Below are 61,110 nucleotides of genomic sequence, written 5' to 3'. Positions count from 1 at the left end.
CGCAAATTTGTGACGGACGGCTGAGTCCGTCGCAAATTGTGCGAAGGACTTATCTGTCCGTCGCAAAGTTACCGTTGAAATTTTGCCGTTCAAATTTGCGACGGACAGATTAGTCCGTCGCAAATTTTAGGAGGGAAATTTTTCCGGTCAAATTTGCAACGGAAAAATTAATCCGTCGCAAATTTGCGATGGAAAAATTAATCCATCGCAAATTTACGACGGATATTTAATTCCGTCGCAAATTTGCGACCGATTTTTGTTTTCGTCGGTAATTTTTGTCGGTGGAAAATTTGCGACGAACGTCAGCGTCCGTCGCAAATTTGCGACGGACGTCAGCGTTCCTTCGCAAATTTGCATCGTTATTAGCCTCCCCCTTCCCGACGTCGCCCCCGCCCGATCTGCGCATTCCCCGCCCGTCGCCGTCGCCGGCCCGTCGCCGTCGCCGCCCGGCTCATCGCCGCTCGTCGCCGGTCGGCCCGCAGAGCCCCCGCCCGTCGCCCGTCGCCCCCGGCCGCCCGCGCCCCCTGCCCGTCGCCCGCCCCCGCCGGTCGCACCCTCGCCCCGCCTCGTCGCGCCTCGCCCCGCCTCGTCGCCCCCCCCGCCTTGCCGCCACCCCGCCGGCCCGTCGCCCGCCCCGCCGGTCGCCCCTTAGCTCCGCCTCGTCGCCCGCCCCCCGTCGGTCCCGCGTCCCATTGCCCGGCCGCCGTCGCCGCCTAGCCTCGCCGCCGACGCCCGCACTTGAGAGTCGGCCAGCCGACCGGCCCGCCGCCGACGCCGTCGTCCTTGTCGCCACCGCCCGGGCCGCCGTGCCGCCGCCGACCAAACCCGCCACACCGTCTCACGATCGCCGGCCGAGGCTGTGGCCGGTCGGCCCATTGCCATCGCCCGCCGCGCGTCGCCCGCCCCCCCAGCGCCGTTGCCGCCGCCGACACCGTCGCCGCCCACTGACCGTCGCCGTAGAAGCTCATCGTCGTTCTCCCGGTCGTGGCCGAGCACACAGTCGACTAGTCACCATTTGAGCTCACGCTTGCGCCGGGACCGCCACTGTTCTATCTGCCGATTTTTATTGTCCTTGAACCAAGTAAGCAACTCTCTAAACCCTAGTTAGTACAATTAGGTAATTAGTCGGACTTGTTTAAGGATTATTTAGGATCACTTTTCGTTGGCTAAGTTCTTGGTCGATTTCGGGATTGCATGTGGCTTTGATCGATGGTCGATCGGTTAATTTGTCTATTATGTGGATGATTAAGCGTTAAATGACGATAAGTTGATTGATTAAGCGTTTTCACAGAAAATGCTTGAAAATTGAACAATTCTATAAAAAATCAAGGAAAATTACGGAAAATTAAAACAATGGTATATGTTGGCAACAAATATGAAATTTGACCGTAAAAGTTTTTTAAACTTTTTAAAAAATAAAATTTTTTATAATATCACAAAATGGCAAAAATTAATAGTGACCACCCATTTTCAATGAAATTTAGATTTTTTAACGTTCCGAGGAAAAAAATATTAAAAAATTAAAAATTTCCATAACCTTATAAAATGGCTTAACATAAATGTGGTCACCCATTGTGAGGGAAATTTTTATTTTTTTTGGGTGAAAAAAAAATTAAAAAAATATAAAATTTCACTACTGCACAGAATTGCCTAGAAAACATGTGGCCATCAACTTGCAGTGAAATGTAAATTTCTTTAGATGGCCAAAAAAAAATTAGAATTTAAAAATTTTCAAAACTTCACGGAATGACTTATAATACCTGTGGCCACCCACTTTTAGTTATATTTAATTTTTTTAACGTGCCCTAAAAATTATTAAAATAAATAAGGACAAAAATTTTGGAAACTTTACTTAATAGCTTAGACTACCTGTGGCCACCCAATTTTAGTATGGACAAATTTTTTTATTTCACGAAAAAAAATTATATTAAAAAAAATAATTTAAAAATGCTTAAAATTTTAAAATTTCAAAACTTTACAAAATGTCTTAGAATATCGGTGGCCATTAACTTTTAGTGAAATTTTTTTTAGGGCCCAAAATTTTTTTTTGCAATAATAATAATTTTTTTCTTACAAAACTGCACAAATGACTCGAGAATACCTCTGTGGCCACCCACTTTCAGTGAAATTTAAATTTTTGTACGTTGTCAAAAAAATTTTAATCAAAATGAATGCGATTCATATAGTGATGTTTAATACCTGTAGCCACCCAAATCGTGCTCATACATTGATGTTTCATATCAAAATGAATGGGATTCATAGTATATTTGTTTGTAGGAAATTGCACGTCATAAACACTCGACATTGGCTCATTTCAAGGAAACATTTTCTCAGTCTTTCCATCAAAATGGTAAGCTTCGTCATGTACATCATTATGTGTTCGTAATACGTGTCAATAGTTCTTTACATATTCGCATAACCTTCTTACTTGTCAGTATAAACGTGGAGGTCACATGCCTAGAAGACAAGGCTCTTCCTCGTCCTCGTCCCCGTCCCTTTCCTCTTCCCCTGTCCCGGAATCTAACCCTCAACCACAGTATGGTCCGTCACAATATGGGCACGTTGGCCCTTCCTCCAACACTCAACAACATGTTACGGGACTTGGCCACATGCGAACTGAACGTTCTCCAGTTCAATCTCCTTTAGCTCCCTCTCCTTCCGTTCCACCCAATTATTCGGCGGAACAATCAAATATTGACGGAAACATAGGTCAAGAAGATAACCGATTCTTCATATGCCCATTTGGAGATTCGTAAGTACTTCATTTTTATTTTAGTATATGTAATATTTAGGGTTTTAGATATTGATGTCAATTGAATTGTCCATGTTGCACAATATTCATATGAATGCAGATTCACGGATGCTCCGTCTGTTGTGAGGGAATTGAACAAAATAGTAAGAAACTTTTGGATGGGAGAATATATTACTTACAGAAATGTTCCACAAGAAGTGAAAGAAATATGGTGGAATGAGTTCAAGGTAAGTTTTACATATTTTATTTTCTCACCAATTAAGTGTGGTGTAGTATATTGATGGTCAAGAATGATGTAAAAGGACCAGAACAACTCTGTAGTTTTCGATACCTAAAGGACCAGATATTTTCCCCGACATGAACTTTACAAAATCTGTCTATATTTGTCTGGTGCATGGTTATGGATATCTAATCATCATAATAATTTTCAATTTGTGTTTTTATTCATTGCAGCGGAAGTTCAAGTGAGAGGAAGCGGAAGACAATGAAGTGAGAAGAATTTTCAATAAGAAAATAAGTGATTTTATGCGAAATGTCATGAATAGAGCGAAGAGCAAGCAAGCGAAGCCGTCTTTCTTTACAGCTGACAATTGGGAGGCAATTAACACATTTTGGGCATCTGAACAGAGTTGGCAACTCTGTGAGCAGAATAAGAAGAATCGATCTTCTAGTTCTAGTGATAGGTCAGCCACATATGCTGGGGGCTCTATCAACATTGCGGAGCATCGCAAACAAATGGTAAGTCTGTTAAATGAGTTATAAGTTAATTTAATTCAATTACTCATGTTTACATTTTGTAGGCACATGAATTGGGGACGGAACCGACATTTGCAGCTACATTTGAACGCACATTTCAAAAGAAAGATAAGACATGGACTGGCGATCGAGCAAAAGCTGTTAAGGTATGTAAGGTTATACTTTGGCTTATATGTAAACTATAATGAAAACCGTGAATGCTTTCAATATTTTTAGTAGATATATATATATAGTGATTTTATTTTCATCTACATTGTTAATGTAGGAAAAATATGATGAACTTTTAATGAGCAGTGCTAGTGGTAGTGATGATTGTCCTGAGTCCCGGCCACTAGTTGATAATATGGCATTATGGATGGAGGCAACGGGTGGGGCGAAAAAAGGGAAAATATTTGGGATGGGATCATTATCAAGGATGTTCATGCCGAATAGTCCTGGAAGTTCATCATCCACTGGGACTGGTCGAAGGAGGTCACGACCAGACGAGCAATTGACCCAAGAAGTGCATCGTCTGAATAATTTACTTGTTAAGAAGGATGAACGAATACATAACTTGGAAGAACAAATGAGAGTCGTTATGCAACACCTTAACATCAATCGCTATGGCGATCCTCCTGTACCTCCAGCCAATCCAGTAGGTGATGGGTACAATGATGACCAACACATTGATGCCGAGAATGCTGCTGATGATGATGATGATGATGATGAAGATTTTCTTCGGTCTTTCTAGTTAAAATTCTCAAAATCGGGGGTAAGCTTGCTTCATAATCTTGGTTTTTCATAATTTCACTCATATTCATATGTAAGAACATTTATGTTCGTCCCGAAACGTATTTTTGTTAACCCTTTTGTTATTTTACACCTAGTTCCACATCCATGCATAAACGCTTTTTTTATATTCTGGACTGATTTATGTATCAACATTTCCTCAGATCTTGACAAAAGTGACTACTTTTGGTGTCCTGCCATCGTACCAAAGTCGCGTCTTCTTCTGTATGGTTTTTTTGCGTCTTCTATGATTGTCCCGTCTCTTAGTTCATGTTTTGACTGTATTGTAAGATTGGATATCAAATAGTATCATGTCAGACTCTACAACTTTCCTTCTGTTATTTGTTTCAATTATATGTCATTGTGGCTGGTTTGTCAGAATTTATGGTTTGTTCGTTTTTCTATTTCAATTATATATCATTGTCTCCTTTGATTGATATTGACAAGAATTTATGGCCGAATATTTTAAGTCGAATTTTGCTATCATTAAAGTTTGTCACTAATTTGCGACGAAATTCGCGACGAATTTTCTGACGAAATTCGCGACAAATTTTACGACGATTTTGCGACGAAAATTGCGACGAAATTGCGGCGGATTTTTGCGACGGACAGAGTCGTTGCAAATTTGTGACGAAATTTGCGACGAAATTGCGACGGATTTTTGCGACGAATTTTGCGACGGATTGAGTTCGTCGGAAATTTGCGATGAAATTTGCGACGAATTTGCGACGGATTTTTGCGACGAATTTTGCGACGGACAAACGTTCATTGCAAATTTGCAACGAAATTTGCGACAAAATTGCGACGGATTTTTGCGACGAATTTTGCGACGGACAAACGTACGTCGCAAATTTGCGACGAAATTTGCGACGAATTTGCGACGGATTTTTGCGACGAATTTTGTGACGGATCGAGTTCGTCGCAAATTTGCGACGAAATTGCGACGGATCGAGTTCGTCGCAAATTTGCGACGAAATTGCGACGGATTGAGTTCGTCGCAAATTTGCCACGAAATTGCGACGGATATTTGCGACGAATTTTGCGACGGATCGAGTTCGTCACAAATTTGCGACGAAATTGCGACGGATATTTGCGACGAATTTTGCGACGGACAAAGTTCGTCACAAATTTGTGACGGAATATTTGCGACGAATTTTGCGACGGACTATGTGCCGTCGCAAATTTGCGACGAACTTGTGAATTTTCCGTCGCAAAATTTTGCGACGACCGAGTAGCGACGGAAAAATTCCGTCGCAAATTCGATTTGCGACGGATTTTTCCACGTTTTTCGTCGCAAATTTCGTCGCTAATCCGGTGTTTTTTTGTAGTGAGCCATTCAGTCATGGCAACAACATCCCCAGGATACTCTTGGAGCGTCAAATGGCAGTGTTTTAATCCGAACGAGAGAGTTCCATCCACTCACGTACTCTTTTGATCTTGACACTCGCTTGTAATTTGTGAAGGGTCAAGGTCACCCAAACCTCCTCGGATTGGAAATGTCCGAGGCATTCGTCTCCGAGTCATTCACAAATTGCGTATATTTCACAGCAAACAGGTTCTATCTTCTAGCGAACTGGCCAAGCATATTCCCGCCATGTTTGCGAAGAAAGCCAACGTTCCATAAGAACTCGAAATGAACATGTCTGCCAAGCAACAAACAAATCCAAAAGATAGGGAAGGTATACATGCTGCGCGATGGGAAAGGAAACCGGATTTCCTTCCTCCATAAAAGGCCTGACCTCCAGACTTGGGCACCCCCTCTATTTTGATTGAAAAGGACAGAGAGACAAGGATGGAGGAGATTTCACATATTAGCCATGAGCATCCGCTGACCCTCTGTATGACGGAAGCCACCGGCGAGCCTTGCAACGGATGCTCGAGACCCCTCTTTGATCTCGGCTACGTTTGCTACGACTGCGGCTTCCTCCTCCACATTAAGTGTGCCAAGTTGCCTCAGAAAGTTGACCACCGTTTTCATCCCGAACACCCTCTCACCCTCCTCTTCAAGTCATCGGAAACCTTCGAGTGCAGCATCTGCAAGAAAACTGGCTCCGGGTTCGCCTTCCAATGCCGCGAGTGCCAATACAACATGGACGTGACCTGTTTCTTAAGGAATCAGCCTTTTCTTGATCTCCCTCCTCTAGAAGGGAAAACGAGGAAGCTTCAGCATTTCAGCCACAATCATACCCTGACACTTTGTTACCTCACACAGCAGAGCAGAAGGGTTTGTGCAGGATGTAAACAGCAAATTTTGGGTCCAGCTTATTGTTGCAAGGAATGCGATAAGCACACACTCCACAAATCTTGTGCTCAATTGCCACAGCAGAACAAACATCCTTTCCACCCTTCACACTCCCTCAAACTCTTTAAAGAATCGCCTTATCCTGGCTCAGAAGTAGTCTGTAGTGCCTGTTGGAAGAGGATCGGTGGTTTTGTGTACCACTGCAACATATGTTGGTTCGACCTCGACTTGGCATGCTTTTGTCTTACACCTTCACTGAAACATGAGAAGCATGATCACCTCCTTACTTTCTTTGAAGAAATAGATGATCAAGTCTCATGTAATTCCTGCGGTAAATCGTGCTGCAACAATCTTTACAAATGCGTTAGCTGCAACTTCAATGTGCACTCCACTTGTCTTCCTTTTCCAAGCACTGTTAAGCACAAACACCATCCCCATTCTCTTACACTCAAAGACTCCACTCCCAAGGATGGTTCAAGTGGGATTTGCTGCGCAGCATGCGAGAAGAAGGTAAGCCCAAAGGCCCGGGCTTATTACTGTGCAAGTTGCAGCTATGGAGTTCATCTTGAATGCCTGGTCTCCGAGGTAAACTCAGCCTCCCCTGTCCCTCAGACTTACATAAAACAGAGATGTAAGGTGCCGAACCATACAACCTAACATGCAATCTCCTCAATATACATCTGCTAGTCACTATGCTACCTAAAAATGAGTAAAAGTTTCTGTTTTTTATGTGTGTATAATAATAGAAATTTCAATAGGACTTAAATTTACTAGCAGTCATATAAATTAAACGAAGCAATTAGATTCATAGACATTAGTAATTGATACCTTTTTTGATATATTATCTTAGAGTTGGCAGAAGATAGAAAGTTTGTTTCGAGAAATTATGTTAAAGGTACTAGAAGGAAGTATAATGGTGGTGGGGGCATGCGGCTTACCACAAAGGTTCATCCTATCTACTTTGCTGATTTCTGTATCATATTAGATGATGTATCGTCTCATTACATGCATCGCTGTTACTATCCAGACATTGCTTCCATCTCCACGTTATTCTTGATTTGCTCAATCTCTTCCCTTCCCAACACAGCATCTTCCATCCTAGGCAAAGGCAACTAATCAGATGAAGTGACTTAATATAGTTAACTTGACCTTTTCCACGAACAGGACCAGCCAGACCAAGGGAAACTCCTACAAGACATTGCAAGGGTCAAAGAAGAGCTAGATGCAATTGCCACTCGGTTGAAACGGGACAAAGAATCAGGGTTGACGAAGATACAGGCATGAGTAGGAAGATATTCCAACATAACACAACAGCAACCTGAGCTCAAGGATGGGATGAAGAAAGAAATTAATTTGAAGACGTCGTAGCCCAAAACTAAGAAAAAAAGTGAGATGCCCACCGACAAGTGGAAGTGAGATCCTATAATCTTCGCTCTGTCAAAACCATCATGCCTGAAACTTAGTGACAATTACCGGAGTCAGGTCAGATATTGAGGACTTAGTACTTGTGTCATGCATCTACATGTATTATTATAATGTAAAAGCCTATCCACGTTTGCATAGGAAAGATAGTCATGCTCCTAAGATATCAGTAAATGATGCTACTCATACATAGAATGGTCACGTTACTTTGTTTCATATGGTGGTGGACTTTGGCCATAAAAAATGCTGCAAGAAGCACGAATTTACAAAAGGATCATTGAAATACCGATACTGCCGTAAAATTAACCATCATCTGGAGATTGTCTGCTGGAGGAAAAAGCAGAACAACTCGCATGCAAAAAGAGACTGATGAGCATTTTAAACAATATCAAAAAGCTTGCTTCGGGGCAATTTTCAGCGTACTCTGAATTGACGGGCAATCTGGATCTGTGCAGATTGCAGAACCAAGATTTATCACCTGTCCAGCAGAAGAACGCTAAGAAGACTGCAATAAAAATCAGAAATCACATTCAATGTCGGCACACATTTCAATCGGTGGAGTGACACCACAATGCTACACTAGCGGACTGACAGACTGATGAATTCCTATCGAGACCTCCCCAGAAAATTTACTTCGACCCCAATCTGAAAGTGAAACACCCAATTCGAGACTCTCCATCACAGAGAAAGAGAGAGTCATAGCACCAATTTTGTTCCTCAGCATGATCTACTCAACATCAGTCAAAATGCAACCCCAAAGAAGACAGCAGTAAAGAGCAGTAAAGAGAGCTCAATAACGGATAACTAGGAGCATCAGCTGTGCTCAATTGCGGGAAATTTTCATAGTTTTTTCCTCATATATCCAAGAGTGAAGAATTTGAGCTTGTCCTACGTGAAGAGAACCCAAGAAAGAAAGAGAAAAGCGACAACATCAATACCCTCTGAAGACATTTAAGCAAAGAGCGTAAGCTAAGAACCTCTGTGCTTCGGCAATCATGCCTGAGCCCCCACAAGAGAATTCATCTTTGCCATACCAAAGATGATCTTCAGCACTGAGAATCGATTCACAAAGCTCCCGACTTGAGAGAGTCCAAGAATGGTTAATCAAGAAGCCAACCCTTGTGCGGATCCAAACGCTGAGAAGAACAGAGGCTCCATTTGATGCTTCTCTTTGGTTTGGACTCATCAAATGACAAAATTTCAGGGGTTCATTCATCATCCTAATCGTGGCACCTGAGATGGATCGAAAAATCCCGCATGACGACATGGAATTCAGCGGGAAACAAACGGTTGTTCTTTGACCTTGTTCTGGGTTTGGTAATCTAATTTCATTAAGGAACTGACATATTACACAATGCCCACCGCATGAAAGATCAGCATTGGCTCTAGGCTGTGCGATCCTTTGGAACATTCATTCTGCAGTACAGTATCAGTGGATTTTGTGAAGGCAAAGTGAGATCACCAAGAAAGGGAGGTACTCAGCAGGCAAACTTTAGTGCGATTTTGAGCTATAGTGTGCACCTCGCTCGATCACATGACGACTTTCGAGTTCGACAACCACTACTTCCTCTCACCATCCTCCGAGGCAGAGGGGGTCTCCTACCATCTGATAAATGCCTTTGTCAATGACGATCATGAAGGTGTAATTTCTAGGCATGTCTGGACTTACGCCTTGGATGGAGAAGCTTTCTACCGCGCTTTTTTAAACTTAGTTATGTAAGATGGGGAAGATGAACATCAATGTGCTCGCCGAAAGTGAAATGGAGATCGGGAGGAAAAACCGCTTCATCGACACTAAAATCTCTAAGAAATAAGAGCCTAATGCTATACGCTAAAACGGGTGTGGCTTAATCATATGTCTGTGCGAAAAATTAGATTTTGGAAATGATTTGCTACCATATAATACATCAGGGGCTTTTACAAAGTTTGCCTTGGAAGACTTTGAGCGAGTCAAATGCAAATCAGTCTCAGATTTTTGGGGCAATTCTTTTTTATTCTTCGCTGCCGAACTGGTCTTTGTTGATCCTGATAAGACAAACTTCACCTAACTGATAATAAAAAAACTTATTCAACATAAATTAATAAAAAACGTGTAGAATTCATTGGTTCATCACAATGTGTCAGACCTGAAAAGTTCTGGAGAGGGCCATGAATCGCCTAATTTCAAAGTAATTATCTACAAAGTACTGAACATGAGATCGTGCCACCAGATTAAACAAGTGACCTATCTTGCAAATTCTCCATAAATGGTGGCACTTCATCCCCGGACCACGGCGATCAATCGAATCAATGTCGCGCATCTGAGGTTGACTGACTTCAACTTCATCTTTAACCAACCGCCCGTTTTTTCTTATAATACTCTTAAATGTTTGGAATCTTGTCAGGCCTCATGGCGGGGTTAGTCATGTTGAATATTGTGAAATCCAATGGGAGTACAGTTAACAGCGATAGCAACTAGCTAAGAAGACAAAAGATTGCCATCCAGAAGAAGCAGACACAAAAAGATTCCTACTCTAGCGTCCTCAAGCAAACAGACGATCCCCCATAACGTAACAAGCACAGGATTAAAGATAAGAATGAAGAGATGCGACAAAAAATGGGGACTAGACTGTTGAAGAATACACTTCTTGTCAAAATCTTCTGATGGCACCCACAAGTTTCTTACAATCACCAGAACCTGGCAAGGCTCCGGAACTGCTAGCGATTCACGTGACAAACGCGGTTAACATTTTGAAGAGCACCTCTAAATTCTAATACGTCTCAATTTTTAACTTGAAAATTTCTAGCAGAAAGGGAACAAGACAAAATAAGAGTGGTTTAGAGTATCCTTATAGATTGTGATGAGAATACTCTTTGTTGAATGAGCAATGAATGGGTCCTCTTGCTTGTATATATATAAATAAGAGGAGACTTTGGGCCTATTGACCATCTCTGTGGTTAACCTGGAGAAATGGAGATTGAGGTGCTTCACAGGAGTGACCTCGGCGGTTCCCTCCCGGTCAAAAACGTCCAAGCTCTCGCGTCCAAGGGCCTGAAGGAGGTTCCGTCTCGCTATCTACGGCCCGCATCTGAACTCGGCGAAGTCTGTGATACCGAGTCTCTCGAGATTCCTGTCATAGACATGATCAAGCTCGGTGAGGATCACCCCGACCACAGTGACGAAATCGAGAAGTTCCATTGGGCTTGCAAGGAATGGGGCTTCCTCCAGGTGCACCATCTTGAATCTTTACAATCAAACCAAATTTAGCTCATATCATGTCAATGACATACTGTCAAAAAGTTTCGACTTCCCAGTACTCATATGAAAATGATTTTTGTGATGACACAGTTGATAAACCACGGCATATCGGAAGAGTTCATTCATCAAGTGAAGACAAATACAGAGGAGTTCTTCAAGCTGCCATTAGAAGAGAAGAAGAATTACGAGCAGCTACCTAACTCCATCGAAGGCTATGGCCAAGCTTTTGTTGTGTCGGAAGACCAGAAGCTTGACTGGAGCGACATGCTCCTCCTTTTTGTACAACCTGCTTCCCAGAGAAACCTCAGGTTTTGGCCAAAGAACCCTGCCTCTTTCAGGTAAGTTAAAACGGATCAATCACACAGTAAACGTTCCTACAACAGATATGCACACACAATATCACCAAATGAGTCTTCCCAGTTTATTCTTCTTCCCCTCTTTTTTTTGGGGATGAACAAGAGAGAACTTTAATTTTGGTTCAACATCTCAGAGCAACCCTGGACAGTTACTCCTCAGAGTTGGTACGGATTTCACTTTTCCTCCTGAGAGCTATGGCCAAGAACCTAGGACTTTCTCCGGATGTGCTTGCAAGCATGTTTGAAGACGGGATACAAGGGATAAGATTAAACTACTATCCACCGTGCAAGCAAGCAAACGAGGTCCTGGGTCACACCCCACACTCTGATGCCACCGGACTAACCCTGCTAACTCAAGTAAATGATGTAGATGGATTGCAAATCAAGAAAAATGGTAAATGGCTACCTATAAAACCTGTTCACAGGGCATTCATCGTCAACGTAGGCGATATCATCGAGGTAGTACAATAATTTCACTACCCCTTCCCACGTGTGTAAAAGTGATCCCATGATTGATTTTCACGTTCAATGCAGATAATGAGCAATGGACAGTACAAGAGCATAGAACATAGAGTAGTGGTGAATCCGGAAAAGGAACGCCTCTCAATTGCTGCGTTTCACAGTCCAAATATAGAAGCTATGATCGGCCCATTTCCAGATCTTGCCGGAAAGAGCGGTGCGCTGTACAAAACAACAAGTCACGAGGATTACATGAGGCTAGTTGTCGCGAGCAGACTGGACGGTAAAAGCCTGTTGGACCAATTCAGACTTAGTGATGTATGAATCGCTGGTATATTGAAAGTCATTTAAAACTTCTTGGTGTGTGTACCAAGTTAATCTAGAAAAGGGACTGCAGGTCTCAACGATGTGGAAAGAAACTACAGGTTCTGCAATGACAACCTTTTGCTTAAAAATGATGTAAAGATTTCCTCATTCATTCATTTAGAATACAAGGTCTTTCATGCATAGCACCATTACATCATTATAAATTATTCCTTCTCCAACCAAAACATGCCAATGGTTAGATTCTCTAAAAGTTTGTGAACGGACAGGTAAACTACTGCTTCCTAGTTTTCACGAACGGTATGTTAGACCATCCTTTAGAAGCAAATCGCCAGGACCAATCAACATGTACTTCTGAAGAAGCTTGTTTAGCAACCATTTTAGCATTCTAGATGATTGGATCGCTCCTTTAGATGCCTTTACCACCATACTATAATGATAAGAAAACATTGTGAACATATAATAAAGACAAATTTATTAGCTTGTGAACGGACAGGTAAACTACTGCTTCATAGTTTTCACGAACGGTATGTTAGACCATCGTTTAGAAGCAAATCACCATGACCAATCAACATGTACTTCTGAAGAAGCTTGCTTGATAACCATTTTAGCGTTCTAGATTATTAGGTCGTTCATTTAGATGCCTTTACTACTGTGTTACAATGATAAGAAAATATCGTGAGCATATGATAAAGACTGGTTTATTACCTGTCCAACAGAAGAACGCCAAGAAGACTGCAACAAAAATCAGGAGTCTCATTCGATGTCGGCACACACATCAATCAGTGTAGAAACACCACAATGCTACAATAGCGGGATTGACAGATGGATGAAATCCTCACGAGACCTCCCCAAGAATTTACTTTTGACTCCCATTACACCCAATTCGAGACTCTCCATTAGAGAGAGTCATCACACCCATTTCGCTCCTCTGCATGATCTAAATAACACCAGTCAAAAGCAAAGACAGAGAAAGCAGAAGTCAACATTATTCAGAGAACAGCTGCAAAGGGCGCACGGTAACGGATAAATAGGAAGATCAGCTGCGCATAATTACAGGAAATTTTCAAATTTTCATTCTCGTATATGCATAAGCGAAGAATTTGAGCTTGTCCGACACAAAGAGAACAAAACCAAAACGAAAAAAGACACCAGTATTGTCCAAAGACATCGAAGCGAAGAATGCAAGCTAAGAATATCCATGCTTTGGCAATCATGCCCGAGCGCCGAAGGAGAAATCATCTTCGCCACACCAAGCATCATCATCAGAATTGAGAGAGCTCATGAATGCCTGGATAATCAAGAAGCCGACCCTTGTGCACATCCAAACACACGAGAAGAAGAAGAAGAACAAAAGGCTCGATCCGATGCTTCTCTCTTCGGCTCAGTTTGGTTCCTTTAAATAAATTTGAGACGAGCTTAAGAAAGCAGATGTATGCATACCATTTTTGGGTCTTGCTTTGCCTGTTAACTTAATCGGGAGAAAAGAAAATAAGAATCGTCATCGACAGTTTATATTCCACGCTTCCTCGTATCATAAAGATTTTCGCATGATGACTTGGAATTCAACGGGAAACAAACGCTGTTCGACCTCGGTCTAACGTTTCTGAGAATCTAATGTTATTTAAGGAGCGATGTGCTGCGCAAACGCCCCCACTGCACTAACAAATCAGCATTGCCTTCAGGCAAATGTCGATGTAATCCTTAGTTTTGTGCAATCTGATCGGTCATTCAGTCGTGGCAACAACATCCTCTTTTGATCCGAACGAGAGAGTTCAACCCGTTCACGAACTCTTTTGATCTTGACGCTCAGCCTGTAATTTGTGAAGGTATCTAGGTCACCCAAACCTCCTCGATTTGGAAATGTCGGAGGCATTCATCTCCAAGTCATTCGCAAATTGAGTATATTTCTCAGCAAACAGGTTCTATCTTCTAGTGGTTAGTAAAGCACATGAACCATGGGAACCCACCAAGCAAGACAAGCCAGGCATATTCCGACCAAGTTTGCAAAGAAAGCCAACGTTCAATAAGAGCTTGAAACGAACATGTCTGCGAAGCAATCCCCTCAGGAAACAAGTCGAAAAGACAGGGAAGGCATATATGCTGTGTGATGGGAAAGGAATGCCGTGTGATTTCCTAACGCTATGAAAGGCCTGACCTCCGGACTTACGCAGCAACGCGCCCCACCCCACCCCCCGCAAAAGGACTGACTGAGAGAGAAGGATGGAGATTTCACATTTCAGCCACCAGCATCCGCTGACCCTCTGTATGACTGAGGACACCGGTGAGCCTTGTAACGGATGCTCGAGACCCATCTTTGATCTCGGCTACGTTTGCTACGACTGCGGCTTCCTCCTCCACAAGAAGTGTGCCAAGTTGCCTCAGAAAGTCCACCACCGTCTTCATCCCAAACACCCTCTTGCCCTCCTCTTTAATTCATCGGAAACCTTCGAGTGCAGCGTCTGCAAGAATACTGGCTCCGGGTTCGCCTTCCAATGCCATGAGTGCAAATACATCATGGACGTGACCTGTTTCTTAAGGAATCAGCCTTATCTTGATCTCCCTCCTCTAGAAGGGAAAACAAGGAAGCTACAGCATTTCAGCCACAATCACACCCTGACACTTTGTTACCTCACACAGCAGAGTAAAAGGAATTGTACAGGATGTGAAGAGCAAATTTTGGGTCCAGCTTATTGCTGCAAGGAATGCAATCAACTCACACTCCACAAATCCTGTGCTCAATTGCCACGACAGAGAGAACATCCTTTCCACCCTTCGCACTCCTTCACACTCTTTACAAATTCGCCTTACCCTGCCTCACGAACCATCTGTGATGCCTGTCGGAAGATCGTCCATGGTTTTGTGTACCACTGCGACAAATGTTCCTTTGACCTCGACTTGGTATGTGCTTATCTTACACCGTCGTTGAAACATGAGAAGCATAACGACCCCCTTACTTTCTTCGAAGAAATGAAGGGTCAAGTTTCATGTAATTCTTGTGGCAAAACGTGCAGCAACAATCTTTACCGATGCGTTAGCTGCAACTTTAACGTGCACTCCACTTGTCTTCATTTTCCAACCCCCGTTAAGCACAAACACCATCCCCATTCTCTTGCACTCAAAGACTCCGCTCCCAAGGATCATTCAAGTAGGATTCTCTGCGCAGCATGCGAGAAGAAGATAAGCCCAAAGGCCCGGGCTTATTACTGTGCAGAATGCAGCTATGGAGTTCATCCTGAATGTGTGGTCTCCGAGGTAAACTCAGCCTCCCCTATCCCTTATATTTATATAAAACAGAGGATAAGGTGCCGAACCATACAACCTAACTAACACGCGATCTTTTAAATAATACATCTGTGAGTCTCCATGCTACCTGATAAAAAGATCGATTTTTTTTGGTGTGTGTATAATAATAAAAAATTCAATAGGAGTACTTAACTTTACTAGCAATCATAACAGATTAAATAAAGTAATTAGATTCATGCACATTAGTAATCAATTCCTTTTTTGATATACTAATCTTAGTGTTGGCAGATTATAGTTAGTTTGTTTGCGAAATTAATGTAAAAGGTAGTGGAAGGAAGATTAATGGTGGTGGAGGCATGCGGCTTACCACAAAGGTTCATTCTATCTACTTTGCTAATCCAATGACATATTGTCTCATTACCAGCATTGCTGTTACTCCCCAGATATTGCTTCCATCTCCACGTTATTCTTGATTTCCTCAATTTCTTCCCTTCCTCACACTCACATCTTCCATCCTAGGCAAAGGCAACTAATTGGATAAAGTGACTTAACATGGTTAAATTGACTTTTTTCCATGACCAGGACCAGGACCAGGACCAGCCTGACCTAGGGAAACTTCTCGAAGACATTGCAAGGGTCCGAGAAGAGCTAGATGCAATTGCCACTCAGTTGAAAAGGGTCAGAGAATCAGTATCGATGAAGATACAGCATGAGTAGGAACATATTCCAACAATCGCAACAGCAACCTGAGCTCAAGGATTGGATGAAGAAAGAAAGTTGATCCCAAAACTAAGAAAACAAGTGAAGTTTCTACTAATATGTGACAGTGAGATCCTATATTCTTCACTCTATTGAAACCATCATGCGTGAAACTTAGTGATGCTTACTGGAGTTGGTCAGATTTTTAGGACTGAGTACTTGTGTCATGCATCTAGATATACGCTTATAATTTAAAAGCCTATCTTCAGGTGCAAAGGAAAGATCATTATGCTCCTAAATTATCAGTAAATGATGCTACTCATAGATACAAATGCTTACATTACTCTGTTCCATAAGGCGGTGGACTGTTGCCATCACAAAAACTGCAAAAAGTACGAATTTACAACAGGTTCATTGAAATACCAATACTGCCATTAAACTAATCATCATCTAAAGATTCTGAAGAGAACAATCAGAAGCTGGAGGAAAAGAAAAACAGAAAAACTTGAATGCAGAAGGAGACTGATAAGCATTGTAAATAGATGTTAGAGAGTTTGCTTCCAGGAAGTAATGTTGTCTTTTATGTACACTAAATCGACAGGTAATCTGGATCTGTGCACCTCTTTATCATGCCCGGCCAAAAATTGATGGTTCCAAACTGCCAATTCCAACAAAAATTTAACAGTACATGTTTAAGAAAAGATGCTCAGAAGAACCACTGGAGGTGTTGATCCAAAATCTTCTTGGACATTTTCCTCATGCACACCCAGAGTCAAAATAGCCTCCCTAAAGCATCTGCTCAATCACCTGTATGAGAAGATAGATCGACACATCTTCTCACATTCCTTGTAGCACAGAAAAAGCCACACTTAAACAGTGTAATATGCATTTGTTAATAGCTTCATTGATGAGAGAAATGGGCTAGTCAGATATATGTTTGAGTTCATTGCATAGATAAGACAATAAATATTCCCATCGCTACATGCGAGGGATATCAGAAATCAACTCCTACTCCTACCATATATACATACACTACGCAAAAGGAAGTACGAGGTCCACAATTCTAACTTGTCTACACTGATGAGGATGCAGATTTGATAGCTCTTTGGAGTTCACTCTCCAAACTGCTTGACCGATTCAAAGACTGATTCGATTCTCTACCATTTTCTTCTCTCCCACTCTTCTTACTCTTCCACATTTCAAAATCACCCCTTCTCACTCCCAAATTCATCGAATCTCTATCGCCAATTCCAACCTTTTCGCCAGGACCCTCCCTCGTCCCCATTCCTAATCTCATACCCTCCAAACATAGCTTCATCTCACTATTCTCCCTCTGCATCTCTTCCAAATCCTTCCTCATCCATAAAAACATTCCCTTCAACAACTCGGAATCACCGAAATTACTCTCGTCCTTCCTCTCATTCGCTCCCTTCGCTTCCTCAATGGTCTCAAACCCGATTTTACTCACCGTCAGGAACGGCATTCCAGTCCCAGAATCAGCCGCCGGCAAATTCACCCCCCAACGGATATTCACCCTCGCACGCTTCGTTATGGGCAACATCGTCCTTGCCCTCACTCCGATTCCAGAGAACATTTCCAGATAGCCACTCTTACCATCACTTCTACAACTCAGCGGCACAACCCTATCGCCGTTAATAAGATTGCGACCATAATCCACACTTTCAGAGCTTCTAAACAGCTCTTTCCCACTACAAGGCTCCAACTTGAGCTCCTCCCAAGTCGACGAACCCCCCATCGAAAATCCACCCCCAATTCCCAACTCAGAACCTGAACAATCACTTACACCAGCAAGCGTGGCCTCGTTTTTTCCCCGATTGGGCTCAACAAATCTCTTCACGTCCAAATCCCGGCCGCAACTGGGGTTTGAGGAGGTGGACTTGCCGAGGGAGAAGTGGCCGAGCTGAGGCCGGAAGTGGAGAGAGAAGACGGGAGAACTCGGGGCAGGGCTCGAGAGCGAGAGGGGGAAATGAGCCGAGAAGACGAGAGGCGAGTCGTTGGGCGAGCCGAAGAGGCCGATGCCGGATTTGAGGGTGAGGGCGAAGGGGGAGCCGGCGGGCGGCGCGGCGGCGGGAGAGCAGGAGAGCTTGAGGGAAGGGAAGGAAGGGAAGCTGGTGGAGAGAGAGAAGGTGAAGTGTGGCGAAGGTGTGGCGGCGGCGGCGGCCGCGGCGGCGATGGTGGAGGTGAATGGGCGGTTCAGGATAGTGAGAGGCAGCTTGGCCTTGAGGATTGGACGGCGGTGGTTGTGGGGGTGGTTGGAGGTTGTGTCGCCGCCTGGGCGGCGGCGGCGGTCGTCGCCGGGGAGTTCGAGGGAGAACTTCATGGCTTCGTCTACGACCTCCGACGTGGGGCTTGGAGGGGAAACGACGGTGCGTATCTGAGTGGCTACTGTGCCTCTGTCGGAGAGCTCCTTTTGATGGAAATACAATAATACAAACACTGTTTCTTGAAAGCGACACCTAATTGACATTCTAATATAAATGCAAAGAAATTTTCCAATTTTTTTTTTTCATTTTTCATGGTTATTTTATTAGTTTATCTTTTTATCTAAAACAACCGCGACGCAAAAAAAAAAATTCAACTTTATTCCGAGAAACATGAAATGTAACTCCCTAAACTAGAGAGACTTGAATTTTCCTGCCATTTTTCATGTTTTATTTTCGTTCCCATAGCAAAAATCTCTGATACAAGAGGCCAAGCTACGCGCGAGAACTCCCCACTACAAACTCCGGAGAAGCAGATCCATTCTCTCCCCCTTCCCTTTGCCTATCTTCTTCGACGGGATTGTTCGGCGAATTCTGGGCAACACTCCTCCATCAGCAAAGATCGCAGATCAGTTAAGAGCACCTGCACCGGCACTCAGTTCTGTCCATTCCGTGTGGAACGACCCGGGGCAATCTCCATGTTGTCCGGCAATTTTATCACTTCCGAAAAAAGCACATGGATCGGTATCTCATATTGAGTTGGTGTAGGACACTCCAATTCTACCTTTGGCTTTTCCAAAGGTTGTGGTTGAGATGCTCTTGGTCTCCATCAACCCACAGAAATTCACGGACACAAAAATTGAACGCGAGGGCTTTCGATGCATGTCCCAATTGAATTATGATCACATCTATGCTAGGAAAGTCTCTAACCTGTTTTAGCTTGTCAAGGCAGTGTAGGTTACTCTGCACATAAAAATTCCGAAGGTATAAGATAAATATAATCATCTGGACAACATAACATATGACTGCATCATGCGTTCCTCATGTAAATCAAACATAATGGGCTGCATCCTCGAGAACGTCACATGATTTTACTCGGTCATTCACTTCATCACATCTACATCCTGATAACTCGCTCTCCTATCCACGCAGTTCAAATGATAGCATGACAAAAAGGTTACTCTAGGCTTGGTGACAAAACTCGAGAAGTTCTCTCTCAGCAGTTCATCAAATCTTGAATGTAACAACATCCGTGTTCCGCATCACAAGATATAACGTATTGCATATACAAATAACATTATCATGCTTCTCAAACTGGACTAATGTACACTTCTTAGGTTTGTACTAATCAGCAGGGTCATAACAGCATGCAAAGACTCAAAATTTGAAATACAAAATTGTTTGTGTTGGCACCGCCTTTTCGAGAGGGAGAGGGAAGACGCAACCAACAGAATCCATTATCAACTCAAACAGCATGGACATTGCGCTGCACTGTCAGCACTCAATTCGAACAGCTCCACTCTCCGATGAAATGAACTTAGGCTTCCGTACAACTTGTTCCAAGCACTGGATGATGTCCCCAACCTGGAAATCAGCCCAATCTCGGATTACAAGCCCACATTCATTCCCTTTTCCCACCGTCTCAACATCCTGCTTCTCTCTCTTGAGGGACGCGCATGACCCTTCGAACATGACTTCTCCGCTCCTCAGAAGCCTCATTGTTGATGATCTCGTGACTTGCCCGTCGACAACGCGGCAACCGGCAATCTTCACATCATCTCCCTTGGATTTGCTCCTCCCTTTGAGCTCGAATATGTTCAAGACCTGAGCTTCCCCAGCTACCTGAGTCTCTGCAGTCCCCGGAGCCTTGTGAACTATCAAACTGCCCATATCCTCCAAAAGATGATAGATCACACGGTGTGTTTTTATCTGAAACCATATACAAAACCGGGGATTAAATAAACAGAACATGGCCATCTCAAGCTCCAAAACGAGGTATTTCAGGTTCTTTACAAAGTAAGTGCATATATCTATCTTTACAATGCATGAAAGTGAGGTTTTAAGTGAGCATAGAGTGATAATTGTCATGTCATTAGAACGCTTTTGCTCTCATGATATTAATCCCGTGCACCGAGCATTTGTTTCACTGACACCACATTAAAAGCCACTATTAACAAAAAGTCAGAAGATTGACAGAGAAGAAATAAGTTCTATACCTGAATACTGGCTCTAGTTGCTGCCTGAGTTACAGAACTAGGAGGATTCTTCACATTGAACCCAACTATACATGCACCACAGGCCTGTGCTAGGTCGATATCAGACTGAGAAACTGGTCCAACACCAACATGCACTACGTTGACAAAAACCTGAGCACATGAATAGAAGAGAATATATGTCAACAGGAATGACTTACAAAAGCTCTGATAGAAACAGGATGATGCAATGGCGCACAAGGCGTATGAAACTTGAATGTACTGCAAACAGCAGAATTTTCTTCATGCAAAGTAGCAGCAAAGGGGTGTCACATCAGAGCAAGGCATTTGTTCATGAAATTTGATGTTCAAACAGAAAAAAACATCGATAAGAAAAGAAGCATCTCATTCATGGAGGTGGAGGTATGTGACAACTAAGGAACCTTATCACTTACGCATTACCTGAGGGCTATTCAAACTTTTTAAAGCATCTGTAACAGCTTGGACTGTTCCTTGCACATCTGCTTTCACAATTATCGGCATTTCAACTCTCTCCACTTCTTGTTCTTCTGATGACTCTTCAGCTTCTGTCCTTCCCTCGCTTATTTTCCGAAGTCTGTCTTTCTCAGATTTTCTTTTTCTTCCCGTACTAAGCATTCTAGCACGTTCCTCAGAATCCACAACAACAATATCATCACCAGCCATTGGGAGACCCTTCAACCCTTCAATCTCAACAGGCATAGCCGGAGTTGCTCGATCAGTCATCTTACCCACCATGTCCCTGAGAGCCCTTATTCTCCCCCACTCAGAACCCACAACCACATATTGCCCACAAACCAAAGTCCCTGCCTTCACAATCGCTGTGGCCAACGGACCACGCCCCCTATCAAGCCTTGCCTCCACTACATAAGCTTGTGCAGGCCCATCAATCCGTGCTTTCAGATCCATAAGCTCAGCCTGGAGAAGCAACGCCTCCTCCAACCTATCCAATCCTGTTTTCTTTACAGCTGAAACTTCAACTACCTGAACGTCCCCACCCATTTCTTCCAAAAGTAACCCCTCCGATGCGAGCTGCAGTTTTACTCGTTCAGGGTCAGCAGCTGGTTTATCGCATTTACTAATAGCAACAACAACTGGTACATTGGCCGATGTTGCATGGGACATAGCTTCTCGAGTTTGGGGCATGACTCCATCATCTGCAGCTACCACTAGCACAACAATATCAGTGACTGCCGCACCTCTGGCCCGCATTGCACTGAATGCAGCATGACCAGGAGTGTCGAGGAATGTTATTGATGAACCCGAAGGCATGCTCACAACAAATGCTCCAAGATGCTGAGTTATCCCACCAGCTTCCTTTTCCACCAAAGATGTTTGACGCAGAGCATCCAAAAGAGAAGTTTTCCCATGGTCAACATGACCCATGACCGTGACAACGGGTGGCCGAGCTGAAAGCTTTGCACCTTCATCGGAGTGACGCCTTCTAACATTGACGCCGAGTTCCTAAGATGTATAGGTCCAAAGTAAGTCCCTGCAACTATATTCAGACAAAGATACATGCACTATGTTCAGTTCTATCAAGTGCTAATGGCAGTGAGCAGATAAGGATTTTCATACTGAAGGCATTTTCATGTACTTTGCTGGCCAACACAAACATTGTCCACCAAAGTAAATACACTGATTAAGCAAGTCTCTCACAAGGCAGAAGATGGTAATTTACCCTTTGAACAAGGTTTTTTCATATAATTAAATCAGCAGTCTCAGCACATATTGTGTTTCAGCTAACATCTGCATTCTCAGCTATTTATGAAGAATGAAAATGACACTTGCAACCTTTTTATTTCTCTTTTGTATTTCAAGCATGGAAAAGAATTACTAAGATAGCCAAGCAAACATACCATTGCAACAAGCTCCGCAATGTCGATGCTGAGAGGATCAAACTCTGATTCGACCTTCTCCCCAACATTCAGAAGGATATCTTGCAGTGAAGATAATGACTCACCAGTACGCTTGGCGAGTTCGACTATTGTCATGCCTTCGAAAATGTCAATTGTTTTATCCACAGACGACTTTGTCACTGTTTTCACTTTAGGTGGCACATATGGAGCCTCAACGGGTGGTTGGGCTCTATTCTCTCTTCTAACATACTTTTCTCTCTTGGGAGTCCTCAAACCAAATTGCCCATCACCTCTAGCCAAAAGTGTTGGACTTGAATGAAAGCACCTAAATAAAAGAACAAAATTCTCAACCGTTTCCAATTAAGAGGAAGTGTCCCAAGTCAAGAACTCATCACCTATCTATTACCCTCAAAAAGAAGAAGACAAGGCCCATGAGAGCTAGACTTAACTATGTAGTAAACACCGTTTCCAAAATATCTGATTAAAATATGCTAACACTAACATACGTAGGAGGGCTGAAAAACTTAGCACCAATCTCAAAATCACTCAAATACTAAGAAGAAACAAACAGATGATGAACTTCAGTTACCTTAATGAAGTCTGGTCAGACAGATGCTTCCTATAGCTAGCCTCCTGCCATAGTGACATGTTAGAGAAATCTGCAATATCACAATTAAGAACTGAATGATCAGGATTTGCACTTACCATTCATAACATTCAGAAGAGAAAAGTCAACAAGGAGGTGCAAGTGAAAAGATAGGAAATATTGAGCTATACTCTAATGTTTCCTTAATCAAAGGTCATATATGTCAATGTTTCATGGTGACATGAGAAAATGCATCTTCCATTTTTTCAATATAATTCCACTTGCCATCGCATAGGTGAGCTTAGACATGGTAAAATTGATAGTTTGATGAGCACACTTTACTCAAACATTTCTTGAAGTGGGCAATTCAAATAACTGGAAGTGTTAGACAATAATTAAAGAAGGAGGCATTATTTAGCCTGGAGATTGCACCAAAACAATTAAATCAGAAATGAGTTGTGACATGAAATCACTTGCTTAAAATATAAAATGCATTATGATTATAAAATGTGACTTCTCCACTGGACCTGAAAAGCATCTGAACAGAGCAGAAACCGATATCACAGCATCTTCAAGGCGAGAAACAGAAGCCGAACCCAATGCATGTCCTTGTGATATTTTATGACTAACTCGAAGACCCTGTAGAAAGAAGATTGAAATAAACAAATTTTTCCATCAACTGCAATGTTGTGATTGCAATTTAAATTGTTAATTAAAAAAGAATCGCTAACATGGCCATGAAATCAATCTGTTTCCCTGATTCTTTGCTTCCCCCACCCCAAACCCCGACAAACCTTTTGTAATTCCCTCCCCCCCACAACATACACACACACACCCCGGGGAACTATTGACCACTAGATCTTGATTCTCAACAAAAGTGAAACACGACAACATCAAGGCCCACCAACTAAAAGAATTAAAGTAAGTAAAAGGATAATCTTTTCAAAGATACTCAAATCAGGCGATCCAACTCCTTCACATATATTAGGCCAAAAAAACTGCTTAAAATCTAACTGTACAGTTCCAGCAATGTGAACCCTTTGACTTCTTCAAACTCCTACCAACATTGTCTATACTCGAGAGTTCATGAACATTCCAACAAACACCCCCCGCCACCCACTAAAATAACACCACCAACATAGACACACAGATCTTTGAGATTAAATCAACATGTACTTGAGATCCTTGACCACATCACTAACCAAAATATCATCATACAAAAGCTGTTGCCTGTTCTATCAGCCATGTGAGCCCGCAACACAATTATTCAACATCAACGCTGAAGTATAAGTACGGTTACACAACACAAAGACAAAAATGTGAAACATAACACCTAATAGAAGCATGAAAGAGTTCTATTTAGGACACTTTACCTTGTTTCCTAAGGCTCTCCAAGCCATTCATAAGAATGTCAAAGCCCTGCAATTTAAAGGTACAAGCTAAATCTTAAGGTCTTGATCAACAAATAACAAACAATTACCAAAACAGAGCCAATAGATGCTTTCAAGAATCAGAGGCTTATCCCTGAAGATCCTAACTTTGTGTGAAATCTCCCCTGTACTAAATCAACCAATAAAGTCAAAACGTTCTATTTAACAATGATTCCATCTCCCAGCTCAGATCCCATATGGTTTGCCATGATAAAACAGAAGTACCTAAATTAACTAAAGTCTCCAGAAAAAACCATCGTTTCAGAACCCAAAAAGTTCATATATTTTGGATTACACTCGTGTAAGAACTGCAAACATAGTTAAAAGGAACAAGATTTACAGAAGAAAAAAGAACAGATACCAAAAGAGAGGGATGCAGTTCTCATTCAGTAACGATGGAATGTGGCAGTAATCACGCTCAAAAGTTAATGAAAAGTCTCGATCATATAAGACATGCTGAAACACAGGAGACAAGTTTAAACAAATTTGGTTTCGGCATTTCATCGAACATGTTGTGCGCGGTTTCGTCATATAGTCTACGCGCAAGGTCTAAAGCAGCAATTCGTTTCAAACTATCACGACTAATGTCAAAAGCAACTTAACGTTAAATCGTCAGCTCAGTCTTAACGACAGCAGATTCCAAACCAACACCACTCAGAACCTCAACTTCGGTTCTCACTCGAAAAGGGACCGAGAACAAGTCGTGTAGTTCTTACCTCTGCAAAGCTGGACCTCTAACTCCGGTCAGCGAGAGCGTAAATGCTCTAAAAATTGTCACCAGCGAGGATCGGAAGCGTTGGCTAAGGATCGAACACGAGATAGTCTCTGCGAATCTCTCGGTCTCGAAACAGGGGAAGAACAGGGCTTTGGAGGCGCGGTTCCGGAAAACCGGGGGGCTGCGGCGGCGGCGGCGGCGATGGGTAACGACGTCGGAAAGGCAATGAGAGGTTGTCGCCTCCTCCGCCTTCTGCCGTCTTCGCGTGCTCCTCCCCAGCTCACGTTTCAGACGTGAAAAAACGAACCTAGGAAGACTTGAGGCTGGGCCCCGAAGTTCTAAAAGATTCACATGGGCTCCTGGGCTTGATCCGTTGTACCGCTGGCCTCATTTTTTTTCTTTCTTTCGTTTTTACTATCGATTTAGGGCGCGAATGACAACATTTCTCGTCCTCGGCTCTATTTCTGGCTGGAAATTAAAAAAAAAAATCTATTTCTCTTCTCCGAACGAATTTCTAAGAAAAAAGTAGCGTTTGATAACAATACAAATTTCTGTTCTCGGAATAGAAATTCATTTGATAAGTTATTCTTAAATTTCTGTTTCCGGCGGCTGGCCGGCAGGCGGCGGCGGATGGTGGTAGACTGGCGGCGGACGGCTGGCCGGCGGCGAACGGTGGCAGACGGCCGAAGAACGATGGCCAACAAAGGCGGTCGGGCGGCAAGCGATAGCGGACGGCAGGCAAACGACGGCGGACAACGGCAAACAGCCGACGAGCGACGGCGACGGGCGGGCGGCGAGCGGACGGGCGCAGGCGAGCGGCGAGTGGGCGATAAGTGTGAGCAATAAGAGAGAGTTGTTATTTCTATTTTTATTTCAGAAATAGGAAAGTAGAAAATTTTAACTTCTCATTTTTGTTCCAAATTTATTTCTGGACCAAAATTTGTCCCATAAATTAAAAAAAAATGAAATTATTTTATCAAACGGATTTCTGTTCCAAATCTGTTTCAGGGAATAAAAAAATAAAAAAATAGGGAAACAGAATATTTGTCATTCGCACACTTATCGACTAAAAATTCTGGCATCCACGGCATGGTCTGATCTCCGAGGCGTGTAGGAGGTTAGGGAATGAATGAAAGCCGCATAGTGACGGTGTACGGAAGGTTTGAGTTTGGAAAAAGTTCACTTTTAGTCCCTGTATAATCATGCTCTTTTCAATCAGGTCTCTGTAATTTCAATTTATCTAATCATGTCCTTCTACTTTCACGAATTTTCTGATCAGGTACATCCGCCGCCAAATTTTTTCGAATCTAGCCAGCGTAACCGTTTGATGATGCCACGGTATCATATGGATAAAACCTGCGGATATACATGTGGATGTGTACATAAAAAATTTAGCCAATATTAACAATGTTAGAGTATGACGTTGTTATCAAAATGGTCAAAGATTGAGAAGGAAACTCAAATATGAGAAGGTATATGTCCACAGTCTAAGGAATCGACCCTGGGATACATGGCATAGAGCTAACCGCTCAATAGAATACACCAAAGAGATACAGAGCTTTCGAGGGGCTTATTAAAGACTCGACCTGGAACAACCCTCTAAGTTAGGCACATTCCAAGACACGTTCTCTTTTATTTTCCAAGACAAGACCAACATTTCCTAAATCATAGAAATTGTAAAAGACTCATTCTTTGTAAAAACGATCCGTCCTTAGTAATTTAGCCATAACTTTCTCTAGAAGACAACGAAATAGCATAGAGCTTATTGCATTAGAACTTAGACAAATTGGGCTTCCCAATTTTATATTATGAGACTACTTTGGACTAGAAATCATCGTCAATACTCAGAAGAAAATGACCCTCCAAATTCGGCCCATAAAAATGAACTTCACCTCTAAGCAATTGTGCATTAGGCATTGGACAAAGAGTTAGCGTGCGCTTGGGAAAGGCTCCAAAGCACCTTGAGCCAAAATGTGGGTGTTTGAAAATGATTTAAAAAACTCTGTCCAACAAAAGTCAGTCTTGTGAAGGCCGAAAGCCCAAGGCAACCCAAGGCAAGTCTTAGGCTGCCTTGGGCTTTTAGCTTTCTCGGCATGCAAGACCCTTGGGTAAGTAAAAAATATTTCTTTCAAAACTCCCCTCAATCTATTTTTTGATTTTCCGATTTTGCCCTCATTTATCACTATTCATCATCTTCTCCGGTTGGCTCGGCCGCCATGGCTATGAGGGGACAGCAATGGGTTGGAGAGGGGCCGGTGTGGTCGCACGACCCAGCTACTGTCGCTTGGGGTCGCACGACTGCTGCGCGAGGCCACACGATCCAAGTGAAGGCCACCTGAGGTCGTGCAACCTAAATGGCCCTTGCTAGGAACTTGCGCGACCTCGGAGAGGTGCCGTGTGATTCAATCAAGGACCGCCTGAGGTCGCGCTACCCAGACGACCCTCGAGGGTCGCGCGACCTCCATGAGGGGTTGCGAGGGCTGCGCAACCTCGACGAGGGGCTGCCTGGGGTCGCGCAACCCAGACGGCCCTCACTAAGGTCGAGCGACCTCCTTAAGGGGTCGTGAGGGTTGTGCGACCCCATGTAGCCCTCGCCTAGGTTTCGCAACCGTCGTTGAGGGTCGCTCAATCCCAAGCCGCCCTTGTCAATGGTCTTCGAGGGCTATCTGAGGTCGTTCGACCTCAGATGACGACCGCCGACACTAGATCTAGGTTGACGTTGACCCTCGCCTAGGTTTCGTGACCCTCGTCGGTCACCGGGAGCTGCTTGAGGTCGTTCGATCTTAGACGACAGCCGTCGGTGCTATATCTAAGTTGCCAGCGTCCCTCGCCTAGGTTTCGCGATCCACATCGGGGGTCGCTCGACCCCAGGCAGCCCTATTCGATGGTCGTCGGGGGTTACCTGAGGTCGTTTAACCTCAGATGATAGCCGCCAACGTCAGATCTGGGTGGTCGACAGTAGCCTGTCGGCGAAGGGTTTAAACTTTTTTTTATTAAAAAATAAGAAAAGTCCTTTGTAAGAATGATTTTTTCAAGTACTATTTTACCAAAGTTGCTTTGCAATGAACTTTTAAGTTATAATTTAACAAACGCAATTTACATTTTAGAAAACTTAATTATCTTAAAGTTCCTTTAAGGTGTTTGCGGACGCAGCCTAAGGGTGCGAATGGTAACCATTCTGCTCTAGAAATCAAATTCTTGCCAGAAATTGATTTCTAGAGGAGAAATCTGTTTGGTAAAACATGATTAATTCTGCTTCAGAAATTGATTTCTGGAACAAAAATCTGTTTTGATTGGATGATTTTTTTTGCACCTAAAAAAATTTAAATTTTACTCAAAGTGGGTGGCCACATGTATTATAAGCCATTCTATGAAGTTTCGAAATTTTTGATTTTTTTAATTTTTTTTTGGGCACATAAAAAAATTTAAATTTCACTCAAAGTGAGTGGCCACAGGTATTCTAAGCTATTTTGTGAAGTTTTGAATTTTTTTATTTTTTATTTTTTTGGGCACCTCAAAAAATTTAAATTTTACTCAAAGTGGGTGTCTACAGATATTTTAAGCCATTTTGTGAAGTTTTGAAAATTTTTATTTTTTATTATTTTTCTTTTTTTTGGGCATCTCAAAAAATTTAAATTTCACTCAAAGTAGGTGGCCACAGGTATTTTAAGCCATTTTGTGAAGTTTTGAAAATTTTGATTTTTTTTGGGCACCTCAAAAAATTTAAATTTCACTCAAAGTGGGTGGCCACATGTGTTTTAAGCTATTTTGTGAAATTTTTGATTTTTTTGATTTTTTTTAAAAAATTCACCAAATTTCATATTTTCCCGAAATCTGACTTTTTTTTATTTTCTGGAAAATTTTTATGAATTTTTCTAGAATTTTTCAATTTTTATGCATTTTCTGAAAAAAAAAATTGTGAGAAAATAGGGAGAATGCATTCCAGAATCAAGAAGTTACAAAAAGTAGCTTCTCTTTTTTTTGCCAAAAACTCATTCCGGAATAAAAAATGTATTCTGGAATCAATAATGCATTATGAAATCAAGTATTTTTAACAAACGCATTTTTATTCCAGAATGCAAAAATCGCTCCAGAATGCATTCCGGAAATTTTTTAACAAACACCATTCTGCTTCGGAATGCATTCCGAAACAGAATTTTTATTCCGGAATGCATTCCATGCTCATCCTAAGTTAAAGGAGTTTTCTAAATGCGAGACGCCTTGGGCTCTTTTTTCCCTTGTGGGCCCTCACGATGGACCTCGGACACGTGTCTTCAATCGAGCGCCCACCTGATCGCGACCGCCGCCGATCCCCAAACCCCACCTGATTCCATCACATGCCCTGCCGTACTTCGATGCGCACGATGCAAGTGTTCGGCTGTGGGCCCGCCGATGCGCACGATGTGCAGATACCCTGCAATGACCGTTTTGCCCCGCCCGTGGAGCGATGGGAGAAATCCTCGCCCGCTGACGGGGCCCCGCGCGCACCAATGTCGTTGACCCCCCCCCCCCCCTCCCGGCCGAACCAAACCGACGTTGTTCGGCGTCAACTTTGCGGGGCCAAAAAATAAATGAAGCAAAATCGAGGGACGTATGTGCAAAGATCTTTGGAGCGATATTTTCTAAGGTCCAAATCGACAGGTACGCTTCGATGGAAAAAGAAGCAGGTGATGATCCTAACGGTGCGCGATGTCTTAACAATGTGGGCTTTCTTACACAAGCAAAAGTGCCCCCACTCGGGTCGTTGGGGTTTGTACTCCACCTTCCGAAAAAAGACATTTTATCGAGAGTTAATATTACGAAAAATTCTAAACTAGTACATATGTAATAATTTTATCTCGAATTAATTTTTTAATCATGAAAAACCTTAAACTGGTACACCTGTGACAAATTTACCCCGAACTATTTTTTTGACCACCAAAAACTCTACACTGGTACACCTATGATAAATTTATCCCGAACTAATTTTTTGATCACAAAAATCCAAAACTGGTATACCTGTGATAATTTTACCAAAAACTAATTTTTTTTACCACTAAAAACCTCAAATTGGTACATCTGTGACAATTTTACCATCCGTTAGTGTCCGTTAAATTGGATTAATATCACGAAAAACTACAAATTGATAAACTTGTGACAAACAGAGGGGTAAAACCTCAAACTGGTACATCCGTTAACTACCACGTGTCATCAAACTTAGCAATTTGACTGTAAAATTTAACGAAAATTAACGGAGGGTAAATTTGTCAGAGGTATACAAGTTTGGGGTTTTTTGTAGTCAAAAAATTAGTTTGGGGTAAAATTATCACAAGTATATCAATGTAGCGTTTTTGATGGTCAAAAAAATAGTTCGGGATAAATTTATCACAGTGTACCAGTTTGGGATTTTTTGTGGTCAAAAAAATAGTTTGGAGTAAATTTGTCACAGTTGTACAAGTTTTAGATTTTTCGTTGTATTAACCGTGTTATCAATCCAGCCGGCACGGGTTTTATTGCGAGGATCTCGCTGTCTCGACGACGTTCGTTCACGAGGGCTTCCTCTTTTTATGCCGAGCGTATCTTCTTTGTATTAAGAACGATGAACCAACAAATAAAGAAAGTCAATCATTTCCGATACGCTCGTCTTCCTCGTGCTATGCGTGGAAAATATAAGCATTCCCGTTTGGTTAACCGGTGTCTCGACGACACTCGTTGATGAGGGCTTCGCTCGTTTTATGTTGAGAATGCCGGGCCAAATAACGGAATTGTCAAATTTTTTTTTATTAAGGTAAGAGTCCTTGGTCTTTCCAATCGATGGTTGGACTTGAGATGCATCACTACATCAATCAATCCATTTATGTGAATGACTAGGCTTTTATGCAATGATCCCGTACCTTATTAGCCTGTATGCTAGCACTCTACACGACAAGGCACTCCTCTTATATATTATAACTACTATATTTTTGGCCAAACTACTACTCACGCAATTGGTTTTTCCACTCCCGTCGTGTCTCGATCGAACGCTCATCATATTAAAAAAACAAACAAAAGTTAGCAACCAATGATTTGCCCGATAATTAGTAATTTTTATAGCTATTGAAAGTAAGGGTGTGCAAAAGAATTGAGAACCGCCCGAAACCGGGCCAGTGGTTCCTAAGAAAATCAGTCCGGTTTTTGCCGATGGGTACCGGTTCCGGATGTGGAATTGCCCACTTGGACCGGACTGGTAATATAATGTAATATATTTATTTAATTTTTAATTAAAAAAAGAAAAATCCTAAATCCCTAAACGCGACTTGCTCAATACTCTCACTGTCTCGGACTCTCACAGCTCGTTGAAGCTTGAAATGATTCAACTCATTTGTTGAAGTTCGCTAGCTGCTTTTGCCCATTCATAACAGTTTAGTGCTGTATGGCTTCTTCACATGAAAAAGGAGTGGAAAGTTAGGACACTACTAAATGTAGCTATAACCTATTGAGATGTCTCTAAGTAGCTGGTGAAGGTTTCCGGTCCTTGGCTCTGGCTTGTTAGAAAGTTCCTAACTTTAAAAGCAATGTCTTAACTTGAACAGTAGGTGAAGTTGTATTTTTGTGTAATTTTTTGTTGCAAATTACTATGTTGACATGTGAAACTTGGTGGGACCGGTTCTATGGACTCACCTAGGAACCAGACCACCGGTCTGGTCCAATTCCCGAGTAGGTCCATGAAACCAACGAGCGGTTTTTAGTTTCAATTTTTCGAAATCGGTCCTTAGTGGGCGATTCCCATTTCTAGGGTAGGAACCGCCTACCTGGACCATACTCACCCCTAATCCGAGGGCATTCGTGATTAACATGTCTCGCTGTTTTTCCACAAGCAAATGCATTTTCTTACTCATTGCACGCCAAAACGCGCAATACACCATGCACGATGTTAAGAAATGATGGGTATTTACCACGAGTCCACGATATATTCATTTTTTTTTGGTTGCCAAACGAGGTAAAAAGAGATATTCACATAAATGGTCTCTGAATTATGGTCTAATGTGTAATGTGATCCTCAAATATTTAATTTGTTCAATGTAGTTCCTAGACTTTTGTACATATTCAACTTAGTCCCCGAACTACATATGAACGTTCAACGTTATTCTTAAATTAATTCGACTTCATAGTTTAGAGACTAAGTCGAATACGAGCCCAAACTCCTTGAAAGCTCAGGGACCGCATTGCACGTTGCGTTGACAAATCAAAAATTCATGAGCCATATTACACGTTAGGCCAAAGTCCAGGGTGTCGTTTTCCCGAGGTGGAGAAAGGGGCAAAAGAGAAAAAGTGAAAATGAAGAAAACCGAATTGTGGAGCCTGATGGGCGGAGGGGCCGAGCGTGGCGGAGCGGCGCGCAGTCCGCGAGTAAAAAAAGGCCCTAAAAACATCTCTCACATCTCTTCCCCCCTTCTTCCAAGCAAAACGCCGAGTCCCAACTGTCCTCAAGCTTTCCCTCTTTCTGTCAATTTGCCAACGAAACTCTCTCTCGTCCTCGTGTTTTCCCTCTCCCTCTCGTCATATATAACTATACCCCACGCACACGCGGCACTATCTCTGTCGCTCTCTCTCTCCGTGCAAGCTTCCGCCTTGCTTTGTTCCTCCCTCAGGAGCTCCGCTGCTTCCTCAAATGGCGACGATCAACCTCACCTCCAGAATGTCCCTCCTCAGCCCCGCCGCCGCCTCCCGGGCCTCCGATCGCCTCTCCTCCGGCAGGAACCTCTGCGACCTCCTCCTCCTCGAGCCGAGGGGCCGGGGCGGGAGGCGGAGCCGCCTCGCCGCCGCCGCCGCAGCCGCCGCCGCAGCCGCCGCCGCTCCCGAAAGCCGGAACCGCCGCCCCCTCGCCGTGCACAACGGGCCTCTGACCGTCGTGAGTCCATCTTACCTTCTCTGTTCCCGCGTGATCGGCGTAGCTAGGTTTGGTTTCTGCTTTGATTGGCTGGTTGTTGAGGCGCTAGCGGGGAGTGCTTGGAAGTGGAAATGGGGAGAGTGAGTCGGCGAGCGTTGTGATTTTTTTTTTCCTTTTTATTGTTTGTTGAGCGCGCGGGTCGGTTTCTCTTGCGATCGGTCGGTCGATTCGTTCCCCTGCAGGAGTGCTCTGCTTGAATAAGAGGTAAAGGTGGCGATGGCGACCTGTTGATTAAGTCTTTCGTTGAGAGGAAATGGACCGTACAACGAGTGATGGATGGGCGTTCGCTTCGCTGTTTATGACTTAAAAGAGTACGGATTCGCTCCTACGTATCTGAAATGGAGATGAGCTATCGATACGTGCTTACTCGGAGGAAATGGAGAAAATAAGCAGTGATCAGTTATGCTTTCCAATTTTTATGAACTTGGAAGCACGGGTCGCGCCTTTATGGCCCCGTGGAGTCCTCAATTATTCTGGAGTGTTGTGTTTAAGCACCGTATAATAAGTATACTGTTTTGCTGCAAGGGCTGCAAAGCTTATGAAGACATTAGAGAGCTTGAGCTTGGGCTGTTATTAAATATTTAAGTCTGTCGAGTGGAGCATTTAGAGTTGATTAAATGTTTGGAATAATGAGGGACGATAGGTGGCAAAGGATCCTTGGATTTAATGAACCTCTCTGGCATACTTTTACTCGACTTTGTTGTTGAAGAAAGAAATCCATTGCATGAATTTTGTTCCCCTTTTCCAAAATAAGGTGGAGAAGAGACGAGACAATGAGAATCGGACTTTGTAGCGCATGAAAAAGAGTGGATTTTATTAACTGAGCCAACATCGATCCCGAGTGAAAGATCTTACTCACGAATAATTAATTGCAACTGAAAGCATTAATGGACTAAACTGTCATTATCTATTCTTTTTGTTTACATGATTTAAGCCTGCTTTTTTATTAAATTCATAGACTATACTTAGCTTTCATATTTTTTTCTGTTTCTTATAAATAGATTCTTGGTTTGTTTCTCCGAAATAGGCGCATGACAAGCTTTCCTCAGGAAAAATTCTTCTGCCTCAATTAACGTTAATGATTGTATTTCATTATTCAAAGTTGATAATTCCCATTTTAATGTGTCATTTTGTGGTCCTCTGTGTCATAGTCTCCCTTCCATAAAATTTCCCTAGTAGTATGTTACGGGGCATGATGTTGTTGGAGTCTTTGTAGATTTAAAGGTTTATCAGTTGACAACTTGCTCTTTCTTCATTCCTTTAAAGTTCTCTTCATTTGCTTGGATACTTTGGAAAATGAAATCTCTTGGCTTCAAGAGCCAAAAGGGTAGCTGGTAACCTGGCAAAGTTCAAAATCATACTTTCTATTTCCTACAGGACAGAGGCACATGGAGAAGTAATTTAGGACCGATCATCTTGTGAATATTCACTTTCCTCTGGTTATTAATAAAAGGATCACTCATAAACATTTATTGCTCAAGAGATGACTGTGCAACCGACTGAGGAACTAATTTACTAAAGTTGGAATTGCTTGTGCACTTTTAGTAGCTCTTATTAGAACTTCTGAAGACACGAACTTTGTTGCTGGGTCAGAAGCTTTTTGCCTAATGAAACTTCAATGTCTAGTTTGTAGGGGACTGTAGTTTTATAGTCTTGGAAGGGAGATGCTGGATGATTGACAATATATCTGTAACTCATTGTACCTTCTTATCCTGCACTGTCCAAATGTTCATCTTCTTAAATGGCAGGTAATTTGAGTATTTTTTGTCAGGATACGTCAAACTCTCCTTTTGAGGTTCAATCTGATGAATATGAAGTAAGCAAGGCTAGAGTAAGTTTGAATGGATTGAGAAAGACAAAGATAGTCTGTACCATTGGTCCATCCACCAGCAGTCGTGAAATGATATGGAAACTTGCTGAAAGTGGAATGAATGTGGCCCGTCTTAATATGTCGCATGGTAATCATGCCTCACATCAGAAAACTATAGACCTGGTCAAAGAATACAATGCTCAATTTCAAGACAAGGTCGTCGCCATTATGTTGGACACCAAGGTATGAACATTTTCTCAAAAGTAGTTCGTTTCTTCTCCAATTAGAGACACAGTAATAGTGTGAGTTAGTACTATTACTTTTATTGCATTGAGTTTGTTCTACTGCCATTAAACTAGATTTTGATTCTCCAATTTATTGTTTTAAATTTCCCTTTCATTTACTTTGGGGTTACAATTGGCATTATATACCCATCATCTTAATGATTGCAGGGTCCTGAAGTGAGAAGTGGCGATGTGCCTCAGCCAATAATGCTTAAAGAAGGACAAGAATTTAATTTTACTATCAAACGAGGAGTCAGCACAGAGGATACTGTTAGTGTTAATTATGATGGCTTCATTAATGACGTTGAAGTAGGTGACACACTGTTGGTAGACGGTATGTATGGCATCATCTCAATTCTCTCAAGAGTGCTTTGATCAAGTTCACTTACTTTTTGATTGTAATGTTGGAATCATATGCTATAAATGTGGAAAAATTGTGATTGATGCTTCAACAGGTAGGATTTACTCAATCTTTTTATTTAGAATAGATTTTGGGTTCATGGATGGAATTTTAGTTCTGCATGATTTTACTTTTTCCGCTTTTTGGTATTGAGTTTTTTTATCCTTTTTCTGGATCTTTTTGCAAAGCAATTGGGTTTTTAGATTGGCTAGGTGATCTTATCTATCCATGTCTCTACCCTGGTTCACAGATAAAATTGTTCATCATTGTGAAAAAAAACAATATTGGTAAAGTGTTCCTTCCATAGAGCTGATTTAATGTTAGAAGATGAGAATAGTTCTACCGGATTCCTTTCAGTTACTTTCCAAGTGGACATCAAATTTCTCATTTAAATTTGCGCGGACAGCTTCTCCTGAAGAGGTTTTTATTTTGTTACTGTTGTATTCCTCCCTTCAGTACAACAAAAACAAAGAAACCTAAGGAAACGTGTGTTGGGACATCAGGATTGCAGTTTTAGATATTTCTTCTTAGTTTTGGGTCTTTTGAATCACAGAGACAGGCCTATTATAACAAGCTAATTCTGTATCACATGGACATGAGGTTAAAACAAATTCCAACCTTCGATCACGTTCTTATAAGGTACTCATCATTTGTTGTTGTCTTGCCAGGTGGAATGATGTCATTGGCTGTGAAGTCAAAGACAAGGGATTTAGTAAAATGTGTCGTAGTCGATGGTGGCGAATTAAAGTCAAGGCGTCATTTGAATGTGCGCGGCAAGAGTGCTACTCTTCCTTCAATAACAGGTCATATGTCATGATCATTTTGCTCCCTCGCTTTTGTTCATATCAGAACAGAAGAAACTAATATTGGTTGCCAATTATATATTGTGACTGAAATACTGAAAGTGGCATCTGCTTGATCTTGCAGATAAAGACTGGGAAGATATTAAGTTTGGGGTGGACAACCAAGTTGATTTTTATGCTGTCTCATTTGTTAAGGATGCTAAGGTCGTCCATGAGCTGAAAGAGTATCTCAAAAGTAATTTTTGTTATCCTTCTCTTATCAGTTGATTGTTCTACAGCTCTATTGCTCCTTACATTACCTGTCTGTTTCCCTTACATGGTTAATGGCCATTATCCTTCTGCAGGTTGCAATGCTGACATTCATGTGATTGTCAAAATCGAAAGTGCCGATTCTATCCCAAATCTCCATTCGATTATTTCCGCTTCTGATGGGGTTAGTTCTTATCTGTTGGATCTTTCTTTATGCTTTTACCATCAACGTTTATAAGATGTAAAGACTAATATTGAAGTGTTTGGTAACATTATTGATTAGACTGCAATGCTTGGCTTTAATCTTTCGAAGTTTCTCAGTGCTTGTTGCTTTTCAGGCAATGGTCGCTCGTGGAGACCTTGGAGCTGAACTTCCAATCGAAGAAGTTCCTCTATTGCAGGTAAGTTGTTTAGAAGTGTCATTGGTTGATTATGTAAATTATCGGGCAGTCTTCTGTCTCCACGTTGACAGTTTTCATAAACCTTGAAAAATCTCAGAAATCCTGATGTCAATCAAGGGATTCGGGAGAATGATAGCAATTGTTTCTATTTCACTGTATTTACTCAAATTTTGCAACTAATAAATGGGAAGGAAGTAGGTATATTTTTCATATAATTGAGTTTACCTTGTCTAGCTGTATTTTCGAAAAGTGTATTGATTTATATGTATTGTGTTAGCTTGAAAAGAAATAGTTTAAGTATATGCAGCAGGAAATCTATCTTGCTCATTAGAAGCAAATAAAAGACACACTGTTGGATGTGGGAACCTCACTTCCGTGAAATGTTTGAGAAGATACATTTGCCAATTGGTTTTCTGGTGCTTTGAGAGAAATTTGTAGATGTGACAATTCTGATACATGTCTTAGGTGAAATATTTATGAAAGGGTAGTCCTTTCCTATGGTGCTGCTACATCTGTGATCTTTCTGGTTTAACACTATTGTGACGTCTTTATTTCTTTCATATGGTCCTGTGAGTAGGTTCTGAAACAATACAACAATTATCTTTTGAACAGGAAGACATCATCAGAAAGTGTCACAGTATGCAGAAACCAGTAATTGTTGCTACAAACATGCTAGAAAGCATGATTGATCATCCTACACCAACAAGGGCAGAGGTTTCTGATATTGCAATTGCAGTACGTGAGGGTGCTGATGCAGTAATGCTTTCTGGAGAAACTGCCCATGGAAAGTAAGTTGAGGTGACCCTGTTTTGGTTTATGGAAATTTATGTTGTCTTTCCCCTTTGCTTTTACTCATGCTCAAGCCTCTCTTAACAGTCCTTTTTCTAATAGTAGTTTGATGATCTCACATTGTTAGTCCATCTCTGCAAATCATTCATCGAATGAATTCTATGATCATATTTGCACCCAATGAATAGTTTTTCCATGATTCATCTATTGCATCTAGAATACCAAAGCTGAATGCAGCAACAGATAACATTTCTTCAATTGTCTATCGAATTAGGAGATTGACTTTGTAAAATTTGAGAATTCCAGCAGACAGTTGTACAATCATATCAAGCGAAGATAGTTCCTCTTTAAATATCTTATTGTGAAATCAATCCGTTACTTTCTTGGATATATGCCCATTAGGTCTCTACTAAGAGTGATGCTACAACTGGTTTAGTGTCCTTTTGGCTTATTGTAAGGCACTTGCACATTTCCTAATGTGTATGCAACGGTGTTTTTCCAAAGGATTTAATTTATGTACCATTTCTCAATTTCTATAAATATGGTTAATTCTTCAGTGCTGATTGTTTCGAAATGATTATGCATATGAAAAGGTACCCATTGAAAGCTGTTAAGGTGATGCACACTGTAGCTTTGAGAACCGAATCAAGTCTTAAGACATCCACCGCACCTCCAGTTCAGTTTGGTGCCTTTAAGGTATTTTCTTATACGCTTGATGTTGCGGCACACGCCGATGCACTCTTACATGGCTCTGGCTTTGTTTACTATCCTTTTAAGATTCATATCCAAGCATCATGGTTAACAGATTTTTGCTTCAATTACATACAAAATAATGTTTCTGGGCATTTCACAGAGTCACATGGGCGACATGTTTGCTTTCCATGCCACTACTATGGCCAATACGCTTAATACGCCAATCATTGTATTTACAAGAACTGGATCCATGTCTATTCTTCTGAGCCACTATCAGCCTTCATCAACCATCTTTGCCTTCACAAATGAGTAAGTCTAAGCAGCATACTCTTTTGTGGCATTTCGTTTTTCCTTATCTTTGATGCGTGCTAACATTAAGAAGCTGTGATTATGCTTGAAGAAAGGTATGGATATTTTTTCAATTTTTTATGAGCCAAGTAAAGTAAGGATTTAGTGCCAAATTGCTCCATAGATCGGATTGAGAAACTGTGTTTTTTACTGAACTTTTCTGAATGTTTGTTCTTCTATGTGGTCGGGAAATAATTGAAATAGCTCTTCCATAAAAAAACAGGTTGAGATCTTGTGCTGCCTCCGTGTTTAGATTTTCTTTTGTCGGGTTGGCCCATTTAGGGTATACATTTGTCTTAAAACTTATTTTATTGCCAGTGACAAGTGAAGAATGACTGAATTTACACGAACCTTCAGCACATAAATGGTTTCCCGTCTAATTTATTGCTGTTCTGAATATTCACAGGCTTTTACAATACCTTTCATATATTAACTGAGGATGATTCAAGTTTGAAATATCTAACTCATGTCATATCTCGATGTTGGCAGAGAGAGGATCAAGCAGAGGTTAGCACTTTATCGTGGTGTCAGGCCCATATATATGCAGCTCTCTGATGATGCAGAAGAGACCTTCTCTCGAGCACTCAAGTTATTAGTGGTCAGTAAACTTTCAGCGACTTCTATTTTTCCTTTTTTTTTTCCTTTGTGTCATACTAGGGTCACCATCAAAAGAGTTTGACGCCAAGAACTATCTTCACCGATTGCAAAATGTTATTGTTTTAGAACAACGGCCTGCTGAAGGAAGGGGAACACGTTACTCTTGTTCAAAGTGGTGCACAACCAATATGGCGCCGAGAATCTACTCACCACATCCAAGTTCGTAAGGTCCAAGGATGATTTTGCGCTTTAAAGAAGCTCACATGTAGAATATTTTGATCGCTGGGTTAGTTACAGGTATATCTGCGCTGTCTTGAATTAACCACGGATGACTTGCAATAAATTTTAGCAGGAATGAACTACCAATAATTTTATGAAATTGAGAATCAGATCTCTCTGTTCCTCTTCACTAAACGAGTTTTGGAATTTTTTAGCATCACGAGTGGTAAGAAACATCTGTATACCTTGCTACCTTTATGAACAGTGATGATATTTGATTATTCATCTTGAATTTCCGAGCATTCTCTTAGAGATTCAGATGGTTCTATATTGATTACATAAGGTCAGCTTCCCCTAGTCAAGCTGATCACCTTAGTTCATAATTGACTGCTCTCGGCGCTGCCAATTCTTTTTTGCTCATTTTTACCTCATCGGCCTTGGCCAATCAACTTCAAGGATGTTGCAATTCACTTCTCAAGAGCACCAAGAGATTTCAAGAAATCGACGAATGCAAAGATGTGTGTAACCATATAAACTCAGTAAAATGGAAGATGACATAGCAAAACGGTGTTTATTTCCTCCGGGAAATTGAGTATTAATGCTATCAACTATAGACGTTTAAGGCGCTTATTGTTTTGGTTTTGGTTAATGTCTAAGGATAGGACTTGACAGTTTGAGAAGACAGGTTCGATTAGGAGTACTTGCTAAATAGTTTATCGATTGCCTGCTGGGACTTGATATTATCCTCAATGGCAGAGGCGTCGAAACACTGTTTCTGAAAGTGACGAGTTTCTGTAGATTGCTTTGACGGGGCAAAAAAAAGGCCAGGTTGCTTCGAAATGGCCATAAATGGTCAGAAACCCTCACACTTCTGTGGGACTTAACGAGAAGAAGGAAAATTAGCTGTTCCTTTTGCTTATTCTGCAGTTGGTCCCACATAATCAGTTTAGCTCCAAGCCAATCTGAAGCTTTTTAGGTTTGTCTCTTCTTTTGGTTTTGCCTATTGAGCGTCGCAACTTGCAATATTATTTTGGCATTGTCAATGAACATGGACTTAGTACTGAAATCGTACATGTAGAGGAGAGGCAAGTTTCATTCATTTGGGAGAGACCAGCTTTAATGCAATCATACATTCACAAACCAAAGATACTATGGGTCTCTCCTGGGACAGGTTCATCTTTCGCTAGCAGTACGCAGCCAACACAAGCAGGGTAGAGGCGGGGGAAGATCTGAGTGACCTTAGATAAAAGCAAACCCGCCGCTCCCGAACACACTTACAATCTTAGATAGGAACACAAATCGGTTGAGTTCAGCCATTAAAGTAATAGAAAGGGGTGTTAGTCGAGCTGGAAAAAAAAGGGCTTTCTCTTTCTCTAGCACCACCTTTTTAGGAAGCAATTCTGCCCACATGTTTGCACCTATTCACTATCTTCCCTTCTTATTTATGCAAAGTCGGGATAGTACCGGTCGTCCGGGTGCTGTGGTGCCGGGTATATTAGACTTCATAGTTGTCTTGCTCGTCGTCTTCTCCGCATTTTCCTTCCAGGTTGATGCGCTTGTACCACTTTGCACAAGCTATGTACACCATCAAATCTACTACTGTTAGGGCAGCTAGGAGGAAGTAAAATCTGTCCAGATGACCCTTGTTTAGATTCCCTGGGATCCATCCGGGCATGTGGTCCTCGGTCGAGATCTTCATGACCATACTCACAAGCAAGCTGCTAACATAGTTCCCTAGCGAGATCGATGTCATGCAAAGGGCACTCCCGAAGCTCTTCAACCCATCTGGTGCTTGTGCGTTGAAGAATTCCAGTTGGCCTACGTACATGAAAACTTCGGAAGCTCCAATCAGTGCATACTGCGGGACCTGCCATAATATGCTCAAGGTGCTCGAGCCCTCGCAACGTGTGCAGTCTTTGCGAGCATACTTCAGCCTGTAGCACTCCACGATTCCTGCAGCGACCATGGCCAGAAACCCGATAACCAGTCCGATGCCCATTCGCTGCAACTCTGTGAGCCCTCGCGAGTGTGTCTTCCTTATTCTCCCCACTAGTGGGTCAATAACCCTTCGGTAGAGGAAAATGAAAACCGCGACACTTACAATGTCAAAGCTGGACATGCTAGCCGGAGGGATTCTGAAGTGTGAAACAGTCGTTTTCATGGCTGCTCCTTGCTCCACGAACAGCGAGGCCATCTGCGTGAAGACTACGGAATAGATGATGGTGCAAAGCCAGATCGGTAGGAGTCTCAGTACGCACTTGACTTCTTCCACTTGAGTTATCGGGCAGAGGCGCCACTTGTTGTAACGACCCTGCTTCTGGTCCTCGAGATCTCTTGATGTAATATAAGCCGCTCTATCCAAAAACCTGCATCATGGAGGTTAGGATTGTTCCGCAACGCTCTTTTTCTTACAGTTAATTTGAATGGTTGGCAGCTATGAGAAGGTGCAGGAGTGCTTTGGTGTCCATTGTGCAAATTCTGTGAACTAATAGTATCAGAGATACATGGACTTACTTGAATCCATGAGTGTGGAGGATCTTTCTGCTGCTACTGTCAGAGCAGTCCATGCCATCTGCCTCATACAAGTCATCTTCGCCGGGCGTCATCTCGACCCTCCATTTCTTCGACGCAGCTACTATCACTTGGGAGAACCGGGAAATTGGGTTTCCGCTTGGCTTGAAGTGCCTATACTTTGCGGTTCCACCCAGAAATAGGACCAGCGCCGCTAAGGCAGAGCCTGCTGATACCCAAAATCCTAGAGCCCACATTCCTTCATCCTCGAAGTACCCCAAAATGGTATTGGAGAAGAGGGAGCCGAGGTTCAGTGCCAGGTAGAAGTAGCTAAAGAAGGACACCTTCGAATGTCCTTCTCTAGGATCCTCTTCGTCGAATTGGTCGGCGCCGAACGTAGCTATGTTAGGTTGATACCCTCCATTCCCTAGGGCAACAAGGTAGATGGAGAGGTAGAACAATGTGATCTCCATGCTCGAATGCGATCCACACGGTATCTGCTGATTCCCGCAACCTCTAGGTCGGATCAGAAACAGAAAGGACGACAGCGATAGTGACACCAAACCCTGCCAATGACATGTAAAAAAAGCTTAGAATCACCGGCCAAACTCGCTTTTCACAAGAACTCGGTTCCCATCCACCGACCAAGGGAAAGCTAGCTCCAACGTCGAGTTACTTACGATGACGAAGATGACTTGAAAGACAGCACAGGTTTTGTATCTTCCCCAGTAGGAGTCACTCAAGAATGCTCCAACAAGCGAGAAGATGTAGACGGTGCCAGTCCATTTGCTCACACTGTTGGCAGCATCAGCATTGCTTTGTCCCAGCACCCTTGTCAGGAATAGCACCAGATTCACTCCCACTCCAAAGAATGCTAAGGTTGCTAGTCCTTGGTTCACTGTTCGATTAAGACAATGCGTCAGCCAAAACCAGAAAACAAAAGCAAAGAGGAATTCTACTTTCCCGAAACAAATATTCACGTCTTAGGGTAATGTCCCATAGATCTTCAGATCTTCAATATAAACAGTAGCATAACATATAGTAGTAAGCAACCAACGTGCAAGAAGATGGGGGGTGAAAGAGAGTGCGATTTTTTCCGTTTCGGAACCGATTCGAATTGAATTCACGTCGAACCGGTCATGTCATCTTCTCTAAGTAACTCGTTCTTTTCACGTGCAATGTCCTTTGATTGATCAAACATCTAAAGATAGGCCATGAAACGCATTCGACATCACCACCTACCTTATTAGACACGCACATCACTTTCCAAAACATGTGCACTCACGTTATATACTTATTTAGCAAACTTGACAAGTAAATCCCAGATATGGACAGTTCTTCATCCCTCCACGTATGATGGTGAACCATGATGAAAGAAAAGGGTAAATAAATAAGATAATACCTAAGTGGTATTAATGGTAGCTCTCTTTTCTAATTTTTTTTCTAAAAACTACCATGATGATCATGAACAAAGTTAAAAAGCAAGTGCTGGCCAGTTAGGAAAAGAGGACCTTACTAAAAACAAAATTTCCGAGTTTAATAATTCTCGAAGATAATTTTGGTAGGTTGGCGCAGACAGCCCACGAGTGCAACCTTGGTTTATGCTCACCATTTTCTGTTCAATTTTCTTTGATTTGTGTCTAGCTTTTATTAGCGAAAAAATCTATTCAACTTGGGCACCCTGACTTTTTGGTGCCCATTTCTTTTGATTTACAGCTAATTCCAAATATATAAAGCAAAATCAAGTAAGATGAAAAAGGACAAATAAAAGAGAAAAAAGCAAAGAGAAGCCAGCTAGACATATTCGCGCCAAAAAGTGTTTATACTTTCTTCTCTTGTAGTCCACACATTACACAAGCATGCAATAAGTCTTTTTTTTAATTTTATTTTAGAACCCTAGGAGACAACAAAATAACCCCATTTCTTCAAGTTTGAATGAGACAAAATTGATAACCAAACGGACTGACTTTGCTAATTTAGTGTCTTGACCAACCAAGTCGGCAAAAATGTTACTAGTCGATACATACCTTTTCGAGAATTATCAAACAAATATCCGGTTATCAAAAATTTGTCTAATATCAAAAGCTAGATTGGCGCAGAATTTAAGACTAGATGCTCTTGCTAGAAAGTAGAAACAGCTACTCTTACATCAACTTCTGATGCAAAGTCAGAGAGAAAAGCTATGAATTAAACCATGCATATGGAATGCTACCCCAAATGTAGTTGTTATTTATTAGGTATAGTCTTTCTATATTGAGCCGCTTGACATTATAAACATAACTTATCAAAACTTGCTAAAGAAATGATGCGAGAAACGCATTTCAACGAGTCGATCTTCTTTAACTATGCCCATATACATCTTATTTTGACTAAGTTATGCGATCTTTCTTATTCTAGGGTGACGGTACTTTTGCACCAACATGAAATCCTGTGAAGAAACGAGAAGAAATAGTCGGATCCTAATTGACAACACCACACTCGATTCGTCTTTTTAGCTAGTTTGGCATTCTAAATTTTGGACAATCCACACGTGGCAGGAACCCAAGTCATGCAACAGTAGGAGTGCACTTATTACGTGTCCGACTCTTCCTCCTCCCCAGATGCATGATTTGCCATCTCTCCTCTGCTGTCCTTCTCAGCAAGACCTCTGAACACACCAGGACCCTCTCTTCTCTCTCTCTCTACGGTTTTTTGGGCAGGCTAAAGTCAATATATATACACATGGGACGACGGCTCGTAAAAACACCTGTGGGTCGTCTCTGTGAAAAGCCTACACGTTGCTCCAACAGATACATACGGTGACAGCCCTAGCTGTGACTGTCTAAAAAGTGATAGCTTATCTCGAGTAAGACCAAAAGCATGACGCTAGCAACATACATGACACAGCATTATTTACTACTGTGGATAACATCAACATTTGACTCGATTAGCCTCAATTAATGCAATCGGTACTCGCACGTATGTCCGTCGCAATAGTTTTGAATGAAAGACAGCCGTGATTCGAATGAAGGACGACGTTTATGAACACCCACTTAAATTTTCGTTGTTGCGAGAAAATCTAAGATGAAAGAAAGAAATCTAGGAAAACATGTTCGACATGTGTGTTTTTTCATCAACTTACGCAGAATGATGGTTCCGGCGAACCACTGTCCGCTTTTCCCTTTGATTGCTGGACGGCCATCCCAATCCACAGTCCCATCAAGGGTGTATTCCTCTTTCTCCTCCCTGTAGTTGCCCTGCAAATTTTTCACAGATTTTTCCTCAAAACGAAGATACTTTTATTGGTTGAATTCTTGCACGTACAGTAAGAACATTATCAGTAAAAAAAACAAAAAATAATGGTAAAAAAACAAAGCTCTCGTGTTAAATGGAGTGAACTTGCATGCATGACAAGAATGGGCGAAAAGATCATCAAAAGATGCAAAACTTGGATTTGGCCCAATAAAACAAAAACAAAACTTGGATTTATGGTGCTTTTCATTCCCTTTTTTTCTCTGCAATTGCTCTTTGTTGGCTACTATTGGGGAGAGAAGAAACACAAACGATATAAGCGAATGACTAACCTCCTTACACACTTCTAAGCAGGCCATTGCTGATGGAAGTGGGTCACTCGGAGAATATGAAACTTTGTGTGTGACTTTTGGAGTAGCAGTAGCAGTTTCTGATAATGTTTTTCAGAAGTGGAAGGTGGGCAACTCTTATTCAGGAGAGAGGATCACAGAACTCAAGGTTGGAAGCTCTTGAGGACGAAGAAAGAGGAGGGAACTAGGGAGGGTATAAATAGGGGCGAAGGCCAGAGTTGGACGGTGAGGATTTCATCAATAGAGGGTGGGGACACTCACGCGGCAAGATCTTCCATGACAAGATTTCACCTTTTGTTTGCACAGAGGAAGTGACGTTTCGATTAGTTGGTATCCATGTTTTCTGCAATTTTGCAATTTTTCATTCATCTTTTAAGGAGTGGTCGAGTCCTCCTCCGAATGATATCAAGAAATGAAAAGTTACTGGTGTTTCTTTATTTTGACAATGTCATGTCCACAAGCTCTCTAGAAGCAAGCGTTGCACGAGGAGCATACATTCCCTGTTTTATTCCATTCGCGTTCTCTTTTATTTTCATGTTATCTCTCGGTTTCTTAAACCGCATTCTAATTCATTCAAACGTATGGTCATTATTCACCCGTGATAGTATGGTTCTCGTCTCGCCGTTCCTTAGGAATAACACGACTCACCGTCCTTCCTTTCTTATTATCGAATAGAGTTCAGGAATCTCTTTAGAGATGGCAGCGGGAATATTACCAAAAAAGTCATAAATTAATTGTAATTATGCTAATTTAGTCATAAGCCTTTTTATTGGCCAATTGAGTTTTAAACCTTTTGCATTTGTGCAAATTCAGTCCATCCAGCCAATTTTGGCCGGCCAATGCTAACATGGATGCCAACCATTTTATGTGGCGCAGCTAACGCTAACTTGGACAATTTTTAATAATATTTTAATACTTTTTCAAATTATTTATTTATGTTTTCCTTTCTTTTTCCTTTTTTTCTTTTATTTTCTTTCTCTTTCTTTTTTTTTTCCTTGACCTAGCCGGCCAGGGGAAAAAGGAAAGAAAAAAAAAGAAAGAGAAAGAAAAGAAAAAAAGGAAAAAATAAATAAGAAATTTGAAAAAATATTACAATATTATTAAAAATTCTCTACGTCAGTGTTGGTTAGTGTTAGTTACGCCACATAGGATAGTCAGCATCCATGTCAGCGTTGGCTAGCCAATAATGGCCGGATGGACTAAATTAGCACAAATACAAAAGGTTATCGAACTTGATTGGCAAAAAACAAAAGGTTTAAGACCGACTTGATACAATTGCAATATATTTAGGACATTTTTGGTAATTTTCCCTATGGCAACTTTCGTGTAATCTAGGTACCTTCGCAGTGCGTAATTCGAATGAGAAATATCATCATCACATGGACTATGCATCGAATAGATAGGATTTTGATTAAATATATCCCCCATGTGATCTTCCCTTTTTCTTATATTTCTATCTGTCAAGGCAAAGCAAAGAGGGTTTACAAGAAGCTTGTGGAAGAACACATCCCCGTATCAGAATAGTACACGGGGATGAGGATGATTCCACGACCGGCGGTTGAATTATTAGGGGAATAAATGAGATGGGGTTTATCTAAAATCTTACGTTTGATATGCCCATCTTCTGCTAGCTCAATTATTTCAAAGGATAGGATTCCATCAAAATTATATGCTCATTTCACTTGATGACACAAAATGTTTGTTTAACTGTTTCCTTCCTTAGTGGAAACAAACGGCATATTACGCCTTTAGACAAAAACATTGAATTATTAGCAAATAATGCTCTTCTTTAAGGGTTTATACCTCAAGTTGTTGAGACATTCCTCCCCTCCCAAATTCGATATGCCAATTAACTTTTTTCCAATTTTCCTCCCCCAAAAAAGCTTCTTTTCACAAGCATGCAAATTTGTTGCTATGTTTTTCTTTAGTAAAATTATGGTTTTCTTTTATTCCTTACCTTAGTACCATGAGGACCGCCTCTTATTTAGTAAGAGTGAACGGTTCCAAGTTCTGTATAGATTCCATCTAGAACCTGATACCTACTCGTTGGAATAGGTTTCTCATTTTTTGGAATCTAGAACCTACCTCGCATATCTTGGAACTTGGAACCTACCCTGTTACAGGTTCCGGGATCTACTCAGGTTCCACCTATATTATTAATTGAACGATTGCAGTGAATCATCACCTTTAATGACCACAACTTGTTGCTACAATCCACTGACCATAACTTATATTTAGACACACGAAGAATATAAAATATTAACAAAATAAAAATCTCGGTCATAAAATGAAAGCCCGAACTAGTGGTTCCAGATTATACATTTATCATCGGATGTCATGAAATACCGTAGGATCGTGCGAAGACATAGATCAAGAAATATACAAAAACTTATTCCAAGTTTCAAGTTCCACCTACCTAGAACCTAGAACCTACCCGTCGAAATAGGTTTCTTAATTTTTGGAACCTAGAACCTATCCTGCACACCTTGAAACCTAGAACCATAGAGTTTTTCACGTGTCCAATTCTCAGGTTCTAGGTTCTACTCTGGAACCATGCTCACCCCTATTATTTAGACAGTTCAAATGTGGAGTCGAAGTGACTTCTACTTTTTAACATTTCGGTTTTTATTCAATAATAAACACCCGGGGGTTTCACGTTTGAGGTCATATAACTTAAAATATGCTCTCTCTCTCTTTTAAAAAAAAAAGAATATTTTCTTATTTTTCACCGAAACTTTGAATAAAAACCTTTAACTTCCGAATAAGCCAAGACAAATGTGCCTGTTACCTAAGGTGAATCTTAGTTTTTCATGTTGGAATCCGAAAAAGAAGTGCTTTTGACTTTAATAATGTAACTAAAAGAAAGTATTCCGAGCCAGATTTGGCGGCTAAATGTATCGTAATCTTTTGTTTTACCCTATGTCCGTAATGCATCATACTTGAGAATAATAACAAAAAAAAAAAGGTTCTATATTCCCCCCAAAAAAGAAAAAATCAATCATAGAGTACTTAATTGATGAATTGGATCACCTGCGGGTGGGATTTGTAATCAGATGATGATATCTTTCAAGATAATTCATTAAGTTATGGAATTTTGCTTTGGATGATATTCTAGGGCAAACTGCCAATGGCCATGTTCCATATAAAGCTTTCAACCGGACACCCATTGGATTATTTCCGCTTCTAAGTATGGGCCTTGTGAACTGTTCAACATGAGATACATGCTCGTTTTTTTTTCTTGTCTCTTTCTTTTGTTTGGAATAAATTAAAAGAATGAGTAGAAAAAAAGGAATATCGGCCTTTTTAAAGTAATACATCTCTTATTTTTTCTCAAGGAATGTAAACTTTCATTAGATGTTGGCGGAATAAAGTTGTAAGTGCACCCTGTGGCATATTGACGTGGTATCACCAGCCCCATTTCATGCTTGGTTCTTAATGGAACGCTGTTAGTTTAGTGACGTTTGATGTCCGACAAATTACTAGAAAAAATGAATGCGGAATAGTTTAGTGGTATATAGTATATCAACATGGTCTTGTTTAGCTGAAATAGCATATACTCTCACGAGCCATTTGTTCTTAAATAATGCAGAAACCAACAGATCTTGTAATTCAAGTCTAACGCGAGAAGAAGAAAGTACAACAAAAAACTCCAGAAATTTACGTGGTTCGAATTGAGTGTCGGAACCTATTCCAGGGAAAGAGGTAGCCTCCAAGAAATCCACTATGAGTTCGGTAAACGTAGAATTTATAATTGCTCAGTCGCTTCAATGTTTGTCAATAATAGATTACATCCAAAGCAAAAGTCACAAGTGTTATCTTACTATCTCACTCAAAGGACTCACTTAGAAATCTCTCAGAGAGAATACTCTAACACTTCTCTTGTTTGCTCTGATGTGTAATATCTTAGTAGAATTCGGTTTATTATATATTCTTGTGTGACTTACCGACTCAAACTCAAAATCCGACGCCAGCGTAGATTGTATATGAATAACCTGCTTGTTCGGATGTCAAACCGCAAATTATATTTGGATTTTGAAATTCTACCTGGATTTGGTTATTTTCACGGGCTCAAACTTGGGATATTTATTAACGGCTTTAACTCATCGACACTTATCTTTCAATTTTATCAGATTGATTTTGTGAGCTCGCTCCATACAACTAATGACAGACTGTGAAACTTTCTTTTCTCATGCTATTTCCTAATCTTCATCTGATTTCCGACCAAGTTGATATTATTCTCAATCACGCAATAGCTAACCTTTTCTGAACAAGATCAAGAATGGAAGACTTTTCTCCATTGGAAGCAACTGTCAAGCATCACCTAACATATCCTCCTATTGGGAGGAACAAAGTTAAAGACATCAAAGTTTTATTTTGCAAAGAAATAAACAAAGTTGAGGAAGACCATATGTGCATTTTGTGGGCACCACCTCCATTTTCATTAGGGTAAATGACAAGACAGAGTCAAGATCATACTTCCAGTGCATCGATTTCGTCATCTCTGACCAATCTTGTGCTACATTTTCTATTATCATCACTGACGGATGCCATTGGTGCTGGGTGGGTGAACGTGAAAAGCTTTTGAATATTCCTTTTCGAATCTTACTGTTCGTAACTGCTCCACATCGTCTACATGACGCTCCACTCTAGCTAGAAATTATACTTCAGGTTGACGTAATATCTGTCCGGATTGAACTGCGGGTTAGGGTTTTTATTCTGACCATGTGTTGCTTGTATCGTAATCTCTTGTTGTGTACCGAAACTTCGTTCCCTCGGTAGCTCTAGGCGAGTCGAGTAGCATGATCTGTGTATTAGCTCCATCCCAATGATCTGTGTATCATCATGTATGAAAGGCTATGGAATTGGAGGGGGATCGAACTCGTCTGCGAACCTTTATCACCCATCTTGGTGTATCCTAGTAACATATGACGTCTGTGAAAATCTGAGAAGCAGTCGCTCGTATCTGCAGCAAGACCAAAGTGATATAATCTCAACTTGGTCTTCTCATTATTTCTCGTGCACACACTGTAAATGCATAATGTCCTCCATTAAGAGTAGAAGTCCTATTGATTATTGTATACAAGCGGTGACTTATCATGTGACTCAAGTTTGCTAAATACCCTTTAATTTTATATAGTCAAATTGTCTGCGTCCGACTAGTCGGATCCCACTGATTCTTGCCACGAACATCATTGTCATGACCGAATTTCTGGGAAGAGAATATTTGACAGGACAATATATATTTTCTTTTCTTTCTATTTTTTTGGGTGAATGAAGACGAGGAGCTTGATAAATGTTTTTTTAATCAATACAATGACGCAGACAATGACCCGTTTCAATCCAGACTTTGAAGCACCTCTCTTCAATCTCATTGGTGCTATATAAATACGTGTACCTTATTTCTTTTGCAATGCGAAAATTGAGAGGTCCACTAATTTTTCTTTCTTGATGCCCCCGCCATTTAAGAAATCGCCTCGTGAGATTTTCAAACATAGTCAGAATTCAATGGACCTCGCAATTCAAATCACGTGATAAGTTACAAAAAGATGGACACAACCTATATGAACAAAAGAGATTGTGCATCCTCTTGGTGCTTCAACTGTAGCAAGAACATTCCTCTATGGATGATCATTCACTCACACTTTCAACAGATCCTCCAACATTCACTTTCAAGAAAAATCAACCCCTCCTTCAAATATTCAACTTCACTTATCAATATGCACTCATCCATATATCAAATCTTGAATTATCCCCACAGTCCACGGATTATGACCTCTCCAATCCTACTATTCTCATTACCTAAGCTAAGCTGAAAAACTTTTCACTTTGATTTCATCCACTTATCATCCATATACTAATAAACTATGTTTACTTCAAGCCAATTTAAAATTTTAATTACTAGCTAGGCTTTCATCTCTCTTGTGTGTGGTGGTTTATCTATCTCAGATGTAATGCAGTGATGGCAAATGATAGGACTAAAAAGGAGAATGGTTCACTATGAAGGATTATGCGATCCCGTCTTACTAAAAAACGTCACTGGCCACTACCAACAGAAGCCTGACCTATTTGTGTGTCTGTGTCTCGACTAATTCTGCACCACAAGCGTGTTCTTGATGAGCTTTCGTTAAGAAGATTTGAAGTAGGGTCACTCGATGAAGCTGAGCTTTGCTCGACTCTCTCTGAACCTTCCATGTGTATGCGTAAAGGGGACGACCAGTGGTGAGTGTGTGTGAGGTAATGAAGATATCGTGCAACTAACGATGCTGTCGATGCATTTTCTTCTGATATGATATCATCATATCTAATTAGGGAGCAAGTTGTGCCATAAAGGGAAACTTCATAGGTTTATCAGCAATTTTTTAAGAAATAAACACGAATGGTTTATAGCTGATAGTATCTGAAGAAGAGAGCATAGACGTTGATGGGTCCTCCCCCATCATTTTAGTTAGGTCATCCCACAAACTTCAGCGCAGTTGCTTGCCACACTTGTCGAATAATTACAAGATTGTATGCACCAGAAAAAAAGAGAGGAACAAGAATGTCCACAAGAATTGTCATGTTTTTTCTTTTTTCTGGTCATGTCTAGTTGCAGTATGCAGCAACAATCATGTCCCTTACGAATTTCTTCATCGAGATATATCATTATGATGATGATATAGTATTGTTCAAAGGACTGCGCGTGCAAAACACGCGTTGCAATCCCCATCAACAAAACCCAGGTTACCATACATTATCTGTCTAAAAATTGTTCTAGTTCAAGACGAGATTGGTGAAAGATATGCATGTACCGATTGATGACATAGTAAGGCATTAAGACATCGATAAATCGATGAAAAAGTTGTGTGGATGGCAAAGGCCAAATAAATTGTCAAGCAAATGCACCTTCGGCTCAATGATGGGAAGATTTTAGAGCAAACAGTGACTTTAATGGGCAAAATAGGTTTTTGAGGTGCCAAAGCTACAAACACAATTAGATGTCACCTACTCGATCTTGTTAAGGAAACCTCCTAATATATTTTGAAGTTGACAAAACTGTCCATGAGTATTTTATAAGTCTGATAAATGCTTTGAAATATTTTGATTCAGGAAGTTATTCTTGGAAGAAAAGCATATGGTAATCTTGATCTTGTTTGTGTTCAGATTGTGAAATTACTTCAAGCATAAGAGATTCAGACTTTAGAAGATAAAGTTCAGACTTTATACTGCACGTGAAGAACTTCAGACACAAAGAACTTCGTATGTTGCCATTTTGCAATAAGTTCAGAAAGTGACAGAAATTCAGAAAGTATATAATGGCTGGTGATCTGGCTCGGATTTCACACATAGAAAGAATTGATTGATTCAATCTAGAAAGTTATTTTGCAGAGTAAATTTATAATGCAAAATATCATAAATTGATTGACAATTAATCTCAAGACAAGCTATTTTCTAAATGGAGAAGCTCTACTTATAAAAACCAAATCTCTGGTTGTATGGACGACCAGATTCAGCGGAGATTCAGATTTTGTCCCTCAACGGCTACGCAATCTTTTTGATACAGTTCTGTCCAATCGGTAGATTGGAAGACGATCCTCTGAAGACTGTCCAATGGCTAGTTTGGAAGTGGAGGAGTATAAAAGGAGACCAACGTGCCGAGGAGCAAAAGTAAGAGACGAAGTTCAGAATCTAGAATTCCAAAGTCTGAGCGTACTTCAAACATTTACACTTGTCTTCCGTGAGCTATAAAGTGTAATCATTTAAGAGGTGTAGACAGTGTTATAAGTGTGTGCTTAGGTGTGAGATAGTGTGATCTATCGACTTGGTATAAGCAGCACCAGCTTCGAGGAGAAGTGCTTGGGTTTAAACGGCACAACTTGCTGTAACTTTTCATTTATTTGATTAGTGAAATCCGGCCAGTAGGCTGTCAGCGTGGGAGAGTGGACGTAGGCTTGATCTAAGCAGAACCACTATAATTTCTTGTGTGCAGTCTCTCTATCCTAAACTCTTATTCCATCTTTTATACTACACACTAGTACATTGTCTATAAAGTTTACTCAGAATCTGAATATCTTTCAGACTTTAATCTTAATCATTTGTTTCTACTTTATAAATTGATCAAAATGTTTAGATCACCTATTCACCCCCCTTCTAGGTGATCCTTGTTAGCTACGTCAATTGGTATCAGAGCAGGTTGCTCGTTCATTGAAGTGTTTTACTTATGAGCTAACAATCTTTATGGCGAGCATGAGAGCTCCAAGTCTCATTGAAAGATAGAGCAATTCTAGACCACCATATTTCGATGGCAAAGAATACAACGTCTGGAAAAATAAGATGAAGGCATTCATCAAATCAATTGATCACATGCAGTGGGATATTGTCATCAGATAAGTCAATCCAAAAGCTTCTGCATCTGCATCTGCTTCAAAAGAGAAGTTAGATGAAAGCAAATCAGAAGAAGTTCCATTATCTTAAACTGAGCTATAAAAAACAGAAGCTTTAGATTCAAAAGCAATTTATTCATTTTACTGTGCTTTAACACTTATTGCATATAAGAAAATTACTTTTTATGAATTAGCAAAGGATATTTGAGACACCCTCTACACCACATATGAAGGAACAGATCGAGTAAAGGAAACCTAGATTAACCTATTGCTTGGGCAATATGAATCCTTCAGAATGAAAACAGGAGAATCAGTTGTTGATATGTATGACAGATTTACTGATATAGTAAATTGTCTTGCATATTAAGGACAATCAGTCTCAGATGCAATGAAAGTAAACAAGCTTCTGAGGAGACTATCGAAGGAGGGGGCAACATAAAAACCTCATTTCGAGAAACTCAAAGGATCATGCCACTATCAGTGAATGAACTAATTGGAACTCTTCGATAATATGAAACGGAACAATAAAATGATGAGAATGAATCCAGAGGTAAGAAGTTAACTATTTTAAAATCTAATATTGATTCTGATGATGCAGATTCAGAAGAAAAGGATGTTGATGATGAAGAACTTGCTCTTTTCATAAAGAAGTACAAAAGAATGAAAAAGAAAGGAAGAAACTTTAAAGGGAAGAAGCCATTTGAGAAAAAGAAGATCCCTGATGAGATTGGAAAATCAAAGGAAGTAATTTGCTTTCATTGCAAGAAGCGTGGACACATCAAATCAAACCGTTCACTTCTGAAGAAAAAGAAGGGCAAATATGAAAAGGCAAAGAAAGTTTTGAAAGCAGAAATCTAGAGTGACACAGAATGTGAAGATAGTGATGAAGACATTGCAAACTTTTGTTTGATGACAAAATCAGATGTTGACTCAGATTCAGACTCAAATTCTGACTCAGACTCTGACACTGAAGTTGAAATCAAGGTAAAGTATCTTGAAATTCCAATTGAAGTGTCAAATTACATTGATGAATTATGCTCTGAATTTAAGATTGCTCTTAAGAGAATCTTCAAACTGAAAACGGAAAATTCAGTGCTGAGGCAGCAGGATATTTCTCAAAAAGACAAAATTGATTTTTTGCAAAAAGAATTTCATCAAATCAAGAAAAATTGAGATTTACTTGCCGAAGAAAATTTTTCTTTAAAAAGGAAGTTTTCTGATATTACTTCCAAATTTTCAAATTGTTCAAAAACGCTGGAACATATTCTTTCCATACAAATTCCTTACTATAACAAGTCAAGACTTAGTTTTGTTAAGGAAAGTGATCTTTTAATTGATTTTCCAAAAGTCAAGGAGAGATTAAGGCAAAGACCTCCTAGACAAGCTTACAAAAATAACTTTCAAAAGAATTTTGTAAAATTTGTTGGCCGAAGTGCACTCAAGTGCTCAAAATGTGATGATCCACAGCACTTTAAAAATGAATGTCCTAAGGTCTAGAGATTAATTCGGAGAAACTTTGTAAAAACAGCCTATACCACTAACTCTCAATGACCCAAACAAATTTGGGTACCAAAGAAAACTTGAGTCTATGTGATTTTTGCAGGTCACAGCAAGAGAAAAAGAAAATGGTACTTGAACCGTGGCTGTTCAAGACATATGATAGGAGATCGAAGTATGTTTATTAAATTTCAAAGTCTAAATGGTAGGAGTGTCTCCTTTGGAGGAAACAACAAAGGAAAAATTGTTGGAAAAGGAACCGTCGAGATTGGAGGACTTACTATCAATGATATCTCATTGGTAAAAGGTCTTAATTACAATCTTATCAACATAAGCCAATTATGCCATATTGGTTTTAAAAATAAGCTTCCAAGAGAACATTTGTTCTGGCTCTAGCAGAGACTACTCACAAACCTTCACAAGACGAAGATGAAGACATGGAAATATCTATCTTCTAAATGCAAATTCTGATTCTACTCAATGCTTAATTTCTATCAAGGAAGATGAAGACCTATGGCATATAAGATTGGGGCACATCAACATAAAACAAATTTCAAAGATCTCAAACAAAAAACTTGTTCGAGGTCTGCCAGATTTAAAGTATAAGAAAACAGAGTTATGTACAGCCTGCACCTTAGGGAAACAGGTTAGAAGCTCTTTTAAATATGTACATCATGTTTTTACTAATCGTGCTCTGCAGCTTCTACATATGGATCTATTTGGACCAACCAGAACTCAAAGCATTGGCGATGAAGGATTTTTCCTTAGATATTCCACAACAAGTAAGGCATACAGAGTTTTCAACAAAAACTCTCAGACTGTAGAAGAAACAATAAACATAAGATTTGATGAGAATGTTCAGACTCAAAAGGATGAATCTGAACTATCTCACAATGTTCATGAAATGCCTGAAACTCAATATGACTCTCCAGAGATTATTGAATCTGTTGAAGAAAGAAAGGAAGATTCAACGATCACTCGGAACCAACCAGAATCTTCAGAATTTGATGGTGCTCAGAAGGAAAGATTCAATAGAAATTGGAAACACAAATCCAGTCATCAAAAGGATCTCATCATTAGAGAAATAGAAAATGGCATCAAGACTCGATCCAAACACAAGGAAAATATCAGTACCTTGGCATTGATATCTGAGATAGAATCAAAAGGAATTGATGAAGCACTTACAGATGAAAGCTAGATAGAAGCAATACAGGAAGAACTCTATCAGTTCAGAATCAATGAAGTATGGGAACTTATGCCAAGACTGAAAAATCATCGAGTAATTGGAACATGATGGGTTTTCAGAAACAAGCTGGATGACAGGGGAAAAGTCACAAGAAATAAAGCAAGGCTTGTAGCAAAAGGGTACTCACAATAAGAAGGCATAGACTATGATGAAACCTATGCAACGGTTGCCAGGTTAGAAGCTATAAGGCTACTTTTAGCTTATACTTGTTTCCATAACTTTAAATTATTTCAGATGGACATGAAAAGTGCATTCCTGAATGGCTACATCAAAAAAGAAGTATATATAGGACAACCCCCTGGTTTTGAAGAACCAAGAAAGTCTAACCATGTTTATAAGCTTAAAAAGGCACTTTCTGGTCTGAAACAAGCATCCCGTGCTTGATATGAGAGGTTAAGTAACTTCCTTATGCAGAATGACTTCATGAAAGGTAAAGTTGATGCAACCCTGTTAACTAAAAGAAAAGGTAAATATTTTTTAATTGTTCAAATTTATGTGGATGATATTATATTTAAATCTTCTAATGAAATGCTTTGCAAGGAATTTTCAAAGTCTATGTAGAATGAGTTCGAGATGAGCATGATGGGAGAACTGACCTTCTTTTTTGGACTACAAGTGAGACAGACAAAGGATGGTACCTTCATTTGCCAAGAAAAGTATGCAAAAAAGATTGTGAAGAAGTTTGGATTGTAGAACAGCAAGAAAATAGATACACCAATGTCTCATTCATCCAAATTGGACAAGGATGAGAATGGTCAACAGGTTGATCAGAAGGTGTATAGAAGCATGATAGGATTACTACTATTGCTTACTGCATCTTGACCTGACATACTATTTAGTGTCTGTTTGTGTGCTAGATTTCAGGCTAACCTAAATGAATCACATCTTACGGCAGTAAAGAGGATAATCAAATACGTTACAACATTTCCAATGTTAGGTCTATGGTATTCAAAGGGATCAAACTTTACACTTATTGATTATTCTGATGCTGACCTTACTGGTTGTAAAGTGGACAGGAAAAGCACTATAGGAACTTGTCAATTACTTGGGAATATATTGGTATCCTAGTATTCAAAGAAACAAAGCACAGTTGCACTATCTACAACAGAAGCAGAATATCTGGCTTTGAGAAGCTGTTGCGCTCAGATTCTGTGGATGAAGCAACAACTACAAGATTTTGGAATTGAAGAATCAAGTGTTGCAATCAAATGTGACAACACCAGTGCTATAAATCTGACAAAGAATCCAATGCTTCATTCACGAGCAAAGCATATTGAAATCAAGCATCACTTCATAAGAGATTATGTTCAGAACAGTGATGTGAATATTCAATTTATTGATTTTAAAAATCAATTAGCAGATAATTTCACAAAACCTTTAGATAAATCTTCTTTTAAATTTATTCGCAGTAAGTTACGCATCACTAACCCTTTTGTTTGAAGAATTTTTAGAGGCAGAAATCATCCAGACTCAGATTATCTAAGTCCGATCGCTATATCCAGACTCAAAAGGAAGGTAAATCCTTTATTTCAAATTTTGACAGGCATATTTTAATTCTTGAAGGAAATCAGGTATGTATCCATACTTGCCAAATATTATTGTCTGATTGATTGAGTGTGTTTAAAATATTTTTGTTTGTTTTAAATTTCCTGAAAAATCGGGTTTTAATAGATAACTTCCAAAATCGATTTTATTTCTGAAAAATCATCTATTTTTAAATCCTAATACGAATGCAACTGTTCACTCTCGATTTCTAAACCTTCTCAGACTTTATTCCTCTTCGTTCACAAAAACCTAATTCTTCTACTCTAAAAATCTCTTAAGAATCACAATACCATACAAGAGAAGATCATCCCGAATTCCAAATCAAGAATCCAAGTCCACAGGCAATCTGGAATATATGGAGATTACAGACTCGTACGAAATTGAGTCGGACAAGCAAGCGCCTTCCAAAGTGGCTCCACAAGCGACTCAACATTCGTCTCCTCCAAAACTATCTGGTAAAACAGATTTTCATTTCAAATATTTTAGTCGTGTGTGAAAAATATATGGAAAGTTGAAAAGGAACAATGCGTCTAAATTGCTGTTAAATCAGTGCTTACGAGATAATGATTTTCGTTCTAAGGAAGAACTTGTGCAATGTTATACCTCTATTCCTTTAGTAACTGTTTATCCTAGAGAGGATCTGACTAGTCCTGAAAAGAAGGAAAGTATATCGAGAAAAGGGAAAAAAAAGGTAGGAGAATCATCTACTCTTAAATCTGTTCCAAATAAACCTGTTTTTACGAGTCTTAAGTCTAAAAGTGGCTCAGAACCTAAAATGGACAAGAAAAAGGAGGATGATGATGCCAGATTATTCAACAATTTTGAAATAAGGGCAGGTATTGCTTATGGAGTGAAAGGAAATGGACAACTGTTCAGAAACCAAATGCACCATGATTGTAATGACCTTTTGTTGTCCAAAGGCATAATGAATCACATGAGTGTCGATTTTGCTTACTTGGATAGCATTAGTATTATGGTGAAGCAACATTTTGAGAAGTTGGGTATGCAGGAATTTTGTCTTCAGTCTGCTCATATATATGCTGAATTGACTGCTTACTTCTACTCCAACTTATCATTTTTATCTCCAAACTGGATTCAGTTTACGGTAGCAGATAAAAAGTATGATTTGAATGCTACTATATTAATTGAGACTATTGGAGTGAAACCTACCAAGTTCATACCTATTGAGGTAAGTGCAAAAAAAGTCTACAAAGCTGCCTCAGAAAATCCATACTTCTCCAGAGGATCAAAGAGACACATATCCTACTCTGATCTGACAAAGAAGACAATGATCTTACATAAGATCATCGTCAATTGCCCGAGGCCCAAAGCATCTTCACAGACAAATTTGTCTAAATTTGAAATCAAGCTGATTTGGGCAATCATGAATGAGGTTCTATTCTCTCTCCCTCATGTTATAATTCTTCATATGTATAGAACATTGCAGAAAAACAAGGGACATATGGTGCACTCATCATTAGGATATTCATTTATCTCAAAATTGATATCCCTGATGATCTGTGCAAAACATTTGTTCCTCTTATGTTTGTTGGGGAGAAAATGATTGCTAAGATGAAATTCAAGCAAATTGATGTCAGACTGAAAATGAAGGAAAAAGGAGCTTACTGGAAGTAAAGCTAAGAGTAAGATTGAAGAAAAGTCCGAAGCAAAAACTGCTGGAAGAAGAGAAGAAAGAGAAACAAAAGGAAGGGTAGAAGGAAAGTCAACAGAGAAGAAGAAGGAGCAGAATCTCACAACAAGTCCTTGTCATGTCTACAGAAAGAGAAGAAGAATTCTACACCAAGATGAAGAGGATGAAACAGAGAAAATTGATGAGGGACAGAAAGTTGTTGAGGAGACTACAGAGAAAGAAAAATAAGTTCCAGAACCTGCTGAAAGGAAATCAGAACCAGGACCTGCTGCAAAGACTTCAGAACCAGAACTAGAAGGATTAGGTTTGAAGCAAAAGGAACAAAGTAGTATTCCTATGGAGACAGAAGAAAGCCGATCTCTTCCTCAACATCCTAAATATACAGATGCAGGGAATGATGCTACAGAAACTACAAAAAATGCAGAAATTCATGGGGAGACTATGATTGAAAAAGGGGCAGAGTTTGAATAAACAGAGCATGAAAATGTCCAGGGACAGACCTCACAGGACAGGACCATATTCTCTATTCTGCTGGGAATCGAAGAAATGCAATCTGTTCTTGAAGAAGACATGAAAAAGCTCAAGACAATTGTTGAGGAAACAATCAAAATAAAGCAGATATTGAGAAAGCTGCTAGTCAGTGTTCATCCAAGATTGAGGAAGCTGTTTAGATTCTAGAAAACTTTCAACTTGTTCGAATCCCTACCAAAAAATCGCTTGCACCAAATTGCCTTCTTGTTTCAAAATTTGCGTTTTTGAACTGAATATGTAATTTGATCTTTCACTTTGACTTGGCTTGTTATTTCTGTGACTGACTTGGTTAATTATTCAATTTAATGCCTTGATTATCTATTTTTGCTGATGACAAAAAAGGGAAGAATGTATGCTGATTATAAAGATGCAGGTTGATAT

At 40.6% G+C, this 61,110-nt stretch overlaps 6 protein-coding genes across 11 annotated transcripts; 3 read left to right on the top strand and 3 right to left on the bottom strand.

Annotated features, from left to right (window-relative positions):
• The first annotated feature begins 5,631 nt into the window (after positions 1-5,631).
• Positions 5,632-16,462, top strand: LOC115689235 (uncharacterized). The gene is made up of 9 exons (XM_030615229.2): positions 5,632-7,103; positions 7,683-7,796; positions 9,363-9,414; positions 10,889-11,148; positions 11,269-11,516; positions 11,669-11,993; positions 12,069-12,311; positions 14,532-15,572; positions 16,152-16,462. The coding sequence occupies exons 1-9, from the start codon at positions 6,069-6,071 to the stop codon at positions 16,278-16,280; spliced, it is 3,447 nt and encodes a 1,148-aa protein (XP_030471089.1). The 5' UTR covers positions 5,632-6,068; the 3' UTR covers positions 16,281-16,462.
• On the top strand, positions 10,685-13,836 carry LOC115689222 (S-norcoclaurine synthase 1-like). 3 transcript variants are annotated; one of them, XM_056318222.1, is made up of 5 exons: positions 10,685-11,148; positions 11,269-11,516; positions 11,669-11,993; positions 12,069-12,276; positions 13,040-13,836. In XM_056318222.1, the coding sequence occupies exons 1-5, from the start codon at positions 10,891-10,893 to the stop codon at positions 13,345-13,347; spliced, it is 1,347 nt and encodes a 448-aa protein (XP_056174197.1). In that variant the 5' UTR covers positions 10,685-10,890; the 3' UTR covers positions 13,348-13,836. The 3 variants fall into 3 exon arrangements, with proteins under 3 accessions (XP_056174197.1, XP_056174196.1, XP_030471074.2); XM_056318221.1 differs by having other exon boundaries at positions 10,686-11,148; positions 13,037-13,836; XM_030615214.2 differs by having other exon boundaries at positions 10,691-11,148; positions 12,069-12,311; positions 13,037-13,253.
• An 872-nt stretch (positions 16,463-17,334) lies between the features above and the next one.
• On the bottom strand, positions 17,335-18,603 carry LOC115689236 (uncharacterized). The gene has a single exon (XM_030615230.1). The coding sequence runs from the start codon at positions 18,601-18,603 to the stop codon at positions 17,335-17,337; it is 1,269 nt and encodes a 422-aa protein (XP_030471090.1).
• Positions 18,604-19,676: 1,073 nt separating this feature from the next.
• Positions 19,677-25,590, bottom strand: LOC115689260 (uncharacterized). Of its 2 annotated transcripts, XM_030615262.2 has the most exons (8): positions 25,307-25,590; positions 24,534-24,579; positions 23,688-23,799; positions 23,164-23,233; positions 22,575-22,899; positions 21,139-22,179; positions 20,701-20,850; positions 19,677-20,413 (listed from the first exon to the last, which is right to left on the bottom strand). In XM_030615262.2, exons 2-8 carry the CDS (start codon positions 24,558-24,560, stop codon positions 19,979-19,981), a joined length of 2,160 nt encoding a protein of 719 aa, XP_030471122.1. In that variant the 5' UTR covers positions 24,561-24,579; positions 25,307-25,590; the 3' UTR covers positions 19,677-19,978. The 2 variants fall into 2 exon arrangements, with proteins under 2 accessions (XP_030471122.1, XP_056174456.1); XM_056318481.1 differs by lacking the exons at positions 24,534-24,579; positions 25,307-25,590 and having other exon boundaries at positions 23,164-23,207.
• Positions 25,591-32,742: 7,152 nt separating this feature from the next.
• LOC115689256 (pyruvate kinase isozyme G, chloroplastic) lies at positions 32,743-42,244 on the top strand. 3 transcript variants are annotated; one of them, XR_008818047.1, is made up of 13 exons: positions 32,743-33,175; positions 34,986-35,267; positions 35,477-35,642; positions 36,377-36,511; positions 36,636-36,746; positions 36,856-36,944; positions 37,099-37,161; positions 37,774-37,949; positions 38,544-38,646; positions 38,804-38,952; positions 39,481-39,589; positions 39,715-39,885; positions 40,606-42,244. XR_008818047.1 is itself a non-coding variant. In XM_056318338.1 (12 exons), exons 1-12 carry the CDS (start codon positions 32,936-32,938, stop codon positions 39,826-39,828), a joined length of 1,737 nt encoding a protein of 578 aa, XP_056174313.1. In that variant the 5' UTR covers positions 32,743-32,935; the 3' UTR covers positions 39,829-40,099. The 3 variants fall into 3 exon arrangements, 1 of the variants encoding a protein (XP_056174313.1); XR_008818046.1 differs by having other exon boundaries at positions 40,564-42,244; XM_056318338.1 differs by lacking the exon at positions 40,606-42,244 and having other exon boundaries at positions 39,715-40,099.
• LOC115689279 (protein NRT1/ PTR FAMILY 7.3) lies at positions 40,883-46,076 on the bottom strand. The gene is made up of 5 exons (XM_030615282.2): positions 45,882-46,076; positions 45,440-45,554; positions 42,999-43,216; positions 42,322-42,884; positions 40,883-42,173 (listed from the first exon to the last, which is right to left on the bottom strand). The coding sequence occupies exons 1-5, from the start codon at positions 45,906-45,908 to the stop codon at positions 41,303-41,305; spliced, it is 1,794 nt and encodes a 597-aa protein (XP_030471142.1). The 5' UTR covers positions 45,909-46,076; the 3' UTR covers positions 40,883-41,302.
• Positions 46,077-61,110: the final 15,034 nt, after the last annotated feature.

The sequence above is a fragment of the Syzygium oleosum genome, unplaced genomic scaffold (assembly GCF_021117445.2).
Source record: "Syzygium oleosum isolate NSW1041296 unplaced genomic scaffold, Sole_v2.1 Sole_v2.15, whole genome shotgun sequence".
Classification (NCBI taxonomy): domain Eukaryota; kingdom Viridiplantae; phylum Streptophyta; class Magnoliopsida; order Myrtales; family Myrtaceae; genus Syzygium; species Syzygium oleosum.
This window is presented reverse-complemented; position numbering and strand designations above follow the sequence as displayed.

Excerpts from the sequence above, each read along its gene's own strand:
- LOC115689235 (XM_030615229.2), top strand. The coding sequence starts at position 6,069 with ATGGAGGAGATTTCACATATTAGCCATGAGCATCCGCTGACCCTCTGT. Across the intron at positions 7,104-7,682 it reads TTGAATGCCTGGTCTCCGAG|GACCAGCCAGACCAAGGGAA; the intron begins GTAAACTCAGCC and ends TTCCACGAACAG. Across the intron at positions 11,149-11,268 it reads AGGAATGGGGCTTCCTCCAG|TTGATAAACCACGGCATATC; the intron begins GTGCACCATCTT and ends GTGATGACACAG.
- LOC115689222 (XM_056318221.1), top strand. The coding sequence starts at position 10,891 with ATGGAGATTGAGGTGCTTCACAGGAGTGACCTCGGCGGTTCCCTCCCG. Across the intron at positions 11,149-11,268 it reads AGGAATGGGGCTTCCTCCAG|TTGATAAACCACGGCATATC; the intron begins GTGCACCATCTT and ends GTGATGACACAG. Across the intron at positions 11,994-12,068 it reads ACGTAGGCGATATCATCGAG|ATAATGAGCAATGGACAGTA; the intron begins GTAGTACAATAA and ends CGTTCAATGCAG.
- LOC115689236 (XM_030615230.1), bottom strand. The coding sequence starts at position 18,603 with ATGAAGTTCTCCCTCGAACTCCCCGGCGACGACCGCCGCCGCCGCCCA.
- LOC115689260 (XM_030615262.2), bottom strand. The coding sequence starts at position 24,560 with ATGGCTTGGAGAGCCTTAGGAAACAAG. Across the intron at positions 20,851-21,138 it reads AAAGTTTGAATAGCCCTCAG|GTTTTTGTCAACGTAGTGCA; the intron begins GTAATGCGTAAG and ends TCATGTGCTCAG. Across the intron at positions 20,414-20,700 it reads CAACTAGAGCCAGTATTCAG|ATAAAAACACACCGTGTGAT; the intron begins GTATAGAACTTA and ends ATATGGTTTCAG.
- LOC115689256 (XM_056318338.1), top strand. The coding sequence starts at position 32,936 with ATGGCGACGATCAACCTCACCTCCAGAATGTCCCTCCTCAGCCCCGCC. Across the intron at positions 36,945-37,098 it reads TTATTTCCGCTTCTGATGGG|GCAATGGTCGCTCGTGGAGA; the intron begins GTTAGTTCTTAT and ends GTTGCTTTTCAG. Across the intron at positions 37,950-38,543 it reads GGAGAAACTGCCCATGGAAA|GTACCCATTGAAAGCTGTTA; the intron begins GTAAGTTGAGGT and ends GCATATGAAAAG.
- LOC115689279 (XM_030615282.2), bottom strand. The coding sequence starts at position 45,908 with ATGGCCTGCTTAGAAGTGTGTAAGGAG. Across the intron at positions 43,217-45,439 it reads CGCCGGAACCATCATTCTGC|TGAACCAAGGACTAGCAACC; the intron begins GTAAGTTGATGA and ends TTAATCGAACAG. Across the intron at positions 42,174-42,321 it reads CTCCACACTCATGGATTCAA|GTTTTTGGATAGAGCGGCTT; the intron begins GTAAGTCCATGT and ends TCCATGATGCAG.